Raw genomic sequence first — 66,147 nt, 5'->3', positions numbered from 1 at the left:
CCAACTTTATAGATGATTCAACCTTTTGAATTGTGGCAATCTGAATCGCTGATGATCCCACTTATCAAACGATCCCGCTTCTTAGATTATGGTAATCTGACTTTATCGATCGCACAGCTTGGATCGTCGATTCTTGGATTGTGGTAATCTGACTCCTAGACGATTAAACTTCTTTGATTGCCGATTCTACTTCTTAAATCATGATTAGGCTTTATAAATCGCGAAAGATTTCAATTCGTCACTCACGATCTGATTTGACTATAGAACAACAATTGGGCGATTGAGCTTTTAAGATCGCCGATTCAACTCAGGTGCTCCTTTCTTTCTTTTTTTCTTTTTTTTTTTTCATTCTCGGTGAAGGTAGTGATTGTACACTTGAACGGGGAGGATTATGTTACATACGTACAAGTGAGGGTTATGTTACATATGTACAAGTGAGTTAAGTTTCAATGCTTTACCGTGCGTGCACTTAGCGAGCAAGGGTGGAGAGTTGCTTGCCCATCCATGATAAAAATTTAGACGCCCACACGGGCCTTGTCTAAACTTTGGCCTTGGCTAGTGAGTTGATGTTGTAGCATGGTGTACATAGATGTTGTGGGGTCACGGTGATCTTTTTAATCCCTTAGATTTATGGGTGGTGCCACAGGAGTGTGTGCACAGTTCTCTTTAGGATTCAGCACTAAAGGTGGCTCTTCTTTGATGGGAACAAGGACGAGTAGGGCCATTGCACATAGGCAAGGTGTTTGCCTCCTGCTAGCTCAGGGTCCACTTCATACTTCTTTGAAGGTGGTGTCGGCACATGAGTCAAAGTGGTGGAAGCCATTGCTCTCCATTCCTATGCTTAAGCTTTGGATTTCGGTGGCAAAGGCATGGCTTTAGGTCTCCACACCTACTTGGATTTGATAATCGAGGGTGTGTTTGTAACGATCTAAGGTACGAGATGTGGGGGGTTCCTTTGTAGAATCCTTGTGCTTTTAGTAGTTTGGTCAGGATCCAATGAGATATCAATTTCCAGGGTGGTACTAGATACTGAGGTTGTCACCTGGATTTTTTGGCTTCCAATTTTTTTCGGCCGGGCGGCAAGGTTTTTGGGACCCAAACAATTGGGTTCCCTTCATGAAAGAAGCCCTAGGCTTCAAGGAATTTGACAGGGATCCAATGGGCTCGATATTTGGGAAAAATGTTGTTCCTTGTGGTGTTCCCGCTTGGTAGATCTCCGCTCATGGTGAGCTTTGTATGGGCATCGTAGCCAAGGTACTCTTGAATACCCATTCTTTCTTGGTGACCTCCCTAAAGGGTTGCTAAGGTTGAGGTCGAATGTGTAAGTAACAAAAATTGATGTGACCTCCTCCAATTTGACATTGAGGAGGATTGTTAAAATTTGTGTTAAATGGCAATGCCAAATTATAATCATAATGGTGAAGGTCTAAAGGTTGGGTGCATTATAAAAGAGAAAAGTTGTAGAAGGATGTAAATATATGGTCAAAAAGTGTGAGATGGATGGATAAGCTTTGGAGTTATTGTAGTTAATGCGGTGGAGGATAAGGCCAAGGGCCTATATATGTATGGCACTTAGTGTGTTTTATGCAATGATATTTAAGCTTTTGTCTACCTTCAATATGGAGTCTCTCTAATTACAAGTAGTTTATGACTATTCTCTAATTACAAGTAGTTTATGACTATTCTTCTTAATTAACAATGGATTTTATCCCCTGCCAAAATCTCAGAACTTGATTTTTGGGCCCTCCAACTTAACCTCCTCCAGCATAACATCTTCTTCGAAGTAATGGTAAGTAGTACAAGTACAAGTGATAATAATAGACCTAGCTACGCAAAAAAAAAAATCAAATTTAATATTCCGTGAAGTCCGGTTCACGGCGTGAACCATTTTCTGCACTTTCACGCATAATAAAAAATCGAATTTAATATTCCGTGAAGTCCGTGGAGTTCACGGTGTGAAACAGATGGGAATCTCAGTCGGTTTTTCTTAATTCATGATGACCGGTACAAATGCACTAGAATGCAATTTTTTTCGAGCCCTAGTATGAAATTGGCATAGCTAGAGCTTAGGACCATTGTGCAATGCATGCAACTTGTTTATGTTCTAAAAATTAGAACATTATCACATGTTGGTCAAATTAGAAAATCTTCTTTAAAACAAGTGGCACTAGTTATGTTGTTCATTAGACTTTTTGACTACATAAAAACATTGTCCAAATTACCTCATAGGTACAAATTTTGCCATATCTATATAAACTCTAACTGTGTATTGTAAGAAATACCAATATAAAGTCTAGCTGTGCATTGTAAGAAATTTGCATTAATATTTTTCATCAATGCATTGTAAGAAATATCCAAATACCAACAGATCAAAATGTTTTTTTGGGGGGCATAGGATGACTTATATGATGGGTGTCCATGTGAAATTTGCATTAAGATTATTTCAAAATTACACTACATAAATTAGGTATTTAATAATTAGTTTAATATTCATGACTTATTAGTATGCGTGTGTGCTTCTAATATAGTAAGAAAGCTATTTTGTATTCAAGATATATGCTTTACAAAACTAAGGCATCAAACATTTGGAATATTAAAAAGATGGAATGACCCACTTTTTAGCTTGTATCCACACAACTACCATGCATATATAGTTGTTTTTTCTAACATGGACATTGAAATGATTTGAAACTCCATTCATTGATCTTAAAAGTCCAAAAACCCATGGCGGTATCACATATATCATGAAACCTAATATGGAAAGGATAGATGCCAACTTGCATTTATGTGACTTCTACCACCCCCTTGCACACACACCCACCCTTTTGCTCCTCTATTAACCCTCCCCTATGTGGCCCCACCACGAGGTTATACAAATCCCCAACCCTACCACTACACACATCCCATAATTGTGTGTGTGTGTGCATGCGTGCGCATGCATGTGTGTGTGTGTGTGTGTGTGTGTGTGTGTGAGAGAGAGAGAGAGAGAGAGAGAGAGAGAGGTGGACGTAGAGGGAACATGGTTTGTCAATGGGTGGAGGAGAGCTCTCTGAGAGAGAGAGAGAGAGAGAGAGAGAGAGAGAGAGAGAGAGAGAGAGGTGGACGTAGAGGGAACATGGTTTGTCAATGGGTGGAGGAGCTCTACATCCACCTCTCTCTCTCTCTCTCTCTCTCTCTCTCTCTCTCATGTAGCATGGTCATTGTTGTTTCTTGTTTTTTGTTTTTAAAGGAGGAACACGCTCACATTCTTTCACCCTTTTGTGGAGTGAGAAGGAGGGGTGGCCAAAATCAAACTTGCATCTTGGGAGGAGAAGGATGCCACCTTAACTTGGCCATTGTGCCCACCCCTATGTAGTACACTCGTTGGGGTGATTTGAAATGAAAATTTTAAGTGTACCTCTTAAGGATCCACATGAGTGCTTTATGATAGTATTTGTTCAATAAGTTAAACAAAAACTCTAAAAGTCAACACTGTAGATTAAAATAAGTAATCTACATAAAGAAGTTGAGTACACTTAGTTTCAAAATAAATAATCATAGATTAAAATAAGTAATTGAAGTCAATATTAGGTAATTTGGGAAAAATCTCATATTTTGGGAATCAATTACTCCATATAGTTTTGGACATATCTTAAACATACCAACTCCAAATTTGTCGGAGGTCATAGATTTAGATTCTACTCTTCAAGATCTTTCCAATGATATGTCACATGAGGGGGTTTTAATGGACAAGTTCACCATGATCCCATTTTGCAAATGGGAATTGGATTTTTCCCAAATTATCTAAATATGGTGTTATTGGCATAAAGAAGTTGAGTACACTTAAATTCAAAATAAGTAATTGTAGACTAAAATAAGTAATTGACATAAAGAAGTTGAGCACACTTAGTTTCAAAATAAGTAATTGTAGATTAAAATAAGTAATTAACATAAAGAAGTTGAGTATAATTAGTTTCAAAAGCATACGTCATTGTACACTCCCTTTTCAATTTCAAGTATATACATGAGCATTATTACCTCCGTGTTTTTGTTAAATTTCATAAACTACATAATTTTGGATAATACATATCATAGTAGCTAAGATGAGTCATTGGAGGTTGGATAAGCTAAGATGAGTCGTTTGAGTTTTTCTTATGTGAACCAACAGTATCAAGTATGGGTCATGCATGCTATATTTAGATTATGAAAACTTTCTAAACTAGAAAACAAATTCCGTCTCTAGCTTAGTTTACAACAATACGTAATATTAAATCTCTCTAGAAGTAATTATTTTTTTGTAGACCTTTCTTGCCTTTGAGGTTTCTTTGAGCTCCTCTTAAAGACTCTTTATTTGAATGACCAAGATAAAAGGATCACACATAATTGTAGAGTACCATGAAAAGGAAGGGGAAACATAAAGGCTCTATCTTGAATGTGATAAGCATTAGCTTTGGGTAGTTACAAAGAAACTACAATTAAAAAAAGGAGGATTTGCCATGCAAGCAACCTAAGGTCTTTCACAAGGAGGCATGGATGGGGACTAGGTGATGTAACTCATTAGGTGATTGATTGGAACATGTGAGGGATATAGTTCCTCATAAAGGAGTCCCTTATACCTTTTTGGAACATTATTGATGGGTGGGCAAAAGTAGAGAAGTAATTTGCTCTTCACACACATAGGCTGTAAAGCTGGATGTAGAGAAGTGATTTGGACTTTGCTTTGAAAGGTTATGTTGTTGGCCTGTGCATAATGATGGACAAAGTTGATTTTTGATAGCCCTTACTATGCCATTTTTTTTTGCAATCCAGCCACCAAAAACCCCATGTTATGTGTGTAGTCAATCAAAATATATGTTAAATAATGTAAGTAGGAGTACAAACTTAGCAGGCTCTTCATTTTTTTTAAAAGGCATAAAATCTTAGGAGTCTCTTCATTTTTTAAAATAAAGCTTAGTAGTCCAAAAGTGTATATGTACATGTAGAAAAAACATGGTCTCAATTAGAACTAGTATAGCTATATGTGACATTGTAAATTTTAAAGGCTTGCAAGTTTTACTCATAGTGCTAATGTGCCTATTACTTTGTATGTTAGCATGTCATTTACGATACGATTGTGACATTTATGGGAGAAGGTGAGGGCAGGACTTACACCGTTTGGTGAAATTCCTCAGTTGAAGGATCAGCAACCTTGGTTAGATTGGGCATTTTGAAAGCCCTAGGACATTTTCCACAAATCAAGTATACCATATGATGGTGGAAGATAAGCAGTGGGTCATTAAGAAGGCTAATAGGGTATAGAACATCAGGAAAAGTAGGGCTTGGTGGAAGGAAGTAATCTTATAGGGCTGGTAGTCTAAGATTCCATATCAAGGGAATGTGTTCCTATGGTGCATGCTAGTTGGAGGCCTACCATTGCAGAGGATTGCTTTTGGTAATTGTGTGTTTTGTACTATATGCTTGGAAACATGCTCGCATCTTTTCATTTTATGTCCAACGGAACAAAGAAGGTGTGGGATTTCTTTTCTTGCATATGGATTTCATTGATAGATAGGCCCGTAAAGGTTAAAGATTGAATTTTTGGCAAGATTCCGAATGGGCCGGATAACCCATAACATTGAGTTTTCTTTCATCTTTTAAGGTGGACAGGTTTGTGGCATATCTAGTTAACTAGGAATGCCTTCATATTTGATGCAAAAGTTAGTATTACAACTCACATAGATCGTACAAAAGGACTACTATTGTGGCAAGTCTCTTCCTTGCGCGGTTAGCTCATTTGGTGGAGAATGACACGGCTATATATAAGGGTACTCCGAGCTACACCTGTAGTTCGAAGTAATTAGTGAGGGAAAGCTAGCACATCACCTGGCAGCGGCCATGTGGCCATTTGCAAAGTAATTTTTGGTAATATATCTTCTATTATGAAAAAAAGATATATATATATCTCTTAACGGATTAACTTGACTTAACAATCCATTTCGTCCAACCAGCATCATCTGCTTAGCAGCTTCAACTCTAATTAAAGGATCTAACCAAGTCAATTTGCATTCTTGCCCATACAAGGCTTGAAGGGAGAAATTCCCAAGCTTCTATGGTAAAAAGCATTGTAAGCAAACTCTCCCGAATGCAAATTTTAAACCATTTCTTAGGTTCTCGAGTGCAGTAAGCTCTAAGCATATATTCAATAACTTAATTCTCTAATGTGCTTAAAGAATTGGACAAAAATGATTAATCTTATACATAGAGAAAGGAAACAGTGCCTACCTCACACCTGTTGAGAGAAGTTGCCAATTTTCTTTTACAACAATGGTGCAAGGTGTGATTATAATACAAGTTGTATCATGAACCAAGACGGCTGCACACATTTTTTGCTTGAGTTTAATAAAGGTAAAAGGCTACAAACTTGTGGGATCAAAGCAAGAAGGTTAGATATATATATATATATATATATCTTAACGGATTAACTTGACTTAACAATCCATTTCATTTGCTTAGTAGCTTCAACTCTAATCAAAGGATCTAACCAAGTCAATTTGCATTCTTGCCCATACAAGGCTTGAAGGGAGAAATTCCCAAGCTTCCATGGTAAAAAGCATTGTAAGCAAACTCTCAAGAATGTAAATTTTAAAGCATTTCTTAGGTTCTCGAGTGCAGTAAGCTCTAAGCATATCTTCAATAACTTAATTCTCTAATGTGCTTAAAGAATTGGACACAAATGATTAATCTTATACATGGAGAAAGGAAACAGTGCCTACCTCACACCTGTTGAGAGAAGTTGCCAATTTTCTTTTACAACAATGGTGCAAGGTGTGATTATAATACAAGTTGTATCGTGAACCAAAATGGCTGCACACATTTTTTGCTTGAATTTAATAAAAGTAAAAGGCTATAAACTTGTGGGATCAAAGCAAGAAGGTTAGACATCAACATCTTGAGCATGTTTATCAGCATAGAGTTAGACACTGTAATCACTTAACCTCATTAACATAATTGCCACCTCAAGTCATTTTGCTGCTGTTAAAGAGCACAATTGCTACCTCAAGTGATTGTGTTGCTGTTAAATACCATCACTACAATCCTAATTTGCCTCTTGATGAATCTAACAGACACACTCCCTTAGTTCTTCTACGATTCATGCCATCCAACACCATTATTACTCCATCCCAAATAACATCACCTTGCTTAGCCTTACTGGATCACTACTTCATATCTAGCCTTTGCCATGTTGTGATTGCCATCCCTAGCACACTTACTCCACCCTTTGCTAGCACTTGCACATGGCTGTTTCTACTCTACCTGCATTAACATACTCAAGCAGCACTTCTATAGCCCCACTACGTTTTGCCTCTGCAAATGCTTGCTACTCTTTGACAACATGCTACTTTTCGTAACCTTCCGCCTACAACTCCCATTGGGCTCTATCTCCCGTTTGAGAAAAATGGGTCTCGCATTTGCTTGAAGCTGTGAATTGCCACGTTTGCTTGAAGCTAAGAATTGATAAGCACCTTGATTTAGCACCACACATTCACATGGGGGACCCAAACACTAACTCCATCAATTGGATGCCAACCTACCTAACTGTCTATCACCCGTTTTGCTAACTCCATCGTCTTTGATGTCTAGGCTCGATCCGTTGAATGAACTAGGGTGGTGTAACCTTTGCCTACTATTTTTGCATGTCTTATCGTTGGGTCCTTCACTATGCTTGGTCCCATTTGCCATCCTTCACCTTCGTGAACAAAGATCCTTTGTTCACTCTTTTTTTACTTGTTGAACTTGATTGCTCACACAACTTTGTAGTTGTGCTTTTGTCTTGGAGCTCTTATGATACTCCCAAACTTATGGCATTTCTACAATGCCCCATCCATCGTGGTGTTAGTCGAATGTGATTTGGTCGACCATTACTTTTTAGAGAAAGGCAGAGGAGAAATATGATAGCTTGACTCCAAAAATGGCTGAAAGCAAGCCTTTAAACAAAGGCTTAAAAAAGGGCTTGGCCTTTGGGGACCCCTCTGCATTCAACGTCGCCAATGCACACCACAACCAAACTAAAGCCAACTATTCCACATATAGTACTGACGGTCTAACACAAGTGCAACTGCATATCGAAGATTTACCTACCAACTACAATAAAATCAATCTCCAAAAAAAAAAAGATAGTTGGATCCTTAGATTAAAGACCCTCATTCCCTTTGAGTGAACCAACCAGTCCTTCATTAGGCAGGACCAACAAAGTGCCATGGCTATAAGAGAGAGAGGGAGAAAGTGAGAATTTTTCACCTTACAAAAATAAACACAATCCTGGACATACGAGGAGAATATCGATAAAATCATTGCATGTGCAACCAATACATAAAGAGCACGCGTCCTCTCATGCCATGCTGGCAGTAAGTGGCACAGGCGAATTGTCGCACGTGCGCGGTGTGTGTATCTCGAAACGCGGAGTCCGGGCTCATTATTTCGTTTTGCGATAATTGCATTTTTCTCTCTCTTCTCCTTGACCATCTTCTCTCTCTTCTGCATTTCCAGCGTCATTAGCAAATGACGCCCCTTCTGATGGCTATGGAGACCTCTCTGTGTAGATATAATTTGTGGACTCTCTCTCTCTTTTTGTCTGGCTAGTGCAGTACCGCAGCAATGTAAACTGTATGGCTTGACTGAGAAAATCCTTGTATCAGAGATGCCTCCCTGGTTTGGCAGCAGCAAGTCTTCTCCTACCACAACCCGAAGCAAGAAGAAGGGCTTGGAGAATATCATCGAGGGTGCCAGGCGCAAGCTCACGCTCAAAAACCTCAACAAAGAGGAGCACAGAAGGCTCAGTTCGGACTCTGGCTGTGATGGGTCGTCTGAAACCAGATCGCCCACAACCCCCCACCCTTTGCCTTGTGTACCCCCCTCCCTTTACCCCACAGAGAGAAATGGCCATATTGTAAGTTTCCTTTCTCTGCCCTTGCCTTCTCCCACTAACACTACTACTGCTGCTGATGAAGAACGAGCCTTTGACTTTGGGTCCGGATCAACCTCAAGTTCAGGCTCTCAGGAGAGTAGCTTGTCTGCCACAGAGCCCCCTTCTGACTTGCTCTTCCCTTCTCTCAGAACACCCTTAGGAGATGCTCCCCATGGGTTCCAGCGAAACGGTTTCGGGTGAGTCTCTTTCCCCTTCACTTAATTCTGTCGTTTAATGGTAAGTTGGGGATTTTCCTTGCATGGGTGCGCAGGCACAGGCACTAGAGAGGGGGCCGGTTGAGGCGCCCTTCGAGGATTCCCTTGAGGATCTGTAAGATAGAATGGTCGAGAGTTCACTTAAGATTACGTATCATTGCTCGGTGAGACTATGTTGACCTAAGATTATGTATGCACGCTAAGATGGTGAGGCCTTTTAGGGTTTATTCAGATCAGGTAAGACAATCAAGCACAAAATAAGGCCGGAGGGTCTATGGCTGCTTCACTTAAGGTGGCACCTTGGGTGACCCAATTAAGAATATGTAAGATGGCACAAGCACAGGAGAGGGCTTTGGGGGCTTCACTTCTCGCTTAAGGAACATGAGGTACTAAAAAGATTTCTGGTGAGGCTCTTAACTTAGAGAATATGTACGATAGCATTGGACTCTGGAGTCGACATTCATGTAAGAATATTGCATCATAATGTTGTCAAAGTTATGTTGATGAGGCTCTTGAGGGTTCACTTCAGAATTTGTGGCAGAGTTCACTTATATGACAGCAATGGTGAAGTCCATAGGGTTCACTTAACAAGAAGAGTGTTGGCAAGGACTTTGGCCTGCCTGTTTTGGAGTTTCTTGCGAGTCTTATTTGGCTTGACAGGTTTAATTGTGAACACAGGAATGCACATGGAGGTTTGTCTCCCAGATATAGCAACCCGAGTCCCAGACAAGAGTACTCCCAAGCAAACAGCCCCCATGTAACAACCCAGCATTTTCCGAGCTCTCCTCTGAAAACTCACTCCAGCAACCATGCAGATTTTACTGCCCCAGATAGAAATAGAGTTACAGGCCGTTTGGAAAGCCCCGTAAGAAGTCCTAGGGGAGCATTTACCACGAATCGGTCATTTGGTACCTTTTTCAACGTAAGACTCCCTTCGTGCTTATGTCTTTCCTCCGATGTTGTTTGGATATTAGTCTGGATCATCTGCATTTGCGAGCTTATATATTTGGTCTTTTAACCTGAGCCGTCGGTATCTCAACAGGGCCAAAGAAGTCCAGAACGGTCACCAGCTCCCAGTCCAAGGAGAAGGAGCCCCGGTCCAAGCCCTAGGATACAAAGCACGGCTGTTTCTCCTTTGCATCCTAAGGCATCTGGTGGTGGGGGCCAAGATTCTGCTCACAGTCGGCACGGAAATGAAGTCCATCCCTTACCATTGCCTCCGAGCACATTCAATGGCTCTTATGTTCCCATTTCTTTACCATACTCAACTATTCCTCGCACTCCAGAGAGACCTGTCAACCTTCACACTGGGTGGCGCAAAGGGGCCCTTCTTGGTTCGGGGACCTTTGGTCAGGTCTACAGTGGCTTTCACAGGTGCATATGCTGTCTCCTTTTTGTTTCTGTGTTCGAACTGTATTCCTTTGGGCTTGAGTGGAGTGATTTGAGTAGCGAGGGTGACTGTAAAAAGTTATTAGGTTTGTCTTATATAGACAGGCTAGAGCATTGCTTGCCGTCCTTGTATTGTGTGTTGTTTTCATGTATATTGAAGCTGTTTTTGCTCCACATCGAGCTGTGCCCAAAGTTCAGTGGCCTTAGTGCTTGCATTTTTCTGTTTGAGGACATTTTGTGGGGTTTTTGGTTCTTTCTTTATCAACTCCCCCTCTCCCCCTTCTCCCCTGTTGCATCGGCATGCACACAGCCTCTCTCTCTCTCTCTCTCTCTCTCTCTCTCTCTCTCTCACGCGCATACACACAGATGCAGGCTCATAATATGACTACGGCAAATGTATGTTCATATGGTCCCGTATTCCTGTTTCTGCTGCTGTTGAATGCAAATGTGTTCGAGGTCTTACACTTCTTGGTCTCTGGAGAACTGATAGAAAGTCAGCGTGATGGTATCTTGGCCTCTTGAGAATTGATAGATACTCGCATGATAGCTTATGTATGAAAGTTGAATACTAAGGTGGACCACGTCTGCTGTGAGAAGAGATATTACAGCACGATATTTGGGCTATTATGATGAAGTGGCAGTCTGAAGCTTTCTGAGTAGTCTTTTATGAACTTTCGGTTGCACTGTAGTGGTTCTTAATATTGCACTTTACTAAAATTGATACCTTTTTTCAGCGAGAGTGGCCAGTCGTGTGCAATGAAAGAGGTGTTGATCATTCCAGAGAGTGAGAAGTCTATGGAAAGTGCAAGGCAACTCAAGCAGGTGCCCACCATCACCTAAGTTTCACTGTTGTTTGAGCAGCATATAAGCCTCGATTCATGGCTCGATTTCATGACCTTTGCTTGGTCCATATATAATATGCTCCTGTTTACAGGAAGTCTCTTTGCTCAGTCAGATGAAGCATGCAAACATTGTACAGTATTACGGATGTGAGATGGTATTTTCTATTCTTAAAAAAATTTAGCTGCTTGTCCTCTGAATATATAAAAGTTTTTTTGACTAAAGTCAAGGCCTGGCTTACAAGTTTGGTAACCAATCCTAGAATGTGGTATTGTAGGTGGAAGATCGTCTGTTTATTTACCTTGAGTTCATGTCTAATGGATCGATTCACAACATTGTTCAGCGGTATGGCCCCCTAAGTGAAAGCTGCATCCGTGTGTATACACGGCAAATTCTCTTGGGGCTATCCTACCTTCATGGCAAGAATACTGTGCACAGGTATAGGCCTTGGAATCCTATGCATGTGTAATTGAAGAAAAATTTATCTGCTGTACCTGTTAGCGTTTGTGGATGTTTGAGGCTTTTGTCATTCTGTAGAGCCTTTCGACCCAACCCCTTTCTTCAATCACACCGCCTCAATTGGAATTTGCATCCAGTTACAGTACTATATTGCAGCTCTTCTAGAGCATATCATTTGCAGAGTGATGTTCTTTTTTGGACAGCCGTCTCCAAATCATGGGATTAACTTTTGTGCAGCTACTGTGTCACATTTCTTTTGGCCTTTGGCACATGGAGGTCTATGGAAGGTCACATGGAGGGAGGCCTATGGTTTTTGGCACATGGAGGTCTATGGCAAGTCAATGGTTGTAGCAAATACAATCATATAGGGAACTTGCCATAAATGCTGTCTTGTGGAGGCTTTGCTTGTGTTGGCAAATGCCCATGTTGAGAGTATTGCGTGTATATACATGGGGAGTGCTTGGTTGGTTGGTAGAGGGAAGACTTTTGTTAAATCTTAAGGGCATGTCTTGTGACCCACCTGCAAGTACAAGGTGGACAACAACCAAGGCCAGAGTGGGCAGCCCACATGGCAGTTTTGGACCAATTTTGGGCAGCTTAAACATGTGCAGACCAGTGGTTGCCAAAGTTTGGGCACCTTTTTAACGTAGTGAACATGTTAAGTGACTTTTATGACACTTTTTAAGGGCTTGCAAAATGTTCCCCGACTTGTATTAGCTGGGCAAGAATTTGGTGTTTTTAGCGCCTAATTCAATCATCAAGCTATCTGCATTGAAGGCTCTTCAGCATGCAAGTCCACAACTGATTAGCGGTGCCAGGAGAGGAATCTAGCAGCTAGCATTTGTTGCCATGAACCTCAGCGTTCATCTGCAACTCGGGCTAAGATCAGCAGCTCGATCGCATTTGTACTTTAGACAATCAATTTTACATATAATACAATGGTTAGATTAGGACTACGTGTGTGTGATTGCATTTGTGAGTCTTCTGTTGTACATCTCTCTCTGTTAGCACCATTCACAACATTAGGAGTCATATAGTTGGTATCAGAGCGTAGGGCTAGTGGAATTTTTTTTCAGTGTTTCGTTTGTGTTGGCTGCTTGACTAGGGATAGAGCAGGTTGCTTCATGGAGCACTCTTGGGTACGGAGGATGTCACCAGCTTGGACATTTCCCAGTATGAAAGGAGTCTTGTGGACTCCAGGATGTCTAAATATTTGGAAAGTACAAGCTTTGGGAATGGGGATTATCCAAGCATACAAAGGACCACACTCCTAAAATTTAGGAGAGTTGCTATTTTTGGCCCGACTCGGATGGAAATTTTGTTCGCGTCATTACATCTAGAATTGAGCAGATACCAAGAGTTGGCAAAGTGCCTATGACAAAATGTCTACCAGTTGAGATATTTTTAGAGATAAAGTTTATGGAAGAACCCATCTCTTAGATTGGGACATGTGGCAAGAAAGTGGACCAAAGTGAGACAAGTGGCCTGACCCTTGTTAGAAAGTGGATCAAAGTGAGACAAGTGGCCTCACACTTGTCACTTCAGCTATTGTGTGGCTCTCCACTTGTCATTGTAACCTTCTCTTGCCATTTTAGCTCATGGGAGGCCCAAATCTATAAATTGGAGCCCTCTCTCTTCATTAATGGAGGCTCTCTTGCTGCACACTAGCCTCTACCACCGTTATATGCTGCCCTAATGATGGCTACTCTCTTTCTCTCTCTCTTGAAGGCTGCCCATGGAGAATACCGGCTGTTGGGGACTATTTTGGAGGCTTCCATCGCAAAGAAATACTGAAGGCAAGGGTATTTAATCATTTATTATGATTTCTAGCCGTTGTACTTGTTGTACCAGTCTTTGTACTTGTTGTACCAGCCATTGTATTGGCTATACCAGTCCTTGTACTTGTTGTACTTGCTGTACCACCCATTGTATCGGTTGTATCAGCCACTGTACTTGTACTAGTCACTGTACTTGCTGTACTAGTCACTGTACATGCTGTACCAGCATTTGTACTTATTGTACCAACCATTGTACTTGTTGTACTAGCCATCGTACCGGTTGCACCAACCACTGTACCTACTGTACCAGCCATTGTACTGGCTCTACCAGCCATTGTACCTACTGTACCGGCTGAATGGAGAGTTGTACTTGCTGTACCAGCTCTATTGCATGAAGACCCATGGTTTTTGGGGAAGAATCAGTACCCACACGGAGGTATATGGATTATGTTGTTGGCTCGGCATTTCTACAGCCTATGTTCCGGCTGCAAACTTAAGCTCTTGGTCTTCGAAAGCTGCAAACTTCGCGGCGTTAACCCTCTCATCCACCTTAAAATCCCTTCTTTAACCTTTCACTTCTTCTTTCCCCATGCCTTGGATATAGTTGGATTAGCAGTAAGCAATTGGATCTTTGTAGCAGGGTCTACAAGAGGAGTCCCACACTGGCCTAGATAAGAGATGGTAGGCTTGAGTAGATGCTATGGAAGAATGTCCGGACCCAGGGATTGGCTTACATAGGCTCGTCTCCTTGTGCATTCACAAGGACATCAATTGAATAGGAGGAGGAAAGTATGCTATATCCCTACAGGCCTAGGGACATAGAGTAACCCATGTTAGAACTTAGGGTTAGGGCTCATCAGCTCGGGTGCGGGGACCCATGGATTGCCTTACATAGGGTTGTCTCCTTGTGCATTCACGAGGACATCAATTGAATAGAAGGAGGAAGTTATGATACGTCCCGACAAGCCTAGGCACGTAGAGTAACCTAGGTTAGGGCTAGGGCTTATCAGTTGGGGCGTGGGGACCTGGAGGGTTCACACATGGGCTAAAGGCGCTAGCAAGATGAGGTCTAGTTTGGCGAAGAACTTATAATTGATAGCCTAGGGCTAGTAATGGCTAAATTCTTATACATAAAGCACAAAAGCTTATAAATAAAGCAAGGGCCAAGAATAGCCAGGTTGTTGCTATATAAGTGACCTTGGGGGCACTTATTGAGTCATTGAGGTATCCACATGGTAGACATGAGGGTTGCCAGGGGTGTACAAGACCTCATGGCCATGGAGTTGCAAGGTGGGTGGTTCGGCAATGCTCGGGGGTGGTTAGGTATTGAACTAATGGTTGGGTGGTGAGTCGCTAGCTACAATCTATTGCGGTCATGCGATGCGTACGATGTCGGGTCTACGAAACCTCGTTAGGGTTTCGGTTGCAGGTCAGATGATTCTTGAGTGTCGTTTTTGGAGACCTAACAATGGCGGCCTTGATGCTTATGTTGATGGAGCAAATAGCAACAACTTGGCTTGGGCACAAATGGAGTGATGGGTTGCCCCTCAATGCTTGCCTTGATGTCCTTGCAGAACAAAGGATTTTGAATTTAACTCTTGTACCCAAGTGAGTGCCATTCATAGTCTTGCTGGTGAGCCACATCGAAAGTTCACAATAGTGTCACCCACGACAACCGGCATGAGGTACATTCGCAAGGTCACCATGCTGGTCGTCATGAAGATCCTTCCGACTACCGTCGAAAGTTGTTTGCATCCAAGGTGGGATACCGAGCATAGAATTCATAATTATAGTCAAGAGAGGCATCATTGGCATAGACATCACGATGATTGTAGTCCATAGAGGCACCACAAGAGTAGATGTTGCCCATGACTACAGTTTAAAGTGGCAACACGAGAGTAGCCATCGTCACTCTCGGCACATTCAAGAGCATAGGGGCAAAGGTTGCGACAAGCATGAAACTGTTAAGGCCAGAGTGGGTAAGCACATTTCTATTGAAGGAGTCGCACTGTGCCAAGCCATTGGCAGCATGAGGTCCCATTTTTAATCAAGGGATTCTAGTTTGTGAGTGACAAGAAGATAAGGAACTTTCTTAGTTGTCTGAGCATGAAATGTTACCCGTAGAGTGATATCTCACACTCTCTCGTGATGGCCGTGTGATATTGATGCATAGTGATGCACAAGGCAGCCTCGTACATGAGAGAGAGAAGTTGTTTGAAACTTTGCCGTCTAGGAACTAAGTGCCTAAGATGAGGTTGCATATCCAAGATTCAGAATCGCTCAGTAGATAGTGGATGTTATTTGACATATGATGTTATACTTCCTTGTTTGCTTTTGGAAGTAGGGTCTCTACGTGAGAACATGTTCATTCCCAATTTGGGGGGGAGAGAAAAGAGTGACATGATAAGTTACTCATTGAGTAATGGACTTTCCACCTGATCGATGGGACGTGACCCATTGACATGTTAGGGATGGAATTTGTTATAAAGTTGTATGTTGTCTTCAGGTTATTTGAGGACAAGGGACATACGCAAGATTGTTTGAAAGTTGTGTGTGATATTTGGGCTTTCGAGCACATGGGACAGATGCAAAATTTTATGCTTGCCCTAAAGTGGATGTGAGCATCTACTGGTTATGCGAAAACAGATTGGAAGTGCATTAGGACTTGTTTGCACATTAAGTGAACTAGTGTTTGCCAACAACATATGCAAGATGCCATTTGGTATGATTGACGAGTTGTGCTATGGGTTTGTGCTAGGGTTGTTATGGTAGAGCTTGTTGCACTTTTTGATTGGTTGTCCAATCGGGATTCAACTCTTGGACAAGAGTTGGATTGACAGTAAGCAATTGGATCTTTATAGCAAGTTTCTGCAAGAGGAGTCTTACACACTGGCTTAGATAAGAGGCAATAGACTTGAGTAGATACTATGGATGGATGTTTGGATTTGAGGATTTTCTTATAGAAGCTTGTTCTACTTGTTCAGCCTGACCTGTAGGTGTGCCACACATTAAGTGGCTTCTATGGCACTTTTGTAGGGCTTGCAAAAGGCTGGCTGCCTTCAACTTGTCATTCAGTTATCAAGTAATCACTTAAAGCTCTTCAGCATGCAAGTCTACAAGCGATTGAAGGAGTGAGGATAAGGATTTGGCAGCCATTGTTTGCACTGACTGTGTTTGCACATTCACAGCACTAGTAGCCTTACATGCCTGCTGTTCCTTAGCTACAGTAGGTGGAGTCGGGATGCCACTGCCTGCTTTGGAAGGTTCCCATCCGGCAAGGGAGAGCACTCCCATTCAGCAATTTTGGTTTGTCCTACGGACTGGGCGATGCAACAAGCTTGTGGCCATCTGCCCAACTACTGACATGGATTCTTTGCTTGGTCACATGGCCACCATACAAACATGTGCATGATTTCCATGAATTTATGCACATGATAAAGTGCAGGTTTGTGAAAATGTGCATTTGCATGTGAGCTCATAAAAAGGATATGCAAACATGTATGCATATATATACTGTGGCACACACCACTGACAAACGTGTTTTATTATCTGACTGGCCACTAACATGTCATCATTTCTTGCAGGGATATTAAAGGTGCAAATATTCTTGTTGATAAAGGAGGGGAGGTAAAGCTTGCAGACTTTGGAATGGCCAAGCATGTAATATTCCCTCACAATGCTATGAGTTATTATTTCCAACTTTTGTATACAAGTATACATGTGCTTAAAATGAAAAATACAGTAATCTTGATCTTTATATATATATATATATGTGTGTGTGTGTGTGTGTGTGTGTATGTGTGATTATATATATATTTTAAAATAGTTTAATTATTATATAATTCATCGATTAATCTATATGTTAATAATTGATCTCTTTATCAAAGAAAATCTGTGCAATAAAATTGTAATTAGATTTTTAATGAACGAGTCAATATAAATTAATTACATTAAAAGATCATTGTTTCAATCCTTAAATTTTAACCAATATAAATATTTGATGATAAATAAATAAATTGTTATCATTCAATTATATTTCCTAAAAAAATATGTAAATTAACATTTCTCAAAATTGAAGACAGGCCTATCAAGAATTCTCCTGTGTTTTCCCTTTGAGAGCATTGCAGGAATAGCATAGCTTTTACAATTTATTTATTGGTCTTGATTTTGTCAGTCATTGAAGTCTCTTCAAAAATCACCTTTTATGATACAACCATGTCTTCTTTGTTTAGAATTTGTGCTAATTACTCTTTGTTTGACAAGGAAGATTTCTCTAAATCCACTGATTATCTAGTTTTTTTGTTGACTCGTGGAAAATGATTTCTCTTTGATTGATTGGTGCAGATCTCTGCTCAATCCTTTCTTCTTTCATTTAAGGGGAGCCCTTATTGGATGGCACCTGAGGTACCTCTCTCCCCACCCCCCCCCCTCTCTCTCTCTCTCTCTCTCTCTGCTCTGACATGGAGAACTTGCATGTTGCAACTTGCCAGGAGTTGCTACAATAAGCATACTATTCATACTTCACTTATTGGATGATTAAGCAGTGAAGATTAGAGAATTTCTGCCTAGGTGGGTAGGAAAAATGTAAACTCTGATACAATACATGAATGCGCTGTATGTTTGAAGGTTGTTAAGAATAAAAATGGGTATGATTTTGCTGTGGACATCTGGAGTCTCGGCTGTACGGTTTTGGAAATGGCCACAGGCAAACCACCATGGAGTCAGTTTGAAGGGGTAAATTGTTGAGTTAGTCAGTTTTTTTTTGGGGCACTAAGAATGTTCAAGAGGATCACATGCCTTGTCAATATAAATAGTATAGTTACTTCTTCTTCCTGCGTTACAGCTCTCAGCTGGCTGATAAGATGTCATATATCATGCCAGATTGCAGCTGTTTTTAAAATTGGTAACAGTAAAGAGATTCCTGCAATCCCGGAGTTCTTATCAGACGATGCAAAAATGTTTCTAAGAAGTTGCCTGCAGCGAGATCCTCGCAAGAGGCCTACAGCCATCGAACTTCTCGAACAACCCTTTGTTAGAGTGCAGCGATCTGATTCAGGTGTATCAGAAACATTGACTTCTGCCGTGCAAAGACTGGTATTTACCATTTTTGCTTGTCTCTATACGAGGATTTCTTTGGTCATAGTTTTTGTTGCAGTAATATTTATATGCCCTTTTTGTGGCAGAGCGTGATGGAAAGCATGTCCCATACAACGATGGTATCTCGATCTGGCAATACCTCTGCCCCCCTTTCTCCTGCCTTAAGCTCCAAGCCTCGGTCCCGCATGGTAGAACATAACTTCAGTGTTTTTACACTTTCGTCTTCGTCACCCCAAGTGCCTAATTTGAGCTGTACGATACCTCTAACTGGAGGAGGGAATGGAGGCGCTCCCTCATCACCTTTCCATGAAACTCCTGTTAGGACGCCCATGTCGCCAAGGTCACCCTGTGGAACAGACATAAGGTCGAATCCTATCAGTAGGACTGAACCACGTCAGGGAGGCACTAGCCATACTCCCAATAGCAGTCCAAGACATTGCAATTTTTCCATGTGGGAAGAGGAGGTTTCAGGTCATGCTCCTGGAGATGGAATTGAAGAGTCTCAGAGAGTGAATTCAGGCAGGACGGTGGACCATTTCTCACAGCGTTTTTCTCAAAACCCGCAGCCATATTTTGCAATGCCCTTGCAATCAGCCTCTCCCACCCTTGTCAGCCCAGGCAGTAACCGTGAGCCAGGTTATTTTGTTGTCTAGATGCAAGATTTGCCGCACAGAGGTTTGCAACAAAGCTTTGTAGAATATATTGAAGATTTGTGGATAATTCTCTCCAGTTTTTTGCTGGGTGCACATGGTAATGGTGAAGAGATTACTATTTGCAGCAGTATGAGGTCAGTGTAAGGTATTCAGAGGTGAGTGTCTAATTTTTTCATACAAGCTTTAGTTCTTAAAGGCCTTTTATGATGGCATTGTTTCTAAAGCTTATGATTACTGTGTTTCTATTTGTGTTGTCTGTCAAGATTTTTTCCCTGCTGCAGACCTCTTTTGTCTGCATCCATGACTTTGCGGACTTCTGAGACATGCATCTGTTAATTTTGGACCTTGTGGCGATCAAGGGATTGCAACAGTGGCCCATAGTGCATGATTGTCCGATGAATAGTATTTTTTATTCACTTGACAGTGCTGGAGCATATGGGCAGCAAGAATCCCAACAACAAGGTTCTGGGGAGCAGTTTTGGGAATGTGCACGTGTATTGTTTCACCAGCCAATAATGAAGCCCTTGGGTTGTCGTGCAGCTTCTAGGCCCATCTTAAACTTTTTGGGTGCCCATTTACGCCCCACAACCCAATGTAAGGATGTCTTGGGAATAAGGTGACAGCCTCTAGTGCTGCTTCAGAGTTGTTAGGTGCAGCACTACCAGCTCTAACCTGACCTGGAAGCATAGACATTGTCTTGCTGTACACGTTCGTACATTGTTAAAAGGATAAATACAGACATCACGTAGAGGCTTTGATCTGGATTGGTCGAGCTCTTGCAGGGCTTGGGCTGCTTATATTAGCTTTATGTAGGCTGTCTGGAGGTTACTGGAGCTTCGGAGGTGATACAGGTGCTGTAGAACTGCACAAAGCTTTGTGGTCTGTGTGCAGGCTGGGAAGGTCATGACACAGATTTATCAGGCTTGGTTCACGGTTGGTTTACTTCAGAAATCATACACGCAGATAAAGTTTTTGGAAGATACACGTATGAGCTGAGTTAATGGCATTCTCCTCAATCCCATATTGCATACTACTCTGAGATCTCCATTCTTGTGTGGATGCCATCTCTCTCCAGCCGCAATGCAAAGTTTGTGTGGTGGCATTCTTATCAGACCAGCCATGCATATCGATTCAAAATTTCAAATTGCTCATGACATGTGAAGTTGCAGGTATCATGTTACTCAATAAACTCATCGGCTGTCAGTAAAGGAACGTTCTTGGTAGGCGGCAGGGTCTTTGGCTGTGTCCATGTTGGATGGATCGCTGTATAGAGAAAGAACGAAAAAGAGTTTTTTTAAATGTCTTCAAAAAGACCCGAAGGGTGCATGTGACCGTAACATAGTACATGTGATTCAGGTAGGTACTATCATGTGACATCCTCTCTGATGACTGAATACATAGAATCAATGTGTTCCTCCCTTGTTGGGGCTGCTCGGTGGGAAATGGAGTATGCCTGACCTGGAGTTGATGAGCAGATCGCCTTGATCTTTAGGGAGACGGGGCCATCGACTTGCAGAAGGAAAGGCACCTTGTATCTGAAGACTCCACGTGCTTGTGGGGCTAGCACACCTCTAGCACGGGGTGTGTTCTCCTGTTGTGGTCTGTCCCCCACGATCTGTCTGCTCCCTCTGGTCCTGTCGAGGGTCTGGTGGACTCCAGGATGTCTAAATATTTGGAAAGTACAAGCGTTGGGAATGGGGGATTATGCTAGAATACAAAGGACCACACTCCTAAAATTTAGGAGAGTTGCTATTTTTGGCCCGACTTCGATGGAAATTCTGTTCGCGTCATTACATCTGGAATTGAGCAGATACCAAGAGTTGGCAAAGTGCCTATGACAGAATGTCTAACAGTTGGGATATTTTTAGAGATAAAGTTTGTGGAAGGATCCATCTCTTAGATTGGGACATTTGGCAAGAAAGTGGACCAAAGTGAGACAAGTGGCCTGAAACTTGTTAGAAAGTGGATCAAAGTGAGACAAGTGGCCTCACACTTGTCACTTTAGCTATTGTGTAGCTCTCTACTTGTCATTGTAACCTTCTCTTGCCATTTTAGCTCATGGGAGGCCCAAATCTATAAATTGGAGTCCTCTCTCTTCATTAATAGAGGCTCTCTTGCTGCACACTAGCCTCTACCATCGTTACATGCTGCCCTAATGATGGCTACTCTCTTTCTCTCTCTCTTGAAGGCTGCCCATGAAGAATACCGGCTGTTGGGGACTGTTTTGGAGGCTTCCATCGCGAAGAAATACTGAAGGCAAGGGTATTTAATCATTTATTATGATTTCTAGCCATTGTACTTGTTGTACCAGTCCTTGTACTTGCTGTACCAGCCACTGTAATGGCTGAACAAGCCCTTGTACTTACTGTACTAGCCATTGTATTGGCTGTACCAACCCTTGTACTTGTTGTATCACCCATTGTATCGGTTGTACCAGCCATTGTACTTGCTGTACAAGCCCTTGTACTTGTTGTACCAGCCACTGTATTGGCTGTACCAGTCCTTGTACTTGTTGTACTTATTGTACCACCCATTGTATCAGGTATACCAACCATTGTACTTGCTATACCAGCCACTGTACCTGCTGTACCGGCTGAATGGAGAGTTGTACTTGCTGTACCAGCTCTATTGCATGAAGACCCGTGGTTTTTGGGGAAGAATCAGTACCCACACGGAGGTATATGGATTATATTGTTGGCTTGGCATTTCTACAGCCTATGTTCCGGCTTGGTAGCCTCGTGTTGGGCTATGTTATGGCATTTGTATATGGATAATCCAGCATCTCCCGTGGGGAGAGTAAGGCCCTCAAAGCTTGTACATGATATTATTCTCATTAGGTAATAAAATACTCCAAGGGGGGTGTCGGCCGATTCCGGCCTCTATGCGGTGTCACACGTACAAGCTCCATTTTCATCATTTGTGGATGTTTTGTCTAGCTTTATGTTTTTTTTTCCCCGAGAAAAGATCCTTTCATTAGTTTAAAAAAAACGCTCGCTGGGCTACAAAAAACTCTCCTGCTCATAAGAAGGCAGAGCAGAGATCCAATCAAGGCAGCTAGGGAGACTCTCCCTAGGTGCAAAAAAAGGTACAAAGATCAGTACAAATAACTGAAAGCTATATCATACAATAGGAGGGGGGAAAAGCCAAACAGGTGGCCTGTAATGCCAGCGGGGGGTACCCGCGTGTAGTGTATAGAAGGAGCTGTTGCGCCAAGTGGTGTGGAAGGCCTGGCGCCGCAAGATCGCCGCATCCGAGTCGCCCCGGATGCGGTCATACTGTCCTCGCAGGGTGTGGATCAGCTCCTGCCAAATCCCCCGAACAGTCTCTGCTGGTGGCTCCAGTCTCCCCTCAAAGGCCCTGAAACACCGGGCTCTCCAGGTGAACCAGATGGTGAGGCTGCTGAGGAGCTCCCATCGTAAATCCCTCTCCTGTGTCCAGACGGCGGACGAGAAATCCGGTGAAGGAACAAGGCGAGGCTGGCCCCTAATGAATCTGATGGCCTGGCGGTCCTGCTCCGTCTCGTATCCCAGAGCAGGCCCTGACGATGTCAACCAAGCAGCGGCACCCCACGTATACATGCCCTCTGGAGAGAGGGGGGCCAAAATGCGCAGCATCCTCAGCCAAATCTGCTGCGCCTGTGGACAGTCCCATAGGCAGTGTCTCTGTGTCTCCAATGGGTGGCCGCATCGGACACAGGCCGCCGTAGACAAGCCAGGTGCCAATTGCAGAGCCCCTGTGGGCAACCAGCCACTGAAACGTCGAGATCCTGCGTGCCTGTCGACTAGCCCAGAGCCTGGCCCAAAAATCCTCCAGGAACTCCTGTGAGAGTCCCTGTAGCCGCCAATGCTCCGATGCGGCTGGAGAGACCATCCTCCTCGCAGTCAAAATATGCCTCCCCAACCGAACAGTGTACTGGAAAAAAGTAATCTTTGGGGCCTCGGGGGACGCATAAGGATCATGCCACTCGTACTCGCCAGGGTCCCACTGGAGCCGGGCTAAGGGGCACGCAGCATATGCCCAAATGCGCCACTCAGAGTCCACATCTGCAGGGTCTGGATCAATATGCCACTTCCGGGAAGCGGCGGCCACTACCTGTATCCTCTGAAAGATGCACTCTGCAACCAAAGGCGACTCCGCCTCCACTCTCTGAAGTTTTCCCTCATCCTGGATCTCATAGTAGAGGCATCTACCATCCTCAGTGTGCAAGCTCTGACAGCAATCAGGATCTCCATCTGTGTAAAGGCTCCCATCCACCGTGGGGCCGCTGGCTCGAAAGGCGTGAAACACTCCTCAGTGAGTGCCTCCTGAATGTCATCCATCGTAATCAGCCCCCATCTGAAGTGACTCAGCCTCTGCACCTGGACCTCCTCTGGGAGACTGCAGAAGGCCTGCCAGTCTCCAAAACTGCGTGCTGGGCCTGCCGCCAAAGGTCCCCAGGCTAGACGAGGCCGAGAACCCAGCATATGACCCTGCTCAGTGCGTACCGCGGGGCTCCAGATGAGCGGTTGTCTGGCCCGCTCCTCATCACAAGTAGGAGGTCTCTGAGAAAGCCCCGGTCTCAGCCGCTCCCAAGCTCGCAGGATGCTCAAGGCAAATCTGTCCTCCCATCCTCGACTGAGGCCTGTCCTCCTCATCTCTATGAAGATCCATCGTATCTCTGGTGCCCAAGTGCCCCGTGCTGGAGGAGCCCTAGCCTGCAGACGCTGAAAAAGAAGCTCCTTCCAAGGCTCAGCGCCTGGAAGCAGTCCCCGAACAATAAGCTTCCCCAATAAGGCTCTACTTTGATCAATTGGATCTATAATGCCCAAGCCCCCCTGGGCCAGCGGAAGAGTAATAACTGCCCAAGCAACCTTAGCCCGGGCTAGCTGACCGTCCCGCCGAGACCAAAGAAAGTTCCTGATCAGCCTCTGTACCTGGCTGATGCAAGAGCTCGAGAAGATCCAGCAAGACGTGATGTACCACATGGTCGCTAAAAGCACCTGATTTGTCACCACCACCCTCCCAGCCAAGGATAGCTGAGCTGTACTCCAATACAAAAGCTTCTTCCGAATGCTCAGAAGAAGCGGGGTGATCTGCTGCTCAGGGGACAAATCAAGTCCAATCTGGCATCCCAAATACCGCACTGCTGTGCCAGGAGGAATCCATCTAAAACCCGGGTCTGGGCTCCATGCCGGAGTGGGAGCGCTACTGATCCAAAAGGCCACTGTCTTGCGCCAATTGATCAATGCTCCCAAAGCTGCACCAAAAACCTGTAGAGCGACTGCTCTGCCCTATGAAGATTGGCCTCCTGGCCATATCTGTGACCCTCCTCTGCACATGGGCCCACACAGTCTGTCTGCATTGTGCAAGCATCACGTGCCTCCGTGGCTGGCTCCGCTGAGAGCAGGTCTCTATAGAACTCAGTGGCAATGGCTCTAATCTCCCCGGGCTCAGTGTGGCTGTCCTGTCTCCTGAGCTGGCGTACACCTGCTCGAGCATGGCGGGGTCCGGTAATCTCAAAGAACTCCCCAGTCACTCTATCACCAAGCTGCGTGTGTGAGAGAAACAGGAATTAGGGTTAGGTCATGTGGGAGACATACACAGAGAAGAACAAGGGAGAGAGAGAGAGAGAGAGAGTTGTGGGGATAAGTCAACTCATGAGGCATGAGTGTGTGACTCCCCTATCACACATGTATATTGCACTAGTACACATAGTGCACTTAGTACATTAAAAGTACTAAGTGTACTATGTACTATAACTTATGGGCTTGTACACACTATAAGGGTGGGCATAACGCCTTTACCCCAACAACCTCCCACTTAAAGGCAAAGTGCCCTTAAGTAAAGGAAAAGAAAAAATCAGCATGTACATGATAATATACAAGGCCATATCAAGGCTGAAAATGGCCTCATCCAATGCCCATCAAGTGTCTGCAATGAGCAAACCGCTCCGGAGGCAAACTCTTTGTCAACAGATCAGCCGGGTTGTCATCCGTGTGAATCTTAACAAGCTGAATTTGCTTGTTCTCTATCACCTCTCTGATGAAGTGATACTTCACATCCACATGCTTCGTCTTTGCATGAAAGACAGGGTTCTTTGCCAACTGAATGGCACTCTGACTGTCACAATGCAACAATGGAATATCCCCTGTATAACCCAAATCAACCACTAACCGAGATAGCCATAATGCCTCCTTGCAAGCCTCTGTGGCTGCAATATACTCGGCCTCTGTAGTAGATAAGGCAGTGCACTTCTGCATCCTGGATATCCATGACACAGCACCTCCTGTGAATGTAAATACATAACCGGTAGTAGACTTCCGGTTATCTGGATGACCGGCATAATCCGAATCCGTGTAACCATGCACTAATGCATCCTGTTTGCCAAAGCAAATGCACATATCCTGTGTGCCCTTCAGGTATCTCATGACACCTTTCACTGCTTCCCAATGCTTCTTGCCAGGGTTGGCCATGTATCTAGAAACCACTCCCACTGCAAATGCAATGTCCGGCCTAGTAGCAACCATGGCATACATGAGACTGCCACAAGCTGAAGCATACGGAACCTTGGCCATATCAGCCCTGTCTCTATCCGACTGTGGGCTGTCCATAGCATTGAGTTTCACATATGGAGGCAAAGGAGTACTAGTCTTCTTCCCCCCGTCCATATTGAACCTCTGCAAGACTTTGCCAATGTATTCCTTCTGAGACAAATACAACACATGCTGATTTCTGTCCCGAAGTATCCGCATACCCAAGATGTGATTTGCATCACCCAAATCCTTCATATCAAAGGTTTCATGCAGCCTCTTCTTCAAGGCATCCATCTCCTTACGAGATTTCCCGGCAATCAACATATCATCAACATACAAGATGAGGATCAATAGACTGCCATCCAAAGCTTTCTTGGTGTACAAGCAGTGATCTATGTCACTTCTCTTGAATTTCTGTGATTTCATGAATGTATCAAATTTATGATACCATTCCCTTGGTGCCTGTTTGAGCCCATAAAGACTCTTTTTCAGCTTGCATACAAGCTTCTCTTTTCCACTCACTGCATAACCCTCTGGCTGCTGCATATATATCTCCTCATGGAGATCACCGTGAAGAAAAGCAGTCTTCACATCCATCTGAATCAAGTCCAGATCATCATGCGCAACCAAAGCCAACACAGCTCTAAGTGTGGTCATTTTGACCACTGGAGAGAATATCTCATCAAAGTCCACACCATATTCCTGCTTGAAGCCCTTAGCCACTAACCTGGCTTTGTATCTTGGCTTTGCATCTGGTGCAACTTTGAGCCTGTAAACCCATTTGCATGGCAAAACCTTCTTGCCTGCAGGCAAATGCACCAACTTCCAAGTTCCATTTTTGTGCAGAGAATCCATCTCTGACTTCATGGCACGCTCCCAAAGAGCCTTGTCTGCCCTCTGTAAAGCCTCCTTGTAACATGAGGGCTCCCCACAGTCAGTGAGCATCAAGTAGTCAACCCCTGGAACAAACCTGTCAGGGGCTCTGGAGGGTCTAGTGGACCTCCGTACCCAATGACCATCATTTGCAGGTTGCTGTCCAGCCTGCATATCACCCATTTTGGTGGCTCCTGTTCCATGCCATAAGGCTGAAAAATCATGCCCGGTATTTCTTCTAACTGTGGTATATCCATAGGGATATCTTCTGCCATCTCTGGCTGTCCATTTGGACCATTTTCAGCACCATTTAAGGGCTGGTTTTCCTGCTGTAATGGCTGATTTACAGCCCTTTGTTGTTGTCCATGATGTCCATCATCATCAAAGATGACTCTGCCAGGCTCCTGTTGCCTTGCAGGCTCCTTATACATGCATGTTTCATCAAAAATGACATCATTGCTGCGTATGATCTTTCTATTCATGGGATCCCAAAGTCTATACCCCATTTCACCTCTGTCACCATATCCTAGGAATATGCATTTGTGAGACTTAGGATCAAGTTTGGTGCGCATTTCCCTGCGTATGTGCACGTACGCAACGCAACCAAACACTCTCAAGTGCTTGTATGACGGAGGCTTCCCTGTCCATACTTCTTCTGGCACTTTCCCACCAAGCCTCGTGTTAGGTGACCTGTTTATAAGGTGAACGGCTGTCATAACAGCTTCAGCCCAAAAACCATGAGGTAATGCAGCATGTGATAACATAGAACGGACCTTCTCCTGAATGGTCCTGTTCATCCTCTCTGCTGTCCCATTTTGTGGAGGATCATAAGGAGTAGAGAGCTCCCTCTTGATGCCTTTAGCATCACAAAAGTCCCGAAACTGTTTGGACATGTACTCTCCACCATTGTCGGAACGCAAAGCCTTCAGTGTTTTGCCAGTTTGATTCTCAACAAGAGCAACAAACTTCTCAAACACTGAGAATGTATCACTCTTCAAACGAAGAGGATAGAGCCACACCTTGCGTGTGGCATCATCTATAAAAGACACAAAGTATTTTGCCCCTCCCAAAGAAAGCTGAGGCATCTCACATACATCTGTATGCACAAGCTCTAACTGAGCATCTTTCTGTCCAAGAGCTTTCTTGTGGGGGCACTGCAGTTGCCTGCCATATATACAATGCTCACAAAACTGAAAACTTGAAAACTTTAGAGAAGGCAAGTAACCCAAACGAGACAATTGCTCCATTCCTTTGACACTCATGTGTCCCAACCGGCTATGCCACATAGAAATTTCCGGCAGCTCGGTTGCATTTACATTAGCATGGTGACAAACACCTGCATGCATGAAGTAAAGAGTGTCCACCTTAGAGCCTCTGGCAACAACCAGTGAGCCCTTACTAATTTTCCACTTTCCACTACCAAATGTGGTAACATAATCAGCATCATCAAGCTGTCCAGTAGAAAGCAAATTCTTCTTGATCTCAGGCACATGCCTGACATCATGGAGCATAAGCTGTGAGCCATCTGAAAACACAAGCCTCACATCACCTCTGCGAAGAATCTTGCATGCATGGTTATCACCCAAATAAACCACTCCTTCATTGCCAGCAGTATACCTGACAAACAAGTCTCTGCAACCTGTGACATGAAAGGAGGCACCTGAATCAATGATCCATGAGTGCATACCATGACCACCTGTAAGAAGTGAATGGGCATCAAGTGAAGAAGTAAAGAGGACCTCATCCTCACTGCCACCTGCATGTGACACATTGATTTCTTCAATCTTGACTCCACTTTTGCCCTTTGGCTTTACATCTTTGGCTTCATCCTTCTCTTTGTCTTTGCCTTTTCCCTTTTCTTTTTGATCATTTTTCCATTTGTAGCATTGCTTTTTAATGTGTCCCTTCTTGCCACAATAATGGCATTCCAAATCCTTTTTGGAGCGAGACTTGCTCCTTCCCCTTTCTTGGCTTTTCCCCCTTTGCTGGGATCTCCCACGTGCATTCATTGCATTGGACTTTCCAACAGAGTTGTTTTTCCTGTTCATCTCCTCTTGAAGGAGAGCACCATAGCATGCGAATTGCTAGTGGCTGTCCTGAATGTGTCCCAACTCTCTGGCAAAGTGCATAACAGAAAAGTGGCTTTGAACTCATCGTCCATTGCCAACTTTTGATTAATGACCTAGCTGACAATACCATTAAACTCATTTAGATGGGCTGTCATAGACGCCCCTTCCTTCATCTGAAGACCTATGAGTTTCTTCAACCAATACACTTTGCTTGAGGCACTTTGCTGGGCATACAAGTCCTGCAATCTCTGCCACATTCCCCAAGCTGTCTTCTCTTCACGAATGCTGAAAAGTAATGAGTCTGACACAGACAACATGATAGTAGATCTTGCCAGCTCATCCATATCTTCCCACTCTTTAGCAGTAAGAGAAGCGGGCATTACACCCCTTTCTTTGATAGGCTTGTGCTGCTTTTTCTGGAGCAACACATTGTAGCACTGGGTTTGCCAAATATCATAATTATGCGAGCCTTCAAGCTTCTTGATATGAAGCAATGAAGAGCTCTCACCTGTGGTTGCCATAGCAAAATGCAACCTGTCAATGCCTGACTCCCTGCAAAATGTGCAAACACTGCACCAAAAGCACACAAAGTGCTCACAGTTGTTCTCCCAAGCTTTATCTCCCACTGCGGAAGCAAAAATGCAACTTTTCTCCCACTTTATGTGATGAAATCACCAAAATCTGGTTGCTGCAGATTTTGGACAGCACCTTAAATGTGCTCTATTGCCCTTCCAAAGTACTGTACAGCAGTACCAAGTGCTCACCAATGATGTACCAAACCTGTACCGGCAAGTACAGCAGCTGAAATTGAACCTTTTGGTCACTCAAAACAGTGTACAGCCATGCCAAAACTTGCACAAAGCTGTGCCAAATCTGTACCAGCAGGTACAGTAGCAATAAATGCTCTCCTGGCTGTCCAAATGAGTAAAAATCAGACTTTTACAGTCCCGAACACTGCATAAAACAGTCCCGAACAGAAATTGGGCAAAAGCCCCTTGACTGCAAGCTGATTTTTGAGGATTCAAGGCATAAATGTCTTGCCTGCTGCTTTGCCAAGCTCAACAAGCATACAAACTTGAAAAGCCCCTTGAATTAAGATCAATTTCTGATCATACATGGTACATTGACGCACATGAAGGCATCCAGAGTGTTCACGTTGCTTCCCCCTGGCCACATATACATCAAATACATGAAACCCCCTCGATTTACAGGCACATTGAGTGCTTGTAAGGCATCAACACATTGTCCACAGCATCAAATACGATTGCCTGCATGCAAATCAACCAAATCGGCACAAAAGCCCCTTGATTTGCACTGCAATTTACTGCAATTTGCTGCAATTTTGCCCAAATGTGCGATTTTCCACATCATACAGCATATATGAGTGCTTAATTGCACAATTACATCAAAAGCCCCAAATTTCGACATCCAATTTCCTGCAAATTGATCCTGATTGTGACCAATGTCACCCAATTTTGCCAATTTTGCTCAAAATTGAGCAATTCGACACCTGTATCTGCTCAATTGTTGATTGTACCTGCTCAATTGCAAGTCCCAAAAAAAAAATGAGTAAAATACCTTGTAATTTTTTGATTTTTCTCTGATTTGCAGGCGGGTTTTGTTGTTGCAGGAAAATCGTGCTGACGATGACGTCTCCGGCACGACTGCACGTGCGTGTGTCCTTCGTTGATGGAGATGGTGAAGAGGTCGAGAGATAAAGACTATTCTCCTCTCCTCTTCGTCGAACTCGCAGCTGGCCCTGAGATGTTCGCCAAGAACCGCAAGTTGGAGCCCTACTTGACAGGCGAGTTCCGTGCAGGTGGTTCCATTGCCACTGCGTACTGGCGCTGCTGTATGTTTACGTTGCCGCTTGGTTTACGCCTTCGCTGTCTCCGCCTACTGCTGACGCACGCGCTACCTTTTGCCACGTACGCATTCGCCTAGCACAGCATACACGCCTGAAGTCGACGGGCTCCCTTCGCTAATGGCCAGGCGTCGAGCGAGAGCCTTCGCTTATGTTTCGCCTAGCGCCAGCCGACGACTTGCAGTTGACGGCTCTATCCGCCTTGTGGCCAGCGTTACACGGCGCCACAGGGAAGCGATGCACGTGTCCTTCTTAGGCTCCGGAACGAGCTGCAGCTACCGACTGAAACGGAGCCTGTCACGCACGGCACTTGACTCTTTCTGCTGCCCACGAAAAGCTCCACGTAACCAGTTGATGCAAGAGAGCCTCTCTGATCATCGACTCTTAGCTCTGATACCAGTTGTGTGAGAGAAACAGGAATTAGGGTTAGGTCATGTGGGAGACATACACAGAGAAGAACAAGGGAGAGAGAGAGAGAGAGAGAGAGTTGTGGGGATAAGTCAACTCATGAGGCATGAGTGTGTGACTCCCCTATCACACATGTATATTGCACTAGTACACATAGTGCACTTAGTACATTAAAAGTACTAAGTGTACTATGTACTATAACTTATGGGCTTGTACACACTATAAGGGTGGGCATAACGCCTTTACCCCAACACTGCGTCCACTGTGAGGCCTGGCGATGATAGTAGAACTCATGTCTCTGCTCCTCTGCCTCTCTAACCTCCTGGCGTGCCTGGCTCAGCTGGGACGCCACCCACTCACATGTAGGTTGCTGCTCCTGAAGGCGTTGGAGCGAAGCGAGGCTACGTCTCAAGCGGCGCTCCCGCTCTCGTGTCTCTCCCAGCCGTGTCAAGGCTACAGCGTGCAAAAAAGAGCTGAGCTCGATGAGTCCCTGGGCACACTGGCCTGCTGCATCCAGGTCAGAGCTCTGGCTATCATGCCATATCCTCTCAATGTCCTCAGAAAGACTGGAATCTGTAAGTATCCTCTCTGGGATCCTCAACTGCAAGTTGGTCTCCTGTGTCCCCTCCTCAAGTGTCAAAATAGCTGGCGCATGGTGTGAAAAAGAAGTGCCAGCGAGAATGCCAACGGAGTCCCCACGCTCCCCGAACCTGTCGCCCACATAGAAGCGATCAATCTGTGATAGATTAGTCCCTCCTTGCCGGCGATCCGACCGAGAAAAACTAAGACTGTCCTGAGAGCGGGAGAAAGCCCATGCTGCCATGCATCAGTGATCCGCAGTGTCATGCAAAATCGCTCCCAAGCTGCAAGCTCCGTGCCGTGCACTGTAACATGACTGCCTCCCACCCTATCGGCCGGGTCCTCAAGCATGTTGAAGTCTCCTCCGACACACCAATGTGCGACCTCGGGCAATGCATCTGTAACAAGGGTCCAGAACTCTGCTCTGGCACTAGCATGGTTGGGCGCATAGACATTGAGCATGCCAAAGAGCTCATCGTGCATTCTCAGAATAACATACTGTGCTCTACCAGGCACAATGACCCCGCGATCCACAATGGCTTGCCGCCATACATCCGCAATGACCATACATACTCCTCCCTGCCCACCCAAGGGGCCAAACCTTGCAGACCAAAATGTGTCCCATCTACCAGGCATCACGGAACCATATCTCCGAATCCTGCTCTCACTCAAATGGTGCTCTTGCATCATCAGAATATCAATACTGCCCCCAACCAGGCATCTCTGAAGCTCCTGCCTCAAGCAACCACGATAGCGTACATAGTGTGCGCTGCCAAGGCCCTGCACATTCCATGAGATGATCCTCATGGATGACCTGCTGAGGTGGAGGCTGTCTCAGCCATATGGCGGGCCTTCGCAAGTGGCTTGGATGGAGAATAGTCCCCATCCGAGCGGCTACGAATCTGCCCACCCGGTGTGCTGCAAGAATCTCGGATCAGGCGCCAATGGCTGTGTCCCATGGCGACTGGCTCCTGCTCAGAGAGAGCAACCTCGTGTATACATACATATCCAGGGTCGCGTGCTAGGTCTGCCACTATGCGAACCACTAAGTGGCGAACCCCGGAGGCATCCGCACTCCCGGAATCAAAGAAGTGAGCCAGCTCCCAGAGTCGGCCTATCACATCTGTCACCTCCAGATCGCTCACATGGTGAGAAAACTCAACTGCCTGAGTCTTCAGTATGCTAAGAGCGAGATCCAGAGTCCACTCCCGGGGCGCTAGTGCCACAGAGAGGGAAGGAGAAGGCCACCGCCGAATCAAGTGCCTCCTCCCCTCGGGCCGGAGGTATCACCACATGAACTCTGATGGGTGCTGGCTCATGGGGGCCCTCCGCTCCAAAAAGCCGTGTGAAGGAGTAGTCAAAAGCCTCCGAGCGCTGTCTAGTGTCGAGCCTACTCAGCCGGCTTCGGATAGAGGATATCCGTGAAGCCCGAATCGGCATGGTAGGTCTCCTCTGCGGTGCTCGAGCAAGGTCGGTGCTCAGTGCCCGCCGGACAGCAGGTGATCGCCAGGGTACTGCCTGGGCCTCCCGAGGAACTGAGGCGAGCGAAGGGGGAGGGGGGGGGGGAGGAGCCGCTGACAAAACGGGAGCGGGAACGGGAGGAGGTGAAGGTGGAAGCGAGGCGGGAGGGGGGGGGGTGGGGGCGAAGGAGGGGGTGCCGGCATCTCCAGATCCTTAGTCTGTGCTGGGGTCTCCTCCTGGAGGGGAGCAAAGCTGTTCCTCACTGGAACCCAGCGATGCTGAGACTGTGACTGCTGCTGCATCGGCCTCTGGGCCTGCTGCTGTGGCTGTCTCCCTCTACGGCACCCTTGTCTAGGCTGCCAATCCGAGGTCTCTTTGGGCTGAGCAGGTGTCCCGGAGGTTGCCTGCCGAGCCGCATCTATGGGCGGGCCATCGGGGGCCTGCTGCTGCGGTGAAGGTTAGGGTCTCCTGCGAGGGCAGGCCTTGGCCAGGTGGCCGACCTGCCTGCATATAAAACACTGGTTCGGGAGCCCCGAGAACTCCACTCTCTGATCTATCCATCCCCCCCCTATCCTAGGTAGCTGAATGACCTTCGGAAGAGAGGAGATGTTAGGAACCAAAACTCTGACCGAAGGCAGGCCAACTGCTCTAGCCACCACTGAAGCTGCTGTGGGGCCAGTCTCAAGCACCGAGCCCACCAATGCTCCTATCCTAGAAAGGAGCGGAAGGTACTCGCGGCGGAGTCCAGGAAAGCAAACTGTGACATGGAATAGGCGCTCTCCCTACTCGGCCGCCGCTGCTGGGTCGAAGCCATGCTGCCAAGGTCTGAAGAAGGCCCGAGCGCCCCCGATGTCAAGGGACTCATGGCTAGGACCTGGGCCACACTCTGGGCTGTCTCGAACTCAATCTGGTAGTGTCCGCGGCCCAGTAGCTGAACGTCCAAGATCTTGCCCACATCTGCAAGAAGGTGGGCCTGGAGAAGATCCCGGATCTCCCCTCTGCTGGGGCGAGTGCCGACTATACGGCAGATGGTGGAATGTGCCTGGAGGCGTTCCAGGCGAGGCTCGCTTCCTCTTCTGGCGAAAGAGAAAGCCTGATGGGGGTATCGTCAGGGGCGGGCGAGGGGGCTGCGGAAGAGTCCCTCTGAGGTGGGGCGGGAGGAGCCTCCATCAGTGTCTGAAGCTTTGTCGAAGGCGAAGCGTAAACGGAAAGCCCTACAGGAACCGAGCTGCACAAAAGGCGGAGCGGGGAGGGGCTGAGGGGGAAAGGCGGAAGACGGAGGAGGAGGGGGAGAACAAAGGGGGGGCGGAAAGAAAAAGAGGGGAGGGGGTTAAAACAAAGGCGGCGAAAGGGCAAGGGGCGGATGAAACACGAAAAAAAGGGGGGGGAGAGGGCGAAGGCAGGCGGAGGGGGCGGGGCACGGAGAAAGGGGAGAGAGCAGGGGCGCGAAGGAGACGGAGCAGGGGGGGTGGGCGCGAAAGAGCAGAGGCGGGGGGGGGGGTGGCGCGAATGAGCAGAGGCCGGGGGGGGCGGGGGGGGCGAATGAGCAGAGGCGGGGGGAGAAGACGCGAAGGCAGATAGGAGGCGGGGAGGGGGGAGGGCGTGCAGGCTACAGCGCGAGCGGGGGGGGGAGCGGAAGCTTCAGCGATTATCTGTCGAGCTTTATGTTTTATGCAAAGTGATGATGGATATGTGTTAAGGGTGTGGCCATGTTTAAATGTTCTAATATGCATTGATGGTATCAACAAGTGTGTCAAAGGCCCTAGTCCCCCGGGCACCCGCCGCGAGTTACAGATGTTGTCCTCAGAACTGTCCATGTTAAATAGGACTACAAACTGGCAGCCCTTGGCAGAGCCATAAGTTCGGATCAGACTTTTCTGTGTAGCATCACTCTTACCCTCCTACTTAGCATCAAATACCATGGATGGCATAGGATGCATAGAAGGTAAACACTGAACTGTGTTGGTGGTAGTAGGCGGTAGGAGATGCTATGGAAACTGTGGAAGAAGGTGCTTGGAGGCTTGATCCGTTGCTATTTTTGACAATCCTTCTTACGATGTCCAATGGTATGACAAAAAAAACATCGATTTTCTAACTGGTATTTCTGTTGCTCCCCTAGAGGAAGATAGCCTCAAGTGATGCCTGCTTTAGCCTTTTCATTATGAGTTTTTTAAGGTTTGAATTCCTTATCCTTTTGCCAATTGGTATGACAAAAAATACATTGGTTTCTAACTGGTATTTCTGTTGCTCCTCTAGAGGAAGATAGCCTCCAGTGATGCCTGCTTTAGCCTTTTCATTAGGAGTTTTCTTAGGTTTGAATTTCTTATCCTTCTTACTCCATGAACTAGAGCTAGAACTGCCGTCCTTCTTAGCGTCTTTAGAAGATGAATTACCTTTCCTTGGTTGCGAAGCAGATTGCTGCTGCTAGGGTTTGGTACTAGACTGCGGTTGCTTGGGCTTCCCTCCGTTCATCTTCATTTCTTCATTTTGAGCAAGAGTCAAAGGCTGGTTATATGTGTTGGGTTCAAAGTTACGAACTGTGAACTGGCTGTTAGGATCTAATCCATGAATAAATTGATCCATCTTAGCCTGCTCAGATAACCCTAACTGCTGTGCTAAAGTGATAACCTTTCCGAAAAACTAAAGCACGGGTGACATGTTTTGATTGAGTCCATAGAACTTATGTGCCAGGTTGGTCAAATACTTGGGAGAGAGAACTCTGGTCTTTAGGTCATTGACCAAAGTATCCCAACGAAAAGCGTGACACCTCTGGTTTGGTTTGTATGTAAACTAGACCAATGCTGCCACCAAGTAATTGCCTCATTAGTAAGGAGGGGAGCCGCTACGTGGACTTTATCTTGAGGATCTGTTAGCTTTGCCAAAGGAAATATGCATTAAACTGATGAATAAATTGATTGATAGCTAAATGACCACACTTACCATCATACTTACTAAAATTTGGTTGAGTTCGCATGACGGTTGTTGATGTCGCGGGAGACCTATGGGTGGGGAAACTTGAAAGAGGGTGTGCTGAAATTGCAGATGCATGGCCTCCTTTTCCCGCTTGTGTTCGAGTATCATTTGCTCTTGATCGACCTCTCGTTGATGCTCCTGAGCTGCAAGTTCAGCCTGATGCCAATCTTCTTCAAGCCTGCGTTGGGCTTCCTCATAGTCCCGCCTATCTGCTTTTTCTTCTTGTTTTCTTGCTTCTGCTTCAGCTTTGTCTTCTCGTCGTGTGGCCTCATCCTCTCGTCTTTGTTGCTCCATCTGAAAGAAGAGAGAGATGTTGGTGGAGTGGGTTTTGCTGCGGTTGCCTCCAAGAGTTGGAGATGCTCCATGAGAAGTTGGTTTTGTGCTCAGAGTAGAGCTATGGTGTTTGCTATTGGTGGAAGAGCATGGTCTCCTTCGAGGAAGACCTTCATGCTGATGTGTACATTTTACTGAAGTCGGTGGTCGTGCCGGAGTGAAGTATATGACCATCCAAGGATGCTCTCATGCTAGGATGCGGTGTGTGTGGACAAGCTGAATCTGATACCAATGTAACATGCAACGGAATTATGCGTAGATGTAGAATCCTGTCACACAAAGTCTCACACCGCCTTCTTTATCTTGAGTTTCGCGAGTCTTTAGCAATCCACTTTATTTCTTCACACGTAGAGAGAGAGAGAGAGAGAGAGAGAGAGAGAGAGAGAGAGATGGAGATGGACACCTTATTGGGTCCCGAATCACCCACTAAAGGGCCCCCTCCTATTGCTAGGAGTATTTGCTTTATTACTTTGAAGAGAATGACTAACTTGGGATTGTAGATAAGCCAAACACAAGGCCTTTGGAAGACCAAGAGTCGTGCTGAAGTGGACACGGCTGTAGAAGCACCAATGATGTCCAATCTCAAGGCCAGTGCACTCTTCCAAGGGGCTGTAGGAATGTTGCAAATTGTGGCTGAGAGATGGGCTTTTTTGGGACTGTTCTAGGCTGTGAGTATACAATATGAATGAATGTACATGCTGCGTTGAGCAAACGATGAGTGTATGAATGCTGAAATCTGTTGTAGGGCTGAGAAACGCAAGGTTGCTGAAACAATTCTATTCTGCGTTTTACTGAAGGCTGGCTGCCCATAGGCTGCAAAACGATGATGCTAGATGCTGAATCGATGATGATCCGATTGGTGAATGCTGAGATGCAACGATGACTGTTTATATGGGCTTATGGTGCTGGTCGGCTGGCTACAGAGCTGGCCGGCTGTAGCATAAAATGCTACAGGAGTTGCTCATGAGATAAATGCTGAAATAATACGATAAAAATGCTAAAATAATGCTCATAAATATGGTAAAAATGCTGAATAATGTTCTAAGGCTTTTGCAATGGTTTCCATGGACATGGGGATGAATGCATGCAAATGCAGACCGTGATCTGATGCAAACCCTAAGGCTTCTGCTAACTCTACATGCATGAATGATTCTCTCCAAGTGGGTTAAGGGAATTGACTGACTGACTCACACTCTAAGATTGAGGAATGACCTACGTAGCTCGTGCCTTACATATCCTAGACTGAGGATTACAATGGGGCCACGACATATGACATTTTCATATCCTAAAGGGTCGTATTGTTGTACAATGATGCACTGATGATGAGCCATCTTGTCACCATGCACTATAGTGCAGAGTGCATGTGACAGCCCAAAACTTAATAAAGTGTGTACACATTCACTTGTAAATTAATGCTAGCTCCTAAGGCTAGGTTTTGATCAATACTTACCACGTGTTAAATGCTACATAACCATTGTTAAAATAATGCTTCTTCAATATGCTGTCGTGGAGGTCCTGTCGGCTTGTTTCTACAGCCGACCTAGTTCATACACAAGTATATAAGAGTTGCTCTCTTTTATTCATTGTATCATCCAATAGTGCCCTATTTGCTGGCTCTTGTACTCTGCAACCTCAAGCTAATAAAGGTCTTGTTCTTGCTTGCAATCTTTCTCTCTCTCATGTTTATTTGCTTCCGCTTGTGCACACTCTTTCATGGTATCATACGCTTAGGCTTAGGCTGTTGCACAAATCTACTTCTCTCCTTCTTCAACTATGCCTTGCGTTTTTTGCTTCCCTAGATTCTCTAGGCTGTAGATACTTCAACAGTGGCTGCGTTTTCTTCCTTAGCTGCGTTTTTTGATCTACAAGCCCTCCTACTGGTGTCGGCCAGCCCCCAGGCTGCGTTTTCTTCTACAGGGGCAATTGCTAGACAAGTGGCACATCAGCTCTTCTCCCTCCAAGATCCCCTCCCCCTTCCGGTAGGAGGTTCCCAATGGTGTGTTTTCGGTTTCTTTTGTTGTTGTCCAGCCTGCATCTTCAGAGGGGGCTACTAGTCCCTAGTTGGATCCTGTGGAAAGGTGCTTGAGAGAGCACGTGGACCTCTTAGCTACAGAGATTGTTTGAAACATAGCTTCTTTGAGGCAGATATGGGTCCCCCTGCACGAACAAGGAGGACAAGCTCAGTGGTTCAAACTATGATCACTGGAAGCTACAAATGAAGGTCTGGTTCACACACAAGGGACTCTGGGAGATTGTTCAGGGCCACGAACGAAAGCCCGAACGCCCTACCAGCTCTAGGAAGTGGACTCAGGACAAGGAGGATGCCTTTCTCGCAAAACTTTCAGCTTGGGAGAATCAAGACTCAAAAACTCACTCTGCACTTGTACGAGCCATCTCACTAGAGGTCTCCCCGGCCGTGCAAACATTGGATTGTGCTGCTTCTGTCTGGAGAAAGCTAATAGATCTATATGCAGGACTCTACAATGCGGTCTGTCAACCTATTGGGTCAGCTCTTTTCTCTGGAGTTTACAGCAGGGACTTCCATGCAGTCATTTGTGATGAAGGTTAAGGTAATCCATGATCAATTAGTGGCAATGGGTACTGCCCTGACCTCTTCTCAGTTAGCTGCTCTCCTCCTCATCAGGATTCCTACAGATTATGACATGGTTTCTCGAGCTTTGCGGGTTTAGATCACAACACGTTCCCTCGAGTTTGATGATTTGTGTACTCTCCTCTTGGAAGAGGAATCCATCCTAGTTTCACAAGGGAAGTTGAAAGTTTCATCGTCTCTATTGGACTTGCGAGACGATGCAGAAGAAAGTTCGGAGCCGGTGTTACAAGTGTGGGAAGAAAGGCCACCTGTCAAAGGATTGTCAGTCAAAGGACAAAGGCAAAGCCAAGGACAAGGGCAAGTCTTCAAAGAAGGGCAAAGACAAGTCACAGGACATTGACACAGACTCGTCCAGCTCTCCCAAGGCCTTACAGATTGGAGAGAACATGACTGGTGTCCTGCTCTGATCCTAAGGGCATCCCCCCGCGTGCTGTCTTCCAGAAACGGCTTGTGGGCGGGAGGGGGGGCGTTCAAAAGCTCTCTTATATTAAATATGGAGCATGGGACCCGTGTTGGAGTTCCAAGTATAAAGACAGACAAGTTCACTTGATGGTCCGGATGAGTTCCAGGATCAACCAAGTTTCCTTCATGGTTCGGATGAGTTCCAGAACTATTGGTTAGCAGAGACTATGGACAGGATGTGTTCCATGTTCATTTGTTCGAGGTTATTAGATGTGATGTGTTCCCAGTTCTACCTGGAGTTTGGAGCCAAGCAGATTTTCTTTTGCTCTTTACAGTGGCATTATGTTTTCTGACGAAAACAAGCTGACATGTGCATTTTCCGAGGTGTACTCAGTATTGGCCATGCTGAGGTGTCCATGGTCGTACCTTCGTCATCAGTTTTCTTCTGGCATTTTTTGCACACTTCAAGATGAAGAGGGGGTGTTAAAATAATGCATTTTCAATATGCTGTTGTGGAGGTCTTGTCGGCCTGTTTCTACAGCCGACCTGGTTCATACACAAGTATATAAGAGTTGCTCTCTTTTATTCATTGTATCATCCAATAGTGCCCTGTTTGCTGGCTCTTGTACTCTGTAACCTCAAGCTAATAAAGGTCTTGTTCTTGCTTGCAATCTTTCTCTCTCTCATGTTTATTTGCTTCCACTTGTGCACACTCTTTCAACCATGTCAGCAGACAATTTTACACGCACGGGTGGGCGTCCCCTTTCCTAACACTACACATTGGTCAGGCAAGCATGAAAACAACATGCAAATTCAATTTGTAGGCAAGCACATAAAGATGCTATGCAATGCAGCATTGGTATGGACAATCTCTGTTCATGAGACTTAACATGAAAATAGACATGTTGCAGGCAAGTACGCGAGATACTAGACCCAACCGAACACCAATCCTCCAGGCATTTTTGTGCATGTACACACAGAAACAAGTCCCAAAATGGAAAGCCAAATCCGTAGTATCACATGAGTGGCATCAATCTCCGGTATATGCAACTGCCATGGATGCCAGTCCAATGTGTATACATAAAGAGAAAGCATGGATGGACCAGTTGGGTGGCCAATGCTAACACCCCCCCCCTCCTCCCCGCGACTTCTAAACAGTTGTCAGCAATTGAAAAGCATGTAAATATGTTTGAAGCAAGTGCGGGCAATCTCTAAAGAACTTTTCATTTACCCATTTAGCATTAATGGAAAGATAGTTCTTGAACTTCACAAGGTAACACTTGACAACTTTGTCAACAGCAAGCTTGCATTCCTTGTGATACACATTCTGTTCTGGCTGCAAAATCTCCTCAAGCTCATCCACTTTTGGTGGATCCTCAATGACCGGTTTCTTGGGCTTTGGCCCTACACACTTGCGAAGGAGACTCACATGAAAAGCATTGTGTATATGCCAATGACTAGGCAATGCCTACTTGAAAGCCACTTTATTGATCTTCTTGATCACTCGAAAAGGCACATAGAACTTGGCTGCAAGTTTAGGGTATGCACTGCCTCTTGCAAAGTCTCGCTTTCTCGAATTTCAGCAATACCCAATCATTCTCTTTAACATCAAATTGCCTTCTATGCTTATCGGTAGCCTTTTTATGTTTGTCTTGTGACCTTGCAATGGCTATCTGGACTTGAGCAAAGGCAATATTCAAGTCTCTTACATGCTCATCAGCTGCAAATATCTCATCCTTTGTGGGAAGGATAGGTGGCAAAACCACCTTACCATAGACAATCTCAAACGTGGCCTTTCCCGTAAATGCATGCAGAGGTGGTTGTTTGCAAATTTCAGAAGCGATAAGTACTTCTCCCAAGAAGACTTTTGATCCGCCACATGACATTTCAAGAGGTTCAACGCAGTTGAATTTGTAGCGTCACTTTGCTCATCCGTTTGAGGGTGATAAGCTAATGAGAAGTCCAATTTGGTGCCCATATTATTAAATAAGGCCCGCCAAAAGAGACTTGTTGTCTTGGTCTCCATCCACTACAATGGACTTTAGCATTCCATGATGCTTGAACACTTGTGCAAGATTTATCTTAACCATATGCTCGGCTTTGGTGGTCTTCTTGACCGGCAAGAAATGAGCTTGCTTGCTAAACCTGTCCACAATTGTTCAAATAGCATCATTGCCTTGTTGGGCCTGTGGTAAGTCCATAATGAAATCCATTGTAATACTTTTCCATGGCTGCGTGGGAATAGGCAATGGTTGAAGCAACCCTAGTGCCTTTTGCGTATTAAATTTCACCTTTGGTGATACATGCACGTAATGTGTCTCTATGTCCTTCCGTATAATTGGCCAAAAGAAATAGCCCTCAATCATGTGTGTAGTAGGCATTATGCCTCTATTACTAGCATATGGAGGAGCATGGCACTCATCCAAAACCTTTTGCCTCATGTTAAACACCACACATAGGCAATTATCTTTCATAAGATAACCCTCTTTGATCACATATGAGGCATGTGCACGACCAGCCATTAAATCAGCGCAAATAGTGGTAAAATCAGCATCCGTATGATACAAATCATGCATGGCAGACAAGTCTATATGAGAGGCAACTGAGATAGCTGCCACATAGCTTTTGTGACAATGCATTTGCCACTACATTCTTCTTTCTTGGGGTGTGCAAGATAAGATCTAAAAATGAAACATAGGAAATTGGCCATCCTCATATGCTTCTTCGATAGTTTAGTTTGCATAAGAAGATACCTCGAACTTTGGTGATCTGTCTTCACAGTGAAATCAGTCCCAAGAATGTAACATGCGGACGCTTCGGGGGAGATTGGTAACTTCAATGCTCAGAAATGAGCACACTTTTCGCGATGAAAATAACGCACAAAACTCAATATAGATGTGCAAAAAATAGAGAGAGAGAGAGAGAGAGGGAGGAGAGGACACAGTATTGGGTCCCGAATACCCTGTGTAGGGCCCCCACCACGGATGGTGTATTTGCTTTTATTAGAATGATGCAAATCTGAAAATAAAAGACTGAACCTGAACCTTCTTGGCTGAGGAGAATCCTCTGCCCTTGACCTTGGATCCTTCACCCCTGTGTTAGCTTCTCCTTGGCTGTTCTGGCCCTTGAGTTAGCTTCAACACCTTGATCAAATATGAGATGAATGACTTGATTTATGGCTGGGATTTATATACTCATTCATGCTACTGGTCGGTTGTCTTATAGGAGTCAGGTGGCAGTTTTATTCTCCACGACTGGTTTAAAACAACATTTTATACTAATAATCAGTGTTTTTTTATGACAGCTGTCCACTTAAGCGCATACTGTCCAGGTTGCTGGGCAGCCCTTATGTCCTGGCTGCCTACAGTCTTGGCTGTCCATGGGCTAGCTGACTGGCTGGGCTGGCCTTCAAAGCATGTTGGTTGGCTGGCCAGGCTCTTTTATGGCCTAGGCGACAGAACCACAGCATCCTTGCCTGGTGGAAAGAGGGGTGAGGCCACTTGTCTCACTTTGATCCGCATTCTAACAAGTGTCAGGCCACTTACCTCACTTTGGTTCTCTTTCTTGCCACATGTCCCAATCTAAGAGATGGGTTCTCCCATAATCTTTACCTCTAAAACTATCCCAATTGGTAGACATTCTGTCATAGGCACTTTGCTAACTCTTGGTATCTGCTCAATTCCGGATGTAATGACGCGAACAGAATTTTCATCGGAGTCGGGCTAAAAATAGCAACTCTCCTAAATTTTAGGAGTGTGGTCCTTTGTATTCCACGATAATCTCCCATTCCCAAAGCTTGTACTTTCCAAATATTTAGACATCCTGGAGTCCACTAGGCCCCTTTCATATTGGGTAATGTCCAGGCTGGTGACAGTCGGCCTTTGTAGAAAAGCCAACCATCACGTATCAAAAAGTGGCATGGTCCTGTGGCATCCAATGCCTGTTCCCATTGTGTATCGAATTCCTCAGAATCCGTGTATGTGTGCTTCATGTCTAGTCCCGTACCACCAAGGTCGAGTCTAGTGGTCTGAATCAAAGTCACTTGTCCTCCTGCTCAAAGCATCGGCCACTAGATTAGCCTTTCTTGGAAGGTACTCAATCATACCACCAAATTGCTGGAATATCTGGCTCCAGTGGTGTTGTCGGGCACTCCACTGTGCACCTAGCGTAATGCCTGATGGTCAGTGCGAACCTCAAAGTCACGGCCATAAAGAAATTGTTTCCATTGTTTCAAGGCCTGTATAACTGCGAGGAGTTCCCGATCTTAGACTGAGTAATTCTTTTCTGCAGGGAGAGGGTGTTGGAGTTATTTATTTCATCTCATTGGTGTGCTCCTTGTTCCGCCGACTTTTACTTTGTCTCTCCCCTCGCCTATTTGGGGGAGGGGGGGTGTGGGTGTTGAGCTTTCTCTTTATCATCGTGTAATACTTTCTTGAGCGCTGGCTATGGAGGCACACGTGTAGTGGAGGAGAGCGATTGTGCCCATATCAGGGTTGTATTGCCTGTTGCCTTGTTGATGCTATTGTACTCTGTGCATGTCTAATGGAATCCGTTCCTGTATCTCGCGTTCTTGTGTTTCTTGGTGTGTTTGATCTTGAAGCATTGTTGTCGTGTTTGGCTTCTGCTCTCTACGCTATTCTAACACACACAATCTATGGAGCTAACCCCTCGGTAGGGGGAGGGGGGGGGCATCAAGGATATCAAGCATGGGCTTAGTCTATAGAAGGCTCTGGCTTTGTGCCTCTCCAAGATCTCCTCAGGATGTGGCTGATGTTTGTGTTGCTGGTGAGGTCCAAGGAGTCTGGGATGTTGGGCTTGCTATAGTGCCGTGGCCCAGTTTAGAGTCACACCAGAGTGGGGTTTGGTGGGGGATCGGGCACTCCAGAATGTGTGGCTTGATGAGGTTGTGGGTATGTCATCCATGGCTGGTGTGGCGTCCTCTCGTGGTCGAAAGAACTAAGTGATGGTTGCTTGGGGCTAGGGTGAATGTCCATTTTCTCCCACAGGGTCTCGACTCCCTAATCAGGGAGTCTTTGTAGCGATGAAGCTCTAGACGGTTTCAAACTATCCACAAATCGCTCAACTTGCTCTGATTGCCGGACGGTCCTTGGGAGCATCAGAAAAAGCTTCCAGAAATGAATGACATAGTGGGTTATTGATTCACCATGTTTCTGCATATAAGACTAACACTGTTTCTTCAATTCACGTTGGTGATCGACGCGAGTAAATTGCTTCAAGGTTGCCTTGTGGCAGTCATCCCAGCAAGTTACGGAGTGTGCCGAAGTTGGTCGTTCCACTACAAGTGAGCGGCACCTGTCAAAGCCATACGCACCAAATGGAGTTGAAAAATATTTGAACTGGTTGCTGTTGTCAATGTGGCAACCATCTCGCGGGTCCAATTGACCCTGAGAGTTTTTCTTTTGGTCCTTGTGAAGAAACAACACTTTTCTAGCCCTAAAAAGGGAGTTTCTGGTTATTTTATATTTTATTTTTTTGGGGTTTTTGTCTTGGCTGCTTGCCTACACCTCTATGGTGACTGACCAACACCCCCCTTTATGAAGGAACTCAGCTGTTAGGGTTAGGGTTTGGAAGGTACTTCAGCAAAAACGTAAGAGACGGAGAGAGGAACACGAATGCTCTTGTATTGAGAGTGATAAAAGTGAAGTACAATAGCCACATAAAGAAGTGACCTAAAAGATGTGTTCACATGGTCCGGCCATAAAGTGTGCCAGGTGGACCAAATCACTTATAAACTATTATAAGTGAAACTAAGCTAAAACTGGGGGAAAAAACCTCCACTAACTGAAGTAAAAAGTGCCCCAGTAACCTACTGATGATCACTAGCACTCCTCTGGGTGCATACACAGCATAAAACCCAACAAACCCCCCTGGAGTGATATGTGATCACTGTACATCATCCACCAAAAGGAAACAAATTCAAAGCAGTGCGGAATGCTTCGAATTTCGGACGTGGTAATGCCTTGGTGAAGATATCTGCCACATTCTGATCTGTAGGACAATAGATCAGATTGATATCACCTGCCTGGAGTCTCTCCCGAACAAAATGATAGTGAATCTCAACGTGTTTCATGCGAGCATGAAACACAGGATTCCTGGCCACAGCAATGGCACTCTGACTATCAGTATAGATAGGTGTAGGCTCCTCCACTGAAATATCCATATCAGTCATGAGACGACGCAGCCAGACACACTCAACGGTAGTAGTGTAGGCTGCTCTGTACTCTGCCTCACAAGACGAAGTGGCCACTGTGGTCTGTTTCTTGCTTAGCCAAGAAATACATGAAGAGCCAAGAAAGAAACAATTTCCACTAGTGGAATGTCTGGTATCAAAATCACCAGCCCAATCTGAATCGCTGTAAGCATATAACTGCATGTCACCCCCCTCAGGATAAAGCAATCCAAGAGACAAGGTACCCTGCAAATACCGAAACACACGCTTCACAGCTTGCCAATGTGACAATCGAGGGCTGTGCATGAATCTGCTCAATTGAGATACGGCATACTGAATATCTGGCCGTGTAGTACACAAGTAAATAAGGCACCCAACAGCCTGAGCATATGTAGTGGCATCAAAAGAAATATTGTCATCTTGTAGTGACAGTTTCATCCCAGGCTCCATAGGAGTGCTAATAGGCTTGCAATCCTGAAATTTAAACTTCTCCAGAAGTTTAGCAACATACCAAGATTGCGACAACCCAATGCCTCTGTTATCTTGCACAAACTGTATGCCCAAATATTAGTGTACGAGCCCCAAATCAGACATGTCAAATGTCTGTTGCAGTATCTCTTTAAAAGCTGCAATTTTGTCATCATTTGATCCCATGAGCAAAAGATCATCTACATAAAGACTGATGACCAGCAGATCTTTCTCTTCTTTCTTTACATACAAAGTGGCTTCTGATGGACTGTCCACAAAGCCTTGAGTGAGTAGGAAAGCATCTATCTTTGCATACCAAGCTCGTGGAGCTTGTTTCAAACCATACAAGGCCTTTTTTAGCCTGCATACTTTCCCTTCATGATCATGTTCTGCAAAACCTATGGGCTGATATACATAAACTTCCTCCTCGAGGTCCCCATGTAGGAAAGCAGTCTTGATGTCCAACTGGTGATCAACCCAACCACGATGTGCAGCCAATGCAATGACACACCTAAGTGTCGACATACGGGATGTAGGAGCAAATGTCTCCTCATAATCAATGCCCTTCTTCTGTGCATAGCCCTTTGCAACTAGACGGGCTTTGTACCTGTCAATGGATCCATCTGCATGTCTTTTCAACTTATAGACCCACTTAGTACCAATGGCTTTCTTGCCTTTGGGCAGATCAACCAAATCCCATGTTTGATTCCTTTTAATAGAATCAAGCTCATCCTGCATGGCTTTATTCCAATGCACATTGTCTCGTGCATCCACAAATGAATCAGGCTCATCATCATCCTGTAAACTGGCTGCCATAACCATATTCAAATCCATGATGTGTGCATGCTCATTGGTCCGTGTCTCCCTACGAGTACGACCAGCAAGAGGACCCTCTAGATGGCTGTCCTGTAATGTCCTCAAATACCATCTAGGTATGTGTCTGACCTGTGGAGCTTGCTGCCCCATATTTGGCTCAATTGCTGGCTCAATAGCCTGCTGAATTTCTGCACCATCTTCATGATTAGCTGGCTGTCCTGTACCCTCATGGGTTGGATCACCAACTGTGGAATGAAACTCCATAGGTAGTAGACCTTCAAACACATCATTTTCAGCCTGATTTACATCATAACCAGCCATGGATATTTCTGATTTTTCATCAAAAATCACATCCCGACTAGTGAATATCTTCTTGGATAGTGGGTCATATAACCGGTAGCCCTTGCTCTCACGGCTATACCCAACAAAAATACATTTTGTGGCTTTATCATCCAACTTCCTCCTGAACTCTTTGGGTATGTGTGCATATGCAAGACACCCAAAAGTACGAAAATGCAGTCTCCGAAGGAGCTTTAGAGGCATCATTTACAGACATCCCAGATTCCTTTGCCTTCTCTTTGGCAATCCTCTTCCTACACTCTGTGATGTAGTGACCTGGCTTCTTACAGTAATGGCATTTGCCCTTCTTCTTGGGCTGTCCATCACCTTTCTTGGTATCCTGAGATGAACCACCATCACCTGAATTCTGATTTGAACTCTTTGGCTGAGATTTGCCTTTCCCTTTTTGACCTGTAGTAAATGCTTGTTCCGCACTTGTGTTCATATTCATGTTCTTCCTGATTTGCTCTTCTTGTAGCAAGAGAGCAACAAGTTCCTGATACTTAAGGGGTTCAACAGCATTCCTCATGTTGAGGTTCAAAGAGGTATGAAAAGCCAAGTAAGATCTTGGCAAAGAGTTCAAGATGGTGGACACAAGCTGTGTCTCAGGAATAATCTCATCCACATTGATGAGTTGTTCTCTCAAATCCTGCAGCTTGTTCAAGTGGCCAGACATATCATCTCCTTCATGCATTTTCTGATTTTCCAGCTCTCTTTTCAAAAACGAGATCCGAGCCTCATTACGAGCAGCATACATCTGCTCCAAAGTCACCCATGCATTCCGTGAAGAGCCAACTGAATGAATATGAGGTATAATAGACCTCTGTACTGACAATGCAATAAGTGACAAGGCTTGTGCATCTATGGCATCCCATGTCTTCTGAGCATTTGTTCTTTGAACAGGCAATGGCTGACCTGGTGCCTGTACCTGTTGTCCTCGTCCACGAGCACCCCCTTGGGGAGGAGTCTCTGGAGCCAATGGACCTGGACGTGATTCATCACCACTAAGAAAATCCCGAAGACCTTTTGCCACGAGCACATTTCTCAGCATAAAACTCCACAAGGAGTAGTTCATGCCGTCCAACTTGTCTTCCTTAGACAAATACGTGAATACATCACTCTATTGTTGATTTGCCATTATGCCAATGCACAATGTTGTACCTGTGTATCAAAAAACCCAATAGCAACAACCCTGAAAGCAACTGTACTCCACTGAATACAGCTAACCCAAATATGCCTGCACTCTCAATCCTCTGAATGTGCAACACAATGCACCACTGACTGAGTAAAGCAGCAAAAATGGCTTACACAGTGCCAAAATGCCCAAAGTTACTGCACCCAAAACCTTGCAAAAAACCTGTAGAGATTTCTTTGCAAGAAAATCTGCCTGTATCTGCCAGAAAATTTTCACAGAGAAAATGCCCAAATTTCAGAACTAGTAAAGCTTACCACAAATGGGATTTTGTGCAGGTTCATGCGGCTGTAGACTGTACGGAACTAGTGTACGGTACAGTGCAGGTACAGGTCGACTGCACGCTGTACGGAACAGTTGTACGGAAGCAGGCCGGCTGTACGGCGGCTGTACGGAGCATGTACACGCAGCAGGTACTGTACGGAAACAGTAGTCGATAGGTCAGCTTCAGGTATGCGTAGCAGGTACTGGACTGTTGTACGGATGACTGTACGGTTACAATACTGAGCAGAGTACTGTACGGGACTGGGCGAGCAGCTGACGGCGAGTGTAAGTCGCCTGCAGGTACTGTACGGGTACAAGGCGACTGTGTACGGAGCAAAGTAGGCACCTGTACCGACTGTACGTGCAGCTGACGAGTACAGTACAGAACAGGCGAAGACTTGTACTTTCAGCTTGGCGAACCTGGCTGTACGAATAGCTGACTGTGTAGCTGAAGGCGGCTATTTGTACGTAGCTGCAGCTGAAGTAAAAAACAGGCGAAATGATAACAGGCGAACTGTACGGACCTAGGCGAACTTGGCTCTGATACCAAATGAAGGAACTCAGCTGTTAGGGTTAGGGTTTGGAAGGTACTTCAACAAAAACGTAAGAGACAGAGAGAGGAACACGACTGCTCTTGTATTGAGAGTGATAAAAGTGAAGTACAATAGCCACATAAAGAAGTGACCTAAAAGATGTGTTCACATGGTCCGGCCATAAAGTGTGCCAGGTGGACCAAATCACTTATAAACTATTATAAGTGAAATTAAGCTAAAACTGGGGGAAAAAACCTCCACTAACTGAAGTAAAAAGTGCCCCAGTAACCTACTGATGATCACTAGCACTCCTCTGGGTGCATACACAGCATAAAACCATAGTTACCGCGGAACGGGAACGTTGGATGCTAGAACGGGAGCGGGAACGGGAACGGGAGCGGATCGGGAACGTCGCGGAACGCCACGTCATATGACATGTCAGCATAGGACACAAAAAAATGTAACTTTTTGTATACGGATAGCCAAATATGCTTCCTAATATTTGCTCCCCCAAGACATGAACATACATTTCTGCAAGCAAAACACACCCCCCCCCCATTTTTTTTTTTTTTGGCGGAACGTGCCTTCGCCCGGAACGGCGTTCCGGCGTTCCAGGAAGGCGGAACGACGTTCCGTGGTAACTATGCATAAAACCCAACACTTTACTATATATAGCATTGCCCATACCTCATCATCACTGTACCACTTCATCGCCATATCAGGTTCCACCTGGCCGCCTACAAGCAGAGGCTCATATTTGCGTTTTCCTCTGCTGGTCTAGGCCGCCTTCTGCAGGGCTCACATCAGCCAACATCAGGCTGTTTTCTTGGCGCTTACATCAAGCCTTCTTCTGCTCACATCTGTGTTTTACTTCAGCACTTGTCAGCGCCTACATCAGGGCATGCGTCAGTGTTTATACATCAGATTGCATCAGCGTTTTTGCTTTAGCAGATATCTGCGTTTTGCTGCAGCATACATCAGCGCTATACATCAGCCCACCTCTGCGCTTACATCAGGCTTATGTCAAGATTTATATCAGCGTTTATCTCAGCCTTCTTCAATGCATACATCAGGGCTCACATCCACCATATCTTGTGCTTTTTGGCACAGCCCTTGGGACAGCAGCCCTCTCTGCTACTTCGGGACAGCAGCCCCCTCTGCTACACATCGGGACGGCAGCCCCCTCTGCTACATCGGGACGGCAGTCCTCTCTGCTTCAGGTACGCAGCACCCGTGTCACCAGAGCTTGCACCACTCCGGACGGCAGCCCTCTCTGCTCCAGGTACGCAACACCCGTGTCATCAGAGACTGCACCACCATCATCGTCATCGACGTTACCTTTTTCCGCTGCCACTATCACCTCAGAGTGCTTTGCCACACATCGACACGAGCCTTCGTAATCGACCGTGCTTCAGCTCCGACATCCTTCTCTGCTTCAGCACTGGTCTTCTTTTTCTTCATATCTGCACCCACCTTTTTATATATATTCACTCACATATTTCATGCTGTGTGGTTTTACTCTGATCTCTCGTATATTTGGTCCTTCTATCCTTTTGCCCTCACATGGTATCAGAGCTATCGTGAGCAAAGGGATTGAAGACCTCGAGAGCACACAGCATGGATCGTCTACCTGCACTCCCGGAGGACCGATTCTTCTCACCAGAAGATGCTTCTCCAAACTCTGATATGGACCACATAGGGAATGGGATTTCTTACTCAGTGGAGAATCCTATTCAACATCATACTTTGGGAGACGATCAACCCATGCACATCACCTCATCCACACCACCTTTGCCATCATGATCGCCCTCTCCGACTTTATCAGATCTTGTTTCCAGAGGGGGATACATTCCTTCCGCCCTTGTGTTTGTGTAAGACCCTGGCATACTTCATCTTCTTTCATCTTCTCTCATGGTCCCTTTTTTGGCCGGAGAGGGGGTGTGAAGAAACAGCACTTCTCCAGCCCTAAAAAGAGAGTTTGCCGCCTTCTACAAGGCTCACATCAGCCAACATCAGGCTGTTTTCTTGGCGCTTACATCAGGACTTCTTCTACTCACATCTGCGTTTTACTTTAGCACTTGTCAGCGCCTACATCAGAGCATACATCAGCGTTTTTGCTTCAGCAGATATCTGCATTTTGCTGCAGCATACATTAGTGCTATACATCAGCCCACCTCTGCGCTTACATCAGGCTTATGTCAGGGTTTATATCAACGTTTATCTCAGCCTTCTTCAGTGCATACATGAGACCTCACATCCAGCATATCTTGTGCGTTTTGGCACAGCCCTTGGGACAACAGCCCTCTGCTACTTTGGCACAACAGCCCTCTCTGCTACATTGGGACGGCAGCCCTCTTTGCTCTAGGCATGCGGCACCCGTGTCATCAGAGATTGCACCACCATCATTGTCATCGACGTTACCTTTTTCCGCTGCCACTATCACCTCGGAGTGCTTTGCCACACATCGACGCGAGCCTTCGTCTTCGACGGTGCTTCAACGACATTCTTCTCTGCTTCAGCATTGGTCTTCTTTTTGCTCAGAGTCACCTCTCATATGAGGGCTCTTGTACATATTTGCACTCACCTTTTTATATATATTCACTCACATATTTCATGCTGTGTGGTTTTACTCTGATCTCTTGTATATTTGGTCCTTCCATCCTTTTGCCCTCACATCCTTTTGGTCTTTGTTGTTCTGAGTCCCCTTACCTTGGGTAGATGACTGGTGTTGGGGCTTAGGGGTAGATTGTACCTGCTTGGGCTTACCTCCATTCAGCATCAGTTCTGTGCCCGTGCATAAGTTTGAGGCTTAAAATTCCTAACTGGGTACCTAATGTTAGTGTCTAAACCTCGAATGAACTGTTGGAGCTTATTTCCTTCCGATATGCCCAAGTGCTGGACCATTGTAATGACCTTGTTGGAATAGGCGAACCATCCTAAGTGAGTTTGTAAAACTCGTCCTCAAGATTGGTCATTTACTGTGGCGGAAGAAAATAGGCTTTCGAGGTTAGCCACAAAGGTAGTCCAATCAAATTGGAATTGGCTCGTGATGGGGTCTCTGTGAAGTTGTGACCAATGTTGCCACTAAGTAATAGCTTCCTCTGGGAAGGGGTGTTGCCACATGGACTCTGTCTTGTGGATCTGTAATTTTTGCTAAAGGAAAATGTGCGTCAAATTGATGAATAAATTGAGTAATAGCAGCATGATCACACTTAAAATCATACTTATTAAAATTTGGAGAGGTTCGTATGACGGTGGTGGTAGGGGCGGTGGAGGACAAGGTATTTGGAGCCGGCTTGGGGAGGGATGCCAATATCTGTGCCATTGTCTGGTGATACTAGATTTGCATAGCCTCCCCGTTGAGTCTTTGCTGAAAACGGTCGGCAGTTTCTCAATGGCACTGGTCTTCCTCATATTTGCGTGTGGCTTCCTTATCTCGTTGTTTCTCTGCACGTCTCTGTTCTTTTTGTTCTTTTGCTTTTCTTCTTACTTCTTCACGTCTATCTTCATATTTACTTCTTTGTTCCTCCTTAGCGAAGAGTATCTGTGCCAAATCTGAGATGCCTTCTTTGGGCCTCTCTTTTTCTACGGCAAACTGCATCTTTAGAGAATTGATTTGCTCCATAATTATTCTCAGGAGCTCTTCTGTGCTTGGCAGAAGCGTACTTTTTGTTGGTGTGTCACGTTGGAAGCTTTGTGCCTCCATAACTTCTTGATGGCCTTCTTCTTGATGTGATTTCTCTCCCAACATGGTGGAGGCCTAGGTGTTTTTTTCGGACCACAGTATTACCGTCCACCGGATGCTCTCACTTCTTTAGGTAGCCGAGTTGGGTCACCAACCTGATGCTTTGATACCAATGTTACATGCACTGAGATTGGTCGTGGTAAGGCACAACATGGCCTTCTGGCCCTGCAAGCAAGAGTATTTGCTTATATTATTCTTTGGAGAATGCTGTACGATGCTTGAGAAACAAGCCATATGAATGCTCAATGCAAGGACGAGGAAGATCGTACATCAGCTGAGTATCCCCAATCCAAGGCTCTGCTGAAGACTCTTCGGGCCACTGATGCAAGTCTAGATAGCTATAGGACTGCACATATGCTGGCTGATTGCTGAAGAGGATCTTCCTTGTTAGCCTGGAGAGAATAGGATGACTTGCTGCTAGATCTGCTGTTGAACTTTTCTGAATGATGAATGATTGAATGAGGAATGAAGTGCTGCTTTAATATGCCCCTAGGCTGCTGGTCAGCCAACAGAAGCTGTCAGCCGGTAGCGACTTGGACAAAAAATAGCATTAAATGCTATAAAAATGCTGTGCATGAAGTAGGCTGCCTTTTCTATGCTGCGTGACTGCTACAAACCTGGCCAACCAGAGACTAGCAATCATAAGGCTGTTGGCCTCCTATAGATGCTGGTCGACTGGTGTATGAATGCTCCAATGTATGTCGGCTGGTCCGTACTGCTGTCCAGGACTGTGAGTAGCCCTTGGACAGGCCAATGAAGCTAAGGGCTGGCCCATAGGCAATGCCATGCTTTAAGCTTAATGCTACTGATGAATACCTACTTCTAGGGCTGACTCTACATGCACTATCTGATGAATTTTCCAAGTGGGTTAAGAGGACTTACTCTTGACTGACCTAAGGTTTGGAGATTGACCTACTTCGCTAGTGCTTGGCCCTCCTTGGATTGAGGGCTCACAATGGGGTCATGACGTATGGGGACTACTCCTATAAAAGGTACTACTTCTGTACAAAATGTTGCACTGATGATCATACCAGTGTGTGATTGTGTTCCCCAGTGCAGGGTGCACGTGACACTATTGGCATGGATCTGACAATTGGACCGCTTGATCTATCTTGCCACTTGGCTCCGGGAATAGTACGACTTGAGCCTCTAACTCACACTAGCTCATCATTGGAGCTAACACCTCAGACTCCGAGGATCGTACCACTTGAGTCTACTAGTGTAAACATATCCATGATAAACTAGCCACAAATAACTTTTATTAACAAAGAAAATTGAATAGTGAACCATAAAAAGAAATTTCTAATGAAACAAGCTACATAAGTTAAAGTATCCATGCGATGCTACATGATGACAATATGTGGTCATGCAGTGATACCATCCTCCTCCAGAATAGAGTGCAAAGCAGGCATAGCATCTCCCTTGTGGGAGTTCACCGCATAGCATATCCTGGATCTGCAGTTGCCGAGTGGAGAGAGAGAGAGAGAGAGAGAGAGAGAGAGAGAGAGAGAGAGAGAGAGTCATATCAATTTTTGCAAAAAGCCAAATGATCTATGAGACCAATTACATAACATGAAGATCATGGAGGTCTTAGCTATCTGTGGTCGAGCAAAAGAAAACATTAAAGAAAAGAAAATTCTACTAATCAGCTAGTAGAGCTACGAATCACGATGCTACCTGTTAGATACATTCACTTTATAAGAGGGTGGGTTATATTTTGATTTGGGGTTTGGGTTGATTTTGCAAAAATCCTCAATGAGGGCTCTGATGGTGTTACGTCCCAAGGCAAACAAGGGTTAAGACTTCAAGTTCGGTTAACCATAGCCTAGGGGTAAGGCATCTTAAGTGGAGGTTAGTAGGTTTTATGAGACATGTGCTATATTTGGCTCTTGGCAAATAGGAGGCCTATATAAGTAACTTCATGAGTTAGTTTGAGGGAGAGCTACTTAGACTTGGACTCGAGGCCTTGAGACTACTCCATGCTAACATCCGATGGGTGTGTACTGGTGGTATGGGGTGGTATGGGATGCCATGGACTTTGCACGAGGAGCCACGTCTTTAATGCTATTATCCCCTTGTGCTCGGGGGTGAGCTTGAATGGCTCTATGGTTGGGCGGTGGGCTAGATGCCGAGTCTGTGTGTTTGTTTATGCTTAATTGTATGCTCTGATACTAATGTGTGCTCTCCTTTAAACTGACTCGTGAAGTCACTTATATAGGTCTCCTATAAACCAAGAGCCAAATATAGCACACGTCTCATAAAAAAAGTTTCTAAGCCCCACTTGAGATGCCTTACCCCTAGGCTATGGTTAACCTAACTTGAAGGTCTTAACCTTGGTTAGCCTTGGGGCGTAACAGATGGGCTGCCCACTCGCCTTCTTTGCAAGCTCTTCGAACTTTCGCTTATTTTGCATTCTTGTGCTTGAGTTGCATTGTGGTCAATTCCTTTTAGATCCATATCTTTGTGCTTTTCAAGTTTCTTTGATTGTTTGAGAACCTCAATCTTATTAGATTTGGTATGGTAGGTGATTATTGCATGATTGCCTTCTTGTGAGACTTAGGCAAATACTAAATCCCATTTGATCATCGGTGCAGCTCCACAGCTAATTGCTCATCCGAATATCTTTCTGTCTCCATCTTTGTCCATCCTTCAGGTAACCTTGAAGGGTCTTCAACATTTGTCTCAACTTATCTCCTCGATTTTGGCTTTGATTTCAGATTTAATTTGTTCCTACAAATCCTCCTCAACCACCATCTGTATCTGACTGACCTTCTCTTGCAAGTCTCCCTTCATCTCCTCTAGCTTCTTGGTGACAATTGCCTCGGTAGGTCGAGCCTCAGGTACCGGGCTTGGTTTATTCTCCAAGATTGCAATGTGGGCCTCAAGTTCATAGACTTGCCCTTCTAGTAGGATGATTTGTTCCATCAAATATATGAGAGAGAGAGAGATCGGTAGGTCAAGCCTCAGGTACTGGGCTTGGTTTATTCTCCAAGATTGCAAGTTCATAGACTTGCCCTTCTAGTAGGGTGATTTGTTCCATCAAATATATGAGAGAGAGAGAGAGAGAGAGAGAGAGAGAGAGAGAGAGGATTAAGTTCTGACCCTTTGGATGCAGGATTGTAATGACTCTCTCCTTCATAACTGCTTCGGCTGGACCTTTCTGTATAATAATTCAAGGCCTTAGGACGACTTGTGGAATCTTGTTAGAATTTTGATGACTTTGGCAGCACTTCTGTGACATCATGTAGATACTGATTATTATGTATGACGATTCAATGACTAATATTCTCTCCCCAACCCCTCCACTCTGTCATATGAAAGTGAAAATACTTGACAACTTCTCAATGCTAGAAAATGCAGGGGTATAATACTCCCCGTCAAGATTTTGGCTCTCCGCCTTAGTAAAGCAGCCTTCCGAGCAGTGAATTTTTTAAAAGTATTTTTTCTTTTGTCAAGATGGATGAATCTAAAACCTTAGTTTACATACATTTAGCTGTTTAACCCAATTTGGCATACTAGATACAATCTACTGTTGAATTATGAGTTAAGTGAGCCTTCACAGGCTTTGCTTAATGAGCTTTGACAAACAAGAAGGGGCAACATGATTAATGGTGGGAATTTGATGAGGGAAATGGATGAAGGGCAAGTAATGTTATGTGAAGTTTTACAGGGAACCCAAAAGTATGTTGTAGTACATATTGCCTGTACCGGGTACAAGTTCTGCGTGTGTGGTGTGTGGTAAAGAGTTTCTTTTTTATACAATCAGTTAGCCAGAGCCATGTATGACCTTCAGGGAGTATGGTTTTTCATGGTGAACTTTACCTGGGGCTCTTGCAATCAAGTTTGGCAAGTGGCTCCAGGTTGCTTCATGAAATTCCTCCTCAACGGTAGTAGCAAGGACCCATTTCAATGGGTAGGAGGAGCTATTTGGAATTCCTACATGTGAGAGAGGGGTGCAAAAGCGACTACAGAATGATTGTGAGGTGGATTCACCATACAAAGAAGTGGATGTTGATGATGAGGGCATATTGAAACCATAGACTCAATTTATTCTAGTTTGATGAGCGGCATCTGACTTTGGTTGGTTGGTGGGAGGATATATTTAGAGAGCTCTCTTGTAATGCCGTCTCCTTGTTGACGCCTTAGGCATTGGGCAAGTGTAGTAACCTTTTCCTCTACTCTTATGGTAATTATGCATGCAATACATCAGAATCCATTCTGCCTGGTTATGTGTTGCAAGCTTACTATCCTAGAGTCCCATGTGGATGGATTGACTTTCAAAGCTTGGTCCTTGTATTTTTGTTCCCACTTCAATCATGGAGCGCCATATCCATTCTAGTCATAGCCATCCAAGAAAAGCTACAGAAAATGGAGTTTTCATCGATCCACAATAGGCCATATGCATGCGCTTACTGTTATCATGCAGTAATCCTAGTGGCTTTGCCCTATCCCTAAGGCTTTATCCAATCATAGTTAATTAGTTTGTTGCCAAATTTGATGGGTTCTGTTCTTGGTCTTTCCCACTTCATGCTTGATGCTGCAGTTCTCAATGATTATATGTATTTTTAATCTTCCATCTGATCTTCGGGAGCTTTGGTTGAGCATGTTATATGTGCCAATCACTTTGCAAAATGTCGTGTGTTCTCAATGAAGTATTGATTTCAGCTTCTTTAGAAAAGCTATTGAAGTTTTAGACTAATAGTTGGTGTTCAAGGGCCATCTTCATTGAAGCACTTACAAGCAATGATAGTGATGTAGTACCCCTGTTGTTTATTCAATGGTTTCTCACAAGGCTAAATATCTGTTCATTGAGAATTTAGTTTTTTTTGAAGGGAAATCCCTATGTGGTACCCATCTAGAATCTTCTCCATCTAAGGTTTTTACTCTTTCATCTACTAAAATATTAATTTCCCAACCTTTCATTTGACTTAAAGAACCTCTTTATTTTTCTTAAAGGGGTGGTGGATGTTGACCTCTACTTGATTCTACCTCCCTTGGCTTCTTTACTTCCATCTTCTTTTGGTAATCTTTTGCTCCTTTTCCTCTCCTCCTTTTTCTGTCTTTACCTTTGCAATATTTTGCTCTCTTTTGTCTTCTTCTACTTTGTATTTTGATTGTCATCATTCTAAGACCTCATTTGTTTTTTAAGCTAGTTCATTTCTATTCTCTAAAAAAAAAATCATGTTAAGGCCTAACCACTTGCAATAGGCTGAGGGAGTTTGATGGTTTTATAAGTTGGAAGTGAAGACATGGAAGCATTACTTTATCCTTATCATTCCAATAATAAGTCTTGTATATAATGGGATTCTTTATCTTCACACTTCCAAGTATTGATGTGTGTGTGTGTGTGTGTAGGAGAATTGATATCCTCATATCAACGCCTTCCCTTCCTATTTTGGGGCGTTCGTCTTGATATTCAAGAGTCTCAAATTGTGGCACTCATTACTATTTAATGTTGGTTGTCAAGCAACAAATTAAGGATACCAAGTCAATACATTAGTTCCCCCAATTCCAGTAAAAGAGCTTCTCTCCGCCACTTTCCTCTATTGGCTCATTTATTATTATGATAAATGTTTTAGTGATTGATCTTTAGGTACCCTTGTGATCATGAGAAGTTTTCCTACATAAGATTTCAGAGCTTGGTTTTTGTACTTGTTGCATGTTCTTGAATGTTGTGCACACCATTTTGTATGCACAATGTTACACCCTTGACTTTGAATGATGATACAAATCCTCACTACATTGAATGATGCAATTGGTATATGTTCACTTTTTTGATGATGAGGCAAAGCGCTTGGTGTATAGTTAATGTTTTGTTTCGTCACAGGTGACTCCACCATGTTGAATGCACAATGTTACACCCTTGACTTTGAATGATGATGCAAATCCTCACTATATTGAATGATGCAATTGGTATATGTTGTCACTTTGTTGATGATGAGGCAAAGTGCTTTGTGTATAGTTAATGTTTTGTTTGGTCATAGGTGACTCCTCCATGTTGTATGCACAATGTTACACCCTTGGCTTTGAATGATGGTGCGAATCCTCACTACATTGAATGATGCAATTGGTATATGTTGTCACTTTGTTGATGATGAGGCAAAGTGCTTTGTGTATATTTAATGATTTGTTTGGTCACAGGTGACTCCACCATGCTATATGCACAATGTTACACCCTTGACTTTGAATGATGATGCGATTCCTCACTACAGCGAATGATGCAATTGGTATATGTTGTCACTTTGTTGATGATGAGGCAAAGCGCTTTGTGTATAGTTAATGTTTTGTTTGGTCTCACAGGTGACTACACCATGTTGTATGCACAATGTTACACCCTTGACTTTGAATGATGATGCAAATCCTCACTACATTGACTGATGCAATTGGTATATGTTCACTTTTTTGATGATGAGGCAAAGCGCTTTGTGTATAGTTAATGTTTTGTTTGGTCACACGGGTGATTCTTTGCATCTTGCACCAATTTGTGGCAATGCCACCATGTCTTGTTTGTGATTTAAGTTGCATCCCAATTGATGTCTTTACAAGTGATCCCTTCTAATGGGTTGGAGACACTTGGGCTGAGGGTACACTTTATGTTCAACATATCAAGGATTGTCGCCTTCACTTAACAATGTTTCTTGTTGTTTTGGTAAGCTTGTTATTATTGCTTAAAATGAATGAATTTGTCTTCTTGCCATAAGAAGATTCAAGATTGAAAGATATTTGCATATCAAATAAGAGAATGGATGGTGGGAGTCCTTTCTCTTCCATCTTAGTCTCAAGTAGGCAAAGCAATTTTGGTTGTGACATTAATAGGAGGTAGTGTTTAGGAATGCGGTGTCTCAACTTATCATCCACTTGATTGGATTTTGGAAAAGCCAATTGGGCTCACATCCAAAAGGATTATAGCAGATAGAAATATAATTAAAATAGTGTAATTTTGAAAAAAAATATGCCTTATTGCTTCATTTGTTGGTTTAAAGAGAAGCCAATGGAAAATGTGCATGTTTCTCAAATTGTTTTTCTTTAACACTCTGATAGGAGGGACCATTTGCGACTGAATATGAGCTTTTCGAGTTTAACATGGATACAAAAGGACATGAAATGAAATCATCTTTAGTTTTAAAAAAATTGAAGATAGCGGTTGGCAAGTTAATGAGTTGAAGGTTTATAATTTTAATTCAAACTTTTCGATAGTGAAGATTTGATCGTCACTTATATCACTTTTATGATTTGATCAATTAGCTACTACCTAAAACACAAAAACCTTAGGTTAGGTGATCCACAACTATGACATGTCTACATACTTGTACCTAATCTTCTAAGCTCCAGCTTCATAATTTTATCCTAATTATCACTCTTTCTTACACCGATTCAACTCATTTTCAAATTGTATGCACACACACACACACACACACGCACACATACAATCTTTTCTCTCCACCTGCGTTGTACTCAAGTCCTTAAATAAGTTAATGAGATCCTCAGTGTGCTACACAATCCTATGTTTCCCCTCAAGCCTTTCTAGAAATGAGGATTGGATTTTGTTCAACAATTGAAACGAGCAGCTTAGAGAACATGTAAAAAATACATTCTAGCAACAATAAACTATTGTACCAAGTACGTAGAAGCTAAAGCAATGAGAGATTGCAAAGCTTCATCAACAACAGAATTCCTCTATAAAGTAATCATGACCATATTTGAATGTCTAATTGAGCTTGTATAAGTGATGAAGGGACTCATTTCTTGAATTGAGAAGGTGACAGGGCAACACATGGTGATACATAAGAAATCAACAATGTATTGCACTCAAGGTAATGGCCCTTCAAAATTAGCCGATAGAATCTTGAAAAGTATCTTGGTCACAAGATAGTCGAATAGACTGGGACCAAAAGCTGCATTTTGCCTTATGTGTGACGTTTTTAGATAGCTTATATATATATATATACCTAGATGAATCCAAGAACATGCCCAAATTCACCTTATAAGAATGTGCAATTTATTGTCAGACTACACAACGAAGATGATGACAAAATCTGGAAACACGAGAGCAAGAACAGTGCAAAAAATAAACAGCACAAGAGAAGTAGAGAGAGAGGCGTGTAACTCTGCTCTATATACACAAGAAGATCCCGAATACAACACACAAAATGACAAGGGGCTGTGGGGCCATTTTATATGGCCCCAATACTGCAGTCGACTCTGCTCATGGGACAGTCGACATGCTCTATATCTCCACAACCAACATAAACACCAGTCGGCCAGCTGCAAGTGGTGTCGGCCAGCATCAGAGGTGTCCATGACCTGTCACATACAATCGGCCACCTCCAACAAACACACAGATGCAGTCGGCCAAGATCAAGGTCCTCTTGCCACCACAGGACTGCCACCCAAGCCACAAAAAAAATAGAAAAAATGAGAAAAATATACGGGGAGTGAGGAAAAATGAGAAAACCCCTAAAAGGGTGAGCACACCCACATCAGAGGCCCTGGTAAATAGGTATAGATAGGAGATGACTTCTAACACCCCCTCTCAGCTCCTGGCTGTGAAACCATCCCCAAGGAGTTGGAGTGCCGTCGGAGCAACGCCTGAGATAGCAACTTCGTGAAGAGGTCCACCGCACTGTCCTCCGTCGAACAGAACTCTAGCAAGATGTCATCAGCAATAATCTTTTCATGAACAAAGTGCCTCTGGATGACCAAGGATTCCACCAGTGGAAACCCAATCCTGCCAAGTAACCTCTGCAACCTCACCACCTCACAAGCAGCACCACAAGCAGCCTAGTACTGTGCCTCTGTCGACGACAAGGCAATAGATGACTGCCTCTTACTGTTCCATAATACTGCTCCTAAGCCCAAAGTAGATCTCCTCGTGTCTGGATCTCCTCCTCTATTTGAGTCACTCCAACCGTGGAGTCGGACTCCATCCATCAATCCCCCTCCTGTGTAAAAGAGACCAAGATCCTTCGCATGCTGCAGAAACCACAAGATACGCAGTCCTGCCTCCCAAAGAGTCATTTGCAACCATGAGCTCAGCAGCCTCATTAGGAAGCTCTCGTCCAATCTGGTATCCATCAACCAAATCAATGAACCATTCTACTTGCGAGTCAAAGAGGCATCATACTGCTCACAAGGATCAACACCTGTTACGGTGGGATGCCAAGTCCTAGAAACTTGTTGAAGACCACTCAAGGCCTTCGGAAACCTGTAAACCACCCCTTATGAATCCGGAACCACAAAGCCTGGAGAATGTGTAACATCCACCTCCTTCTGCAAGTAATCAACTACCACCTGCCTGGCTTTCCAATAGGTCCCTGTGGAAAGAACTTCCTCATCTCTACAGGAGTTTCTTTGTCCCAAATGCTATGAGACATCAGAGCATAGGTTACCTATAAAGTTTCCTCTGACTGACGGACACAAGAACTACCAACATCTGTACTGAAAAGTTCCTGCCAACTGCTGCCATCAACTAGCAAGCTATCCTCCATCTGGTCCCAGAAAGCCTACACCTGCAGCGTATCCACACTTAAGTGGCCATTACTAGACTGCCACTCATCACAAAACTGAGGACCTGGGAGAGAGAGTGTTGAAAGTTTGTATACTCCATTCCTTCCCAAACTACCTGGCCTGTTGCCTTGTCCCGGAGAGCAACAAAATGCTCATCAAACTCCACCCGTACGCTAGTCTTGTAAACCTGATGCACTGACAATAGATGAAAACCAAGTGTGGGAACATACAACACCTAGGAGGAATGCTTCCTCCCCCTGAGCATTCCTCCCTCTGCCATCGAGAACTATCTCCAACCTACTCTCACTGTGAACTGGGATAGTGGATGTATCCCCAGTAAGAATGTGACGAGAATACCTGCAGAGATCTTGTAAATCTGAATGGGAAGGAGTCATGTGCCTGGAAGCACCACTGTCTAGAATCCACTCCCAAGTATCCGTAGCAAAATGAGTCCTCCAACCTCCTCCTTGCTGCCTGAAGAAAATGAAACATTGATGTCCATTACCTCCAAGTGCACAAAAGTTGGAGTCTTTATGATTGCTGCTGAGGAGTCTTCACCCTTCTCGGTGTTCCACTTGGGACACTGCCTCCAATAGTGGCCTTTCTCACCACAATCATTACAGGTCCTCTCTGCCTTTAGTTTCTCGCGGTCCACGTCAGACTTCTTCTCAGAAGACTTCTCCGGTGAAGCCTTCCCTTTGCCCTTGTTGTTACGGCCTTTTGACCGTTGGCCAGTTAAGGCCTCCGAACCTCCGCCCTGTGGAAGGTTCGAGAATCTTTCCTCTTGGTCCAAGACCATGGGCACAAGCTCCTCCCACGTGATGGTGTTGAGCCTGCCACTGGTAATCAAAGACGAGTAGAATGTTGAGTACTGAGAGGGCAAATGCGACAGCAACGTTATGGCCATACCCTCTGATGATATCCCCTTCCCAACCTGAAGAACTTCCTGCTGAAGAGCCTGCAGCTTGTTACTGTGCTCCCGCATTGTCAACGACTTTACAGGACTCATAACCCGCATCTGTACTTCCAAGGAAATCCTCTTCATGGGCGATACATGTTATAAAGAGAAGCCAAATGCTGCCATATACCTCTGGCTAGCGTCATATGCTTGATATGATTGATTACCTGCGGTGTACAGTTGAGGAAGATGAACGAACGAACCCTGCCGTTGACATGATCCCACAACTCTGCCTGTGCCTCCCGGTCCTTACGAATCGACGGTAACTCCCCTTCCTCTACCTGCGGCCGTGGAACCCCAACAACGATGAAATCAGCAAGGTCGTATGACTCCAGAACAGATTCCATCATAACCTTCCATATGCCGTAGGTGTTCCCATCCAACTGACGGTCCATCGGGAACGTGGAGAGTGTTGGGATCTTCACATGCTTCTTAGCCATCTCTAATAAACTTGCCATTGCGGGGATGTAACTGAAAAAGGGTGGGTGGGTGGGAACAAAGAAGAACTCACACCTACAGTGGTTGTCCAGCAAATCAGCCCGCCGTCCTCTTGCTTCTCCTCTTCCTGAACAGTCCACCAATCAGCAACGCAACAAACCCCCTCTTGCTCACACAACTCCCAAGAACTATCAAGAGCCTAGGGCTCTGATACCATGTCAAAATACACAACGGAGATGATGACAAAATCTGGAAACACTAGAGCAAGAACAGTGCAGAAAATAAACAGCACAAGAGAAGTAGAGAGATAGGCGTGTAACTCTGCTCTATATACACAAGAAGATCCCGAATACAACACACAAAATGACAAGGGTGGGGCCATTTTATATGGCCCCAATACTGCAGTCGGCCTGCTCATGGGACAGCCGACAGGCTCTATATCAGCATAAACACCAGTTGGCTAGCTGCAGGGGGTGTCGGCCAGCATCAAAAGTGTCCACGACCTGTCACATAGAGTCAGCCACCTCCAGCAAACACACAGATGCAATCGGCCAAGATCAAGGTCCTCTTGCCATCACAGGACTGCCACCCAAGCCACAGAAAAAATAGGAAAAATGGGAAAAAAATACGGGGAGTGAGGAAAAATGAGAAAACACCTAAAAGGGCGAAACACACACAACAGAGGCCCTAATAAATAGGTATAGACAAGAGATGACTTCTAACATTTATAACCTCATGGTAGTCATCCACAAGACAATAAACCATCAACTCCATCATGCATAGACTGGATAGATTGGGACCAAAAGATGCATTTTGCATTATGTGGGCATTTTAGATAGCTTACGGGAACACAACCGGTTTTAACATTTTTCAATATGTATGGGCTTGAGGCAATGGTGCCAATGGAATTTATGATTCCCAGTCTCTAGATAGCAATAGCAAAAAGGAACACTCAGAGATACATAAGATGGAAAAGCTTTTGAAACTTGATGAAAAAGGACCAAATACAACATAAGTGGTCCACAAAAGAAGAAAGCTCCAAGTACATGAATTCTAAGTTTAAAATCTTCGAGGAAAGAGATGTACTGGTGTTGTTCAACTCCAACATCCAGGAAAGTTAGAAATGTGATAGGATATTTAAAAAAATTGGGATTGGAACCTTTGAGCATGCATGCATATATATATACATATGTATATATATATATATATATATATATATATATACATACACATAAGAGTTTTTTTACACTCACACCCCCATGAATGGACCTTTCCCCCACCCCCTAGCATTAACTAGATTTGAATATTGCTTTTCTATTGTTTGGTTTCAAAAAAAATTCTATAGTCAATGCCGAGAAAATTCCCGAGCAGAGAAATCCTCACTACATGGGCATTACAAGCTATTCCCTTAATCTACCCTTTGAAATGAAGAAACCTCTACCTAAATCCATCTAAAATAAAAAAACCCTTAAGCCACATTAATCTAAAATGAAGAATGGAACTCCTATTCAAAGTAAATTCCACATACATCAATCTGAATAGAACTCCCACTTGCACACAAACCTATTGTTTATTAAGAAACAATAGGTTTGTGCCCCTACCATGCACCACACTTTACATAACATGGCACAAGACTATGTTGACACAGTAAGTAGCATGCAAGACATGTACCATGCCTTGCTAAAACTTGGATGTGTTCCTTATCTCAAGTAGGATGCACAAAGCTACCAACTTGATCTTGGATTTTGAAATTGAAGTCTATAGATGAAAACGTTCGATTCATGAATAAAAGATAGAAGAGTGAGCAAAAGTGTGATTTACCTGCAAACTCCCAATAAGGTTCATTAAGATTTAAAATTCTTGACAGGTATGCAAGTCCATGAATAAGTACTAACACACCTACCTTTATAGCATAAGTCTTCTCTCACAAGCGATTTCCTAGACACGTTATCAATCTCTAGCTTGACCTTAAGCTGAATTGACAATCAATTCCTATTCCATTACAAAAACCTTCCGGTAAAGATTTTACCTTATCATGCATACAGCACGATACATCCCTCTTCCTTGTTCTTTGTGCAGCCAGCCTCAAAGGAGTGCACTAAATTTGTGTATTCGAGATGCTGAGTCCCAAAGAATGCATCTCCCTATGAGATTGACTTGTTTGACATCATAGCCAAGTCAATGAACCAACATATGATCCATATGCCAGCATCAAAGTGCAAGGAGGAGGAGGAATAAGGGAGGAAAACGGACCAAGA

The 66,147-nt window shown here is 44.6% G+C and overlaps 1 protein-coding gene across 2 annotated transcripts; it reads left to right on the top strand.

The window, feature by feature from the left end:
* Window positions 1-8,401: 8,401 nt before the first annotated feature.
* LOC147623984 (uncharacterized) lies at window positions 8,402-56,504 on the top strand. Of its 2 annotated transcripts, none has more exons than XM_086820661.1 (12): window positions 8,402-9,120; window positions 9,817-10,060; window positions 10,181-10,512; window positions 11,262-11,349; window positions 11,462-11,524; window positions 11,645-11,805; window positions 17,189-17,264; window positions 17,949-18,008; window positions 18,231-18,338; window positions 18,486-18,698; window positions 18,788-19,509; window positions 56,102-56,504. In XM_086820661.1, the coding sequence occupies exons 1-11, from the start codon at window positions 8,657-8,659 to the stop codon at window positions 19,352-19,354; spliced, it is 2,376 nt and encodes a 791-aa protein (XP_086676787.1). In that variant the 5' UTR covers window positions 8,402-8,656; the 3' UTR covers window positions 19,355-19,509; window positions 56,102-56,504. The 2 variants fall into 2 exon arrangements, with proteins under 2 accessions (XP_086676787.1, XP_086676785.1); XM_086820659.1 differs by having other exon boundaries at window positions 8,456-9,120; window positions 9,799-10,060.
* Window positions 56,505-66,147: the final 9,643 nt, after the last annotated feature.

The sequence above is a fragment of the Cibotium barometz genome, chromosome 26, assembly GCF_041138505.1.
Source record: "Cibotium barometz isolate CiBa-2024 chromosome 26, ASM4113850v1, whole genome shotgun sequence".
Lineage (NCBI taxonomy): Eukaryota > Viridiplantae > Streptophyta > Polypodiopsida > Cyatheales > Cibotiaceae > Cibotium > Cibotium barometz.
Note: the sequence above shows the minus strand (reverse complement) of the source record. Positions and strands in the feature narration are given on the sequence as shown.

Coding starts and splice junctions, on each gene's coding strand:
- LOC147623984 (XM_086820659.1), top strand. CDS start 8,657: ATGCCTCCCTGGTTTGGCAGCAGCAAGTCTTCTCCTACCACAACCCGA. Junction 10,061..10,180: donor CATTTGGTACCTTTTTCAAC/GTAAGACTCCCT, acceptor GTATCTCAACAG/GGCCAAAGAAGTCCAGAACG. Junction 18,699..18,787: donor CTTCTGCCGTGCAAAGACTG/GTATTTACCATT, acceptor TTTTTGTGGCAG/AGCGTGATGGAAAGCATGTC.